We start from the raw sequence: 72,089 nt of genomic DNA on the forward strand, positions 1-72,089 counted from the left end.
TCCTTAGGGGCAGTCCTGATGCCCACCCAGCATAACCCATGGGAGCTTGTCGACCCAGCTGCTATCCTTGAGGCTGGCCCGAAGAGCGGCCTTCATAGAGCGATGAAACCGCTCGCACAACCCGTTGGCCTGCGGGTGGTACACGGTGGTGCGGTGGAGCTTAACCCCTATGCTTTCTGCGACTGTGTTCCAGGGCTCAGATGCAAACTGTGATCTCCAGTCTGAGGAGAGGTCAGATGGGGTGCTGAACTGGGCGACCCAGGTCCCGATGGACGCCCGGGCTACGTCGGTGGATGTCGTCGATGACAGTGGGACGGCTTCTGGCCATCGAGTGGTCCTGTCTATCATGGTGAGAGGTAAGTAAAACCGTGGGAGGGGCGCAGGGGGCCCACTAGGTCCATGATTACATGGTCGAACCTCCTTTCAGGCACCAGGAACTGTGCAAGGGTTGCTCTGGTGTGGCGGTGCACTTTAGAGCGCTGACACTCCACGCCGGTGTCAGCCCAGTCTCTCACATCTTTTTTGAGCCCATGCCAGATGAACTTGGCCGCCACTAGTCTTTGAGACGGCTTTTTGCCAGGGTGGGATAGGCCATGGACAGCGTGGAAAACATGCCACCTCCAGCCAGTGGGAATGACGGGCCGGGGCTGACCCGTGGAGACGTCGCACAGGAGCGTGGTGCCAGCGTCATCGAAAGCCACATCCTCTAACTGCAGCCCTGTGACAACCGTCCTGAAAGCCACGTCCGGGTCAGCAGCCTGGTCAGCTGCCATACAGGCATACTAAAGACCCAAGTGGATGGCCCCCGCAATGGCCCGGGAGAGGCAGTCAGTGACGAGGTTGGTTTTGCCAGCAACATGCTGTACGTGGTGAACTCCGAGATGTAGGAGAGCTGTTGTTGCCTGTGGGCGGACCACGGCTCAGCCACCTTGGCCATGGCAAACGTCAGTGGTTGTCGAATGGCGAGGTCGAGAGCGAGGAGCTCCCAATCGAAGTTGCTATACTTCCATTCGCTGGGGCGTAACTGTCTGCTGAAGAAAGCGAGCGGCTGCCAAGCGCCGTTCACCCACTGCTCGTGCACCGCCCCGACTGCGTAGTTCAAAGCATCTGTGGTAATGGCGATCAGAGCCTTGGGTGATGGGTGCGCCAGCGTTGTTGCATCAACCAGAGAAGTCTTAGCCTCCACAAATGCCTTGTCCCTCTCCACGGACCAGTCCAATGTGTGTTTGGTGGCCTTGCCTTTCAGGGCCTCATACAGTGGTCGCATGAGTTGAGCAGCTCAGGGGATAAAGTGGTGGTAAAAGTTCATCATGCCGAGGAACTCCTGTAGGGACTTGACTGTGAGCGGTCACAGAAAGTTCATGAAGGTGTCCACCTTTGACGGGAGGGGTACCGCCCTGTCTTTGGTAACTTGATGTCCGAGGAAGTCGATGGTGGTCAGCCCGAACTGGCACTTGGCTGAATTGAAAATTGTTGGTGGTAGCCTTAACTTAAGCATTACAAATAGTTGTAGCTAGACACTTATTTTACATGACTGTGGGAAACGGCTTGCTTTAATGGGGAGCTGCCTCACTTTCCAGTATGAGAGGCTAGTTATGTTAAAATTATATTTACCAGGGAGTGAATTGATAGTATGGCTTTTTTTTACTTTATTGTAAATTATATAATGTTAATATTGGCTGTTGCACATTATTTAAATTTACAATGCCTTCTAAAAAGAGGTGACAGAGACAGAGAGAGAAAGCGCTGAGGGAGCTAGCCAAAGGAAGTGCCTCTTTGCAAAACTGGATTCAAAGTAGCAGCAGGCCAGCAGGTGAATCATTATGATTGAAATATTTAGCAACCAGTTCTTACACACTTTATCTCCAATAAAGTACTTTGTCTTTGTTCCTTTTGTCAGTGTTGCAAAGTTATCTATAACTTTGCTTTTGCCAGTAAAACATGTTTTATGGACTGTAAAACTAATATTCTAATGTGTAATAGATATTACAACCTATGTTATCAATTGGGTGCATATTTTACATAACAATGTAAGGGGACAATTCTATTCTGTATGGCAATGAGTGAAATATTTTGATAATTCCATTCAAGATGAGGCACAACCACAAGAAGGCTCCAGTTCAGAGAGTGAAGGAGAGCCTAGTGAGCATCAGCAACTTGCATGGAGATCGGCACCGCTTAACCTTGGGTCCAAACTTTGCGTGGTAAAAACACAGGCCGCGGTCCTGCCGCCGTTGAGGAGCTGTTGATGCGGCGGCGACTGTTGTGTCTCCAGGCAGTGATGAAAATGTTTGGGCAGGAAAAAAACGCGCCCGCGCAGTGCTGTTAACCAGCCAGGAATTTTTTATCAGCCCCCTCGGCCAGAGCACGACAGTCAGTGATGGCGATGTTGGCTAAAGCAGCCCGTACCTGAGAAGGCAGCTTTCGCAGAAACAGCTGGATGAAGAGGAAGTCGGGCTTGTGCTCTCCCAGGAGATCCAGCATCCTGTCCATAAATTCAGACAGATTGCTGTCACCGAGGCCTTGTAGAGACAAAAGCCAGCTGGCCCGCTCCGCGTCAGAAAGTTCAAAAGCTTTCAACAGGTGAGCCTTGAGTGTCTCGTATTTATCCTGCTGCGGAGGATTTTTGAGGAGGCTCTGGCTGCTGAACTGCCGAGAGCCGACACCACATAACAGTATTTCCCGCAATGCGAACTGCGCTTCTGTCTGGGCGAACCAAGCCGAGGCCGACGACTCCCAGAACTCCGGCAGCTTGAGAGAAACCGCATTAGTCGTCATGTTCATGAAGAGTTGTCTCTGGAAACGTCCAGCAGACAAACGTCGGGGTCACCAATGTGGAAACTGCAGGAAAGTAGAGACGGACAATTTCTCTCATTGACCACACGAACGCGTGTCGTTTATTTCTTCTACAAACCAACAGCCCGAGCAATATGGCGCTGCTCCAACCAATCGTCGCCGTAGCTCACCCTGTCAACCGGAGACACTTTTTCTTAACGCGACCAGAACCTATTATGGTGGATTATGTCCATAGACTCCGCTACGATATATTGATTTACACCGGCGGCACGGTGGCGCAGTGGTTAGCGCGGTCGCCTCACAGCAAAAATGTCCTGGGTTCGAGCCCAGCGGTAGTCCAACCTTGGGGGTCGTACCGGGTCGTCCTCTGTCTGGAGTTTGCATGTTCGCCCCATGTCTGCGTGGGTTTCCTCCGAGTGCTCCGGTTTCCTTCCACAGTCCAAAGACATGTAGGTCAGGTGACTCGGCCGTACAAAATTGCACCGTGTGTGTGAGATGGTCTAGCGGTCTGTCCAGTGTCTCTAACCGCCTGCCGCCCAATGATTGCTGGGATAGGCTCCAGCGACCCTGAGAGCAGGATAAGCGGTTTGGACAATGGATGGATGGATAGACTTATACCTGTGTTTTTTGCAATTCAGAGAAACTATATTTCATTTATGTTTTCTCACTGTAATCATTCGAATTTATTTTGGACAGAAATTGGTACTTATATACGGATTAATGTATTTGATACAATGTTATATTGTATGTTTAATGGGCTGGATAGTAATAACTACATATTCCAGCTTCTGGTCATTCTTAGTAAATTTCACATCCACAAATCGACATGGTCTGGCTCCAAACCCTGCTTTCATCGTGTCTGTGAATGTTCTCATTCATCCAGGTCATGGTTATCCAAAGGAATTGAATCAAGTGCAACTGGACTTGGTATATATCCGTGAAGACGTTTCTCCTCTCATCCAAGAGGCTTCATTAGTTCGTGCCTTTCTGACTAGAGTCCAGTTGCACTTGATTCAATTCCTTTGGATAACCTGCTTTCATCGGTTTGAGTTTTAAAAGTATGGCACCTTAATAGAATATATGACGAACAAAAAAGCTACAAAGACCTTCAATATTTTAAAGGAAGTACATTTTTGTTTGAATTCTAAAAGGACTCACAATGAATGGACTTTGGATTCCTCTGGCTTGTACAAAGTTGCTTTTTACTGGTTAACTGTTTTTGTATGACAATTGTTACCTCATTGTTGTAAATAAAGAAAGTTTTGAGGAGGAAAAAATGCTATAACAGGTGTCACTGGAGAAACTAGACCCCAGAGCTCATTGACATATGCTGACGTCATTTGCTCCTACCAAACACAAAGAAGCGTGAATAGAGACTAAAGCAAGACCACAGAAAAACAAAATAGATCGCGTATCAGATCGACTCGCTTACTGTTAAACTGAGTTTTGACGTTTTTGTTTTCCATCAAGAACACGGGACAAAATTGCGTGCGCTCGGTTCTAGAAACAAAGTGTGTCCAGTCGGGGTTATTTTGAGTGGAGTCGTCGAGTTGTCGAGTGGGTGTAGCTGTGACTCCGACCAATCGGAGACTCCCTCAGACGCAGGAAGTTCCTGCTGCGGAGAGAAGACCTACACAAACACTTTTTGTCAGCTGGTCTCACCCGAAAGCTAACGTTATCGTCAACTATCAGACAGGGCAGCACTAAGTGGAAAGCGGCTTATCCTTTTTTTAAATCCACTTTCAATTTTAGGAGGGGGAGGGACAGAAAAAGAAAAAAATATCCAAGTAGATTCTGAATAGGCGGCGCTAATGCATCTAACGCTGCAGCTTAAAGTTAGCGGTAGCTGTAACTACGCCTTAAACTTCAGGCCACATGAAAAGAGTATTATTGCCTAACGCAGGAGAGATATTGTTAGCTTGCTGGCTAACGTTAGCTATTTGTTTGGCAGCGACATGGCCACTAGAGAACCACGAAGAAGCTACCGTCGTCCGCCACCGTGCATTAAACAGGAGCAGGATGACGACTCGGACGCAGAGGAGCCTCACCTGGGATTGAGGAAATCCGACGGGAGGGAGTCTCAGATAATCCACAGCGGACACTTCATGGTATCGTCGCCCCACATTGAACACCCTCCGAAGAAAGGATACGATTTTGACACGGTCAACAAACAGACTTGCCAGACGTATCACTTTGGGAAGACAAGCACGTCGCACCTCTCCATAGACGCGTCGCTGACGAAGCTTTTGGAGTGTATGACCCTCGCATACAGGTAAAGACTATTAGTTTAACCACCTTCTCAGTTTAGTATCGCATCGGTTCCCTTCACGTCATTGTCATTGTAAATTATTTTTTTTGGTTTTGTAAAGGGTTGAATTGTATGGATTGCTTCAGGCGTGGTCGTTGCATCCAGTGTCCATTCCTTCTTACTGACCAGAGATTTGTTTCCAACTATTGAGTGTTTCAGCTGACATGACTACTTTCCTATCATGTCTAGTTTCCTCAGTGCACGCCCGAAGTCAGGCATGGGACACATGGCTGTGAAATTGTAGTCACGAGGTTTTCTCTACAGTTGTCTTTCTCGTAAACGATTCAAAGTTACAGTATTTCAAAGCAGTGTAGCGTAGGTTTGCAAAGTCTCTCTCAAGAGTGTTGGTTTTGCTGTGTGTTTGTGAAATGCTCTTGTAAGATCATTGGGACAACTGTCATTTGATTTCATCAGGTGTTTTGTTTTTTTGTTTTTTGGACTTAATTTGGTTTCCCCTTGAAATTAAGCAGAAATTGGCTTGTGGAGTATCATTTCTTTGCCTAGGTCTGGGGTTCAGCAACCTTTACTATCAAAAGGCAAAAAAAAAACCTGTCTGGAGCCGCAAAACATATTTGAGCCTTATAATGAAGGTAACACAGCCTATTAAATCTAAATTAGCCTACCAACATTACTAATAGGTCTAAATGAGCGTTCATTAATATGTTTTACCACATGTGGCTACCCTGCAGTGGGCTCTTTATGATTTATTTGGTACTTTAACTTTGCATTTCCATTACAATAATACCATGTTTTACTGCATTTATGAAGTTATAGAACTACAACAAAGAAAACTGTTTACATTTTTTTGGTATTTTCATTGGGGGGATGCCATTACCAACAAAACACAAAATTGAACATAAGTCCAGTTCAGTGCAAGGTAATCCTCAACCCTCGGGCCTGAGCATAACACATACAGGCTTTGGGTCATTCAATTCATTGACAAAATCACTACTTGCTAAAACAGATACTTTGTTGCAAAATAATAGCCTATTAAAGGATATCATTCTCACCTGTTTAATGTGATTTCTGATTCTGAAAATCACTGCGGAACTTCTCGATACCAAGGCTGTACTACTTCAGGCTCTTATCTGTGAGGCGGGAGTGTTATTTGGACTATTTAGTTCATGCTTGAGGTAGGGAGACTCAAGGCTAGCCACCACTATTGAGGTTCGGCAAAGTTTACAGGGAAAGGTGTCGGCCGTAGACATAGGCTATGATGCATATTTTAGTTGACGAAATGTTAAAACTTTTTTTTCGATCTATAGGCTACACATTTTTACAATTGGAGAATATAAGAATCATTTTAGATATATAACAATGATGAATGAGCCGTTATTCATTTCCATATAATTTTTTGTCAAAGCCACAGGGAGCTACTGGAGAGGGGCTTAAGAGCCGCATGCAGGCTCCAGAGCCACTGGTTGCTGACCTCCAGTCCAGACTTTTGAATCAGCCCTCTACACTGAGTTGACTGCTCCTTCTGGTCTGGCATCATGACATGAAACAGCGGTTTTTCGGTTGAAAAAGCGATTATCCAATAGGCGCCGCAATTAGCCAATCAGCACCACGGGCGTGACTAATGCTGTTGTCAAGCTTTTATATAGATGGCATGTCTTCTCAATATTGTAGTTTGTTTTTACTTCACTCAGCTCCACTCCACTCGTAAAACCCCAGCAAAACCAATATATGTTGGCATGACTACGCATCAACATTGACTTAAAATGACATTAGATTCAGGTGGATACGTTGGTTTCTAATGATTAGAAGGGAAAATCAAATCTCCCCCATGGAAATTGGTTAGAGTGGAGGTAATGTCAGCTGAAGATGGAAATGGAGTGTAACGAGTTGAGGATCTAAGGACAGGATGTTGTGTTGCTGTAAAGCCCACCGAGGCAAATTTGTAATTGGTGATATTGGGCTATACAAATAAAATTGACTTGACTTCACAATTCATTCTGATATCAGGCAATAATCTCTCACCCCGTGGCTGTGTGTGCATCTAGCTGAAAGGTGTGTTGTTACCAGTGGGTGCAAGTTAAGTCCACTGCAAGCCATCTGCATTGCCAGGTTTTATGAATAATAAGGACTAGGGCTGAACAATATCGGAGGGGGGGGGCATTGCGAATGTTTTGTTGTTGTTATTTTTGCAATATGTATTGCAATCACGAGAATAAAAATTAGTTCAAATCAAATCAATTTTATTTGTATAGCCCGATATCACAAATTTGCCTCAGTGGGCTTAACAGCAACACAACATCCTGTCCTTAGACCCTCTCATCGGATAAGGAACAACGCCCTAAAAAAAACCTTTAACAGGGAAAAAAAATAGGAAGAAACCTCAGGGAGAACAACAGAGGAGGGATCTCTCTCCCAAGACGGACAGCGTGCAATGGATGTTGTGTTCACGCAATTTACATAATACAACATTGAAAGAGGATAACAGAATTATAATGGACATAAAATGTATGAAGAACATGATGCACAGGATGCCAAGCAGTGTCCACATGCCAACGGAGCAGTCCAGGACCCAAGCCACACAACCAGCATCATCATGTAACAAAAGAAAAGAGTTATATGATTTCATTAGGTATATGTAGCTTTTACTTTCAAAACTTCATTAGCCAATAATTTGGCACTAGAAATAATTAGTGTGATTTTAGAGTGGCATATGCAGCTGCCAGTTGTCAAAGAAGCCATTAAATCAGACAAAATTATATCATTTTTCAGATCCACTATAATATTTTTCAAGAGAAGTCATAAGAAAGCAAACCTTGCTAGATTTCCTTTTCTTTTAACCAATAAGAGTTTTAGCCTAACATGGCTGATGGACCCATTGGACAATTCAGCCCTATTGAGGACTGTGTGATAAGTGTTGTACTGTGATAAAAGCTGCAAGGATGTACTATAGGTTAAATGCAATCTGCTTGTCTGGTTTGACGGAAAAAGGAGCAGTGCCCATTTGAATGAGCTTACCTCTCAATTTTATGATTCACAACAGTGTTATATTTTCAAAGACATGGGCAAAGCCAGAAACTAGAGGACTATTAACATGTGAAGTTATCCATAGGTGAAATCTGGGCCTATTCAATGGAAATCATAACTTGAGAGATGATATAGGTAAGAGCTGAGCAATATGTCTATATATTATCAATATCGTGATATGAGAGGTGCTGTTGCCTGGGATTTTGGTTACCTTAATGTTGTGGTATAACTTAAGTGTTGTCATTCTCTGATCTTAAAGGCTGCATTTAAAGTATTTAATTTATTAGACTGTTTACTTGACTTAAATGAACAGTGAATTTCTATAACTGCTTACACTTCATATCCACATTACTAAAGATAATTTCTGAAATTTTTCTTGCATGTAAATATCTTATGAAAGTGCCAGTAGTCATCCCCAAAATATTATCACATTGTTGATATCAAGAAACTGAGTCAAAAACATTGTGATATTTGATTTTGTCAATATTGGTATAGGTAACGGTTACTGAGAGTTTAATATTTGGAAAACATCCTGTTGCCCTCTCATGACAGAGGCAAACGTGCAGAGAGATCCAAAATAGTTTTTTTTTTATCCAAAAATAAACCATTTTGTTTTTCTCAACAATGTAAGACTTTTATGACAAGCCGTTTTAGCTTTTAATCCACTTTTTAGTACATGTTCAAATTCAGTTTGAACATGTAAACATTCAATTTTTACTAGTGAAAATTTAATTTTTACTTGTTAAGAATTATATTTTAATATGTAACAATTCAGTTATCACTAGTAAGAATTTAAGCATGTATAATTCAATTGTTACCTGTAAAAAATCCATTTTGATGTGTTAAAATTGGAAATATTGCATGTAAAAAAACATAAGTTATTACAATTACAACATGTAAGAACTGAATTTTTATTAGAATTGTATTTTAACATGTGGCAATTGAATTATCATTAGGAAGGATTGAATTTTCACTAATGAAAACATGATTATTACTAGTGACAATTTTATTTTTACTAATAAGAATTCAATTCTTACATGTAACAATTTGTAATTTTTACTAGTGGAAGTAGAATTTTTACATGTACAAATTCAATTATCTAGTAAGAATGCAGTTCTCATGAGTGGAAATACAATTATTACTAGTGATAGTTAAACTCATATGGTGAAATAAAATTATTACTTGTAAAAAATTGAGTTTTCACTAGTGAAAAACCTATTCTTAATAGTGACAATTCACTTATCACTAGTAATAATTCAATGTTTAAACGTTCAAATTGAATTTCAACATGTACTAAATGGTGGATTGAAGGCTAAAACGCATTGCCTTAGTTTGCACTAATTGCAGTTTCCCTTAATTGTCGCTATTTAATTTGATTCCAAAGTGTTTGTCGAAGAAGCAGAAGGAAGAGATATCCTTGATAGGTCTCCTGTCCTTTACAGAGGTGTCCAGTTCAGCTACCATGCATGCCTTAGGACCGTGGAGGGAAACTCGTGCCAACACGGGAGAAAATGCAAACTCCACACAGAAGGGCTTGGGTTGACTAGAATAATATTCAACAATAGGTGTTATTATATCATGATAGGAAACCTCAACCATATGGGAGGATCTCAGTGTTTTTTCTTAGATTCTGCACGTCTCTGAACCTCCATCAGGTACTGCTGCAGACTGTGCTAGAAATGTTCAGTCGAGGGTTTTGGTTTTTTGTTTTGTTTTGTTTTGTTTTTTGAGATCGGGGCGGGGGGGGGGGACTGAGGCAGCTATGGTAATTTGTTATCATTATATTTCCTACTTAGTAAAAAACTGAGTGGCTTCATAAACAACTGCGGGGCTATCCACACTTGAATTTGTAGCTGAATTTGAAACTTGGGCGTTGTCATCAACACCATCATAGACTATTTATATTATTCGTTATGATATTATAATATATATATATATATATATAATATTACATTAATATAATGTTAATATTCTATTCTATGCTATTCTATTCTATTATTCATATATTTCCAACATGATGAAAATCTGTCATCATAGGATGAGAGCGGGGTTAACTGCATACTTTGTATGTTTACTTTTTGTTTTGGACAGCTTTCTTGTCCTTGTAGCAATATGCCATTGGATATGACTCAGAATATTGCAGTTTCTCTGTAGGCACAACAAACTCTTATTTTTGTTATCACCCTAAACGTAATTGTACAACAGAAAGGCAAAACCACCCATTGAAGTGACAAAGAAAAATATTGATGAGCAAATCAAGTCTATTTTCCAACCAAAAAGATATGAAATGGAAGAGGACGTAATGCAGACATGATGAGGTTTGACATAAGAAAAACACTGTTCTTTCAATTCCTTCACTTCCCTGTTCATGTGTCTGGTGTTGTAATACAAGTTGAGGAGGATGCTTCTGACTTTGCAGGTAGAATGCTTTACTTGGACTGACAAGGAAGACTGTTTATAGAACAGGAAAGGACTAGCACCGCCAGTAATACTTCCACTGAGCTCCCTCCAATTCAACAGTAAATATGTTAGCATATACTATAACATCACATTGCATGTGAAAGTGGGAGCCTTTACTCGGCTGAGAATAACATGAGTGAAGCTTCAGACCCTCTTTCCCTGCTTATTTGCACCTGAGTTCCTTCCTTGTAAACAGCTCTTCCTCATTGCTTTAAGCCATGTGGAACTGTATCACAACACACCCCCTGATGTCCCTTACAAGTAGAGACTAGAGTTAAACATTTACCCCACCATCTCATTTTTGTACAGCACTGTATGGAATAAAAGGAAATTTAATTGATTTCTGTCCTTTTTTATGTGCTTTTATACCCTCTAGTCCATGTATGATGACACGCCTAAGTCCTTGTTTTATGGCCTCAATAAAAAGCAACCATCTACGGCATGTTCAGAGTGCTGCACCCAGGATTATTATCGGAGCTGTAAGAAGACATCATGCCAGTCCCATTTCAGCCCTATTACAGTGGCCCTCATTTACATATGGGACTGACTCTAAGATTGTTTTCAAAGGGGTTCCATGTTACGTGTTAAGCTCAGAGCTTTTATTTCCTTAATGCTGTGGGTCAGCTGTTGAAACACTTTATATTTCTAAAGAAAAATTAAGATAAAAGGTGACTCAGGGTACCCGACCTTTGCAACAGCTTGCTTCAGGAAATGTTTTTACCTAACCCATATATTTTCTTTTAAGAGTCCGGTGAAAAATCCACTTGTAATGCTAGTCTTTCACTGTGAACGGTTTGTTCATTTTGCAGCACTTTATAAATTGTTTATCTGTTTCCTGTGTATCTGTGGTGCAGTTTGAAGGAAATTTGGTGAGACATTTGTTATATAAAAGGCAGTTTATAATCATTCATTATCAGTGGAGGAGCTCTGGGCTGTAGGTTTGGGATGACTTTTCATGTCGCAGTCTTGACTCCAGTTACTATTTTGGGAACAGATTTGTTGATGTTCATAAGTGCTGAGTGGGCTGTGGCAAAGCAACAGGAATAGTGGAAGTAATTTTTACCGTTGCTTTCGAGTGGTATTCTCCTTTTAACCTTCTTTCCTAAATCAGTTGTTGATGCTGTCGGGTGTAAAACTGTCTCATGAACTCTGCCTTTATTTATTATCAAAGACATGTAAAAGAAACAAATGGTATCACACCAAATAAACTTCATTCAATACTGAATCTATTGTTGAGATATGAAAAGGTTTTTTCAGGCCTATGACCTTGGCTGTGTGTTATTTGACTGTGGTTATCTGGCTCTCTACCAGTTTCCTTTTGCCATAGTGATTAAAGGCAGCTTTGTTTAGAATTTCTCAATGTGAATATTTTTTGTCTCCCCTTGGTTTCTTTTCAGCCTGTCAGCATATCATGCTTTGTGCCTTGCAAACCGCTCAACATTGGCATATCCCTGTTTGATGGTTTTGGAGATTTGGCACAGCACACTGCCAGTGTTACTTGCAGAGACTAGTACCTTTCTATGTTGTGGACTAGGTTGTTTGCGGAAGAATTAAGCTTTTCCTTGTTTCACTGTCAAGTTAAAAGTCCCATGCAATCATCAACTCTTAGTAACTTGTTACAATGAGCAACTGGCTCTCCTTTTCTGTCTAAAACTTACAGTAAACAAGATTCTTAACCGCTTGCATTTATCAGGGATTTTTTGGAGGGGGGGGGGGATTTCCCCCCTTTTCTCCCCAATTGTATCTGGCCAGTAACCCCGCTCTCTAAGTCCCGGTCGTTGCTCCACCCCCTCTGCCGATCCGGGGAGGGCTGCAGACTACGACATGCCTCCTCCGATACATGTGGAGTCGCCAGCTGCTTCTTTTCACCTGACAGTGAGGAGTTTCACCAGGCGGACGTATCGTGTGGGAGGATCACGCCATTCCCCCCCAATTCCCCCTCCTCCACGAACAGGTGTCCCAACCAGCCAGAGTAGGCGCTAGTGCAGCAACCAAGACACATACCCACGTCCGGCTTCCCACCCACAGACACGGCCAATGTCTGTAGGGACACCTGACCAAGCCGGAGGTAACATGGGGATTCAAACTGGCAATCCCCGTGTTGGTAGGCAACGGAATAGACCGCTGTGCTACTCAGATGCCCCTTATCAGGGTTTTTAACAATGTTTGATGAGTAAGGGCCACAGTCCCGAAAATATTTTTCCAGCATCATTGCAGGGGACATCTATGTTGCATTCATACAAGTTGTTGTCACTAAAGGAATTATCCTTTACCCAATTTCACCTCAGGGATGAATAAAGTGTTTCTGATTCTGTGTTAAGTGATATGAGATGTGGCACAAATCACGTCCTTTATAAAAGTGGTTATACATTCTGACATTTTCCTCTACCCTTTCAGTGGGAGGTTAGTGTCACCGAAATGGAAGAACTTCAAGGGACTGAAACTGCTCTGGAGAGACAAGATCCGTCTCAACAATGCCATCTGGAGAGCCTGGTATATACAATGTAAGAGGTTCACACTGAATCATGTGTTTTCTGTCATTATCCTTGGTAGTGCAGATGGTAGAGATGCTTGCTATACAGTGTGAGTCAGCCACTATAGCCGAACAATCTTGGTTTGAAGTGGGTAGCTTTGATCTTTGCCTTTATTTTCCCAATGGAAAGTTTTTTGTCTTTAGTGTGCTAATGTGCGGTCAGATTACCTTGTTCTTTATGCCTGTACCATGTGCTTATTTTAATGATGTACAAACAAAAGTCTCCTGAGCATATTGTAGGTTTGTTTACATGCTCCAGACACTTGTGACTGACTAATGGACATCCTCATTCACGGCACAAAAATATATAGGACAACCAGGATGAAGCTGTCTTATGCCTATTCACTTGAGGTCACTGCTCTTATCAGGATTGGTGGTGGTGTACTTTGTAACAAAAATTAGAAGATGGACAATTTTTAGAAGAGGTTCTGAAAACATTCAAGTGATTAGTAAGACGAAAAGAATGAACACAGAAACAAATCATCTAGACAGTTGTGATTTTTGGCCTTCAGGGCAGTTGATATTATTCAATATGATGTTGTTGTTTTTTTTAACTGATGCAAGTTTAAGAGGGGAAAAGGGAAAATGCTTTGCCAATGCGAAACAATACTTTCACAACTGTTGTGGTTTTCAAAGACCTAGAATGGTTTTCACTCAATTTTTGCTTTGTTGGAACAGTTCTATGTTTCCCATACAAACATATCCTTGTGTCCCACCTCTCACTAATAGGGATAGAGATGAATTGTGTATTCCCAGCCTTATTTGTTTTTCTTCCATTAGATGTAGAGAAAAGGGAGAATCCTGTTTGTCATTTTGTGACTCCACTTGATGGAACAATAGACTCGGAGGTTCATCATCCTGCAGAGGTAAGGAAAAAGGAACTTAATAGTACAAGACTGGGATTAGTGCATCTAGCAAAACTGAAGCGCGCTTCCTTCTCTCTGGTAACCAAAGCACCCTCTTTGATGTTTTCTTGTTTGTTTGTTTGTTTCATTTCAGTTCCATACAAAAAAACTTCTTTTCCCGTTGCAAGATTTATGTTTGCTCCCACTTTGTTGCAATCCATCTTATATTTTTATTTCTCTGTTCCCTGCACTTCACTTTTTAATTGCTTGGTCCATCTCCTCCTTTGCTTTCCATAGGCCATTACTACAGAGGGAAAATATTGGAAACGAAGAATTGAAATTGTCATAAGAGAGTACCACAAGTGGAGGACATACTTCAAGAAGAGGGTAGCATGTTGAAATCAACAATCTGCACATTTTTCGAAATAATATTTTTAATATTTCAATGTTTGTCAGTTGAATACCTACTATTTAGTCTATTAACTTTTTTGGTTTGATTCATTGTAGTTTATCATTAAGAAAAAGACACATCATAAATTGAATAACACTCATTTTGTCTTTCAGTTACAGAAGCATAAGGATGATGACCTCTCAAGTTTGCTTAAGGTAGGTAAAAAAAATTCTGTTGTGTTTCCATAACATATTTTATGTGCATTTTGAAGTATCGCATGAGAAAAGGTATATGGAAATGGCAAAATTCGAAAAAGCTTCCTCAATTTCGCAAAAAAAAAGAAGAAGTTTTTACACTCGCTTGAGGGGGTCTTTGCCATTTTCAAAAAAGTTAATGCGCTAAATGGGGGCGGACATACCTTTGCCAAATAAGTTCCAACATAGTGAACATTTAATTCACATGACTGATCAGGTGTTTCTGCTGTCGGCGTCTTCCCAGATATTCCCATAATGCGCGTTTCTTTATCTTCGTTTCTGGACAATATGAAACATGGGCCATAATAGTTGACATGAAAGAACAATTACATATTTACCAATGGACTATACGCACACTCTCTTCCGCATTCCGACTTGGCCATTTCGATCATTTCCGGGCAGCGCCAGAAGTGATACGGACAACTGATGACAACAGCGAAGCAATGGCGTTTTTCACTCACGGTTAATGACATTAGTCGCATTATCCAAGAAGCATGCCATACATCAGTTACCAAAAAGGAGAAGGGCTTCAAACTTTACATTTCAAGCTACATCCACAATTACAAAGGTAAGATCTGGACATGTAATGTTAGCACCTAGCATGTTTTTGTACTAGCCAATGCTAGTGTAGTGATAAGTTACTGCTAACATTATATATGTGTCAATCACTGTTACAGTTTTCCTAATGTCATTGTCATCTCAGTTTCAAGCAAGGATTCAACAGGAGAACTATCCATTAAGGCTGAGTGCTATACGTAGATGTATGAGGAAAAGCCAAAAGCCTCACAGTTTGAGCGTAAAGGAAAGTGATCCTGCAGGTTCAGTGTAGACTGGTTCATGAGACAGGTTCCTGTTCGTCAAATCAGTAAAGTTTCTGTGAATCATATCACTGCTATAAATCTAATACTGTTAAAGGCTATGTTAAATATATATTTCACATGATACCCCATATATAATCGTAGTGTGTAAAAATGTGTAAAAGTAATGGGATTCACAGAAACGATATTGCGTTCTGAGTTCTGTCACTTCTTTTACACACGTTCTGTGTTCCCTATTATTTTAAATGAGTAAATTGAGATTGGTAATGATTTGGCTACAAGTTTTGATTTACACATCAGTGCATATCAACTGTGGTTTTTTGGTTCATTTTTTTCTCATAATTCATACATCATTAATATTTTTCTCACTGTACTCATGTATTCTCCTTTATAACAAGTTGACTAATTTATTGTTTATAAAAAAAGTTTTAATCTTTAACTGCACTTGCAGCAAGTATAGTATGTATTGTAACAGATATGTGTATTTTCACAGATTGTATTTAAGGATTCCCATCCTGTGCAGCTACAAAGCTGCCAGTGTACCTGTGTGGCAACCACACAGGTACACGCAACCATGTGGCAGCACTTCTTTACCAGACTGCACATTATTCCCAGCTGAAGATCACCTCTGTTCCCCCAACACACAGCTGCACGGAAATTGAACAGAAGTGGCATGAACCAAGAACCATGGTAACTAACTTTCTTAACATTGTACTTTTATTTTATTTATGGATATTTGTTTATGTTTATTGAGAACTTGTTTTTATTTAAATGCAGGTTGTTAAACCTGGTCTGGTGAATGACATGGTGATTCTTTCAGCCAGACCTTGGGAAAGGAGACTGGTAGAAGGAATCAGGTTGTTATTATTATCGAAATATATTTTTTGTAGTAATCTTATGATGTCCCTGGCAACATCATTCGAGACAGCTCACAAAATTGAGAACAGCACAAAATAGCCAAAGTTCCTGTGTAGAGTGGCACCAAACAAGGCGGTCCCGCGTTACCTCCACCAAATTCAGAGAGATCTGTCACACCAGGGGACAGACCTCTGCTGAAAATCTGGCGAAAAGGCTTCTGAGACCCAGCCATCAGACTGCAGTCATGAAGAGGGGGCTGGACATGAAACCTGCAGCAGTAGAAGAGTACTGCAGGGCAAGGGAGGTCAGTCAATATCCTTGTGGGTTCCTATCCCCCCTGATGCACCTTGGATGGGGCCATCACCTGATGGCATAGTGTATGATCCAAAGGGGCAGCCAGAGTTTGGCCTTGTTGAAATTAAATGCCCAACTGTTTGAAGTTATGTGGACTGCCCATACATGAAGATCAGTGAGGGCACACATACACTAAGGAAATCCCAGCCGTACTTTTGGTAGATCCAAGTGTTAATTTCTGGACTTGAATGGTGTGAAATTCTTGTCTACACACAGGAAGACATGTTCATTCAGAGGATTCCCAGAGATAAAGAAATCACTGCCACAAGCAAAGAAAAAATTGACTGTTTCTTTTTTGATTTTTACCTCTGTGCTCCCCCTGTGATAGAGAACTGCTCTGCACGCTGCATTATTCAGCTCAGTTTGTTACAGGGATAGTCAGTGGTAGTGTATATAATGTAATACTGTGTGTTTAAATGTTTATCTGTAATTTTCTGTCATGCACTAATATTTGTTGTTAAAGTGTACTGAAGTGGCAGATCACATTACATGGTTAAATTAATTTTAAGTTAAAACAAAAAAAGGTTAAAATGCAGTTGCAAGAGCAATACTTTCCTCATATTTTTGGATGTTTGATTAGGAAGAGAACTTAATTTAATTGTAATTATAACTATTCTAATTTATCTGTTAACTCCCTCTGCTCCATCTGTTTCGCTCTGCGGATGTCTCGTTTTTCTCTTTTATTGAGTGTTTTGACAGTGATTGTTGTTATTTGGAGTGCTTTAACTCGGTGTAATAAAGATAAATGATTAGCATTGGAATGTTGTGTCTTGTATTAACTACAGTAATTGTTATAGAAAGGTAAATGAGCAGAACTGACAGGTGGGTGACCAAAAAAATCTGAGTACCAGTTAAATTGAACAAAGTGAATGTATTTCAGTAAACCAATATTCAATAACTTAAACAGTATAAAACGGATTTTATAATTGCTATTTACAAGATTCACATTTTATCCTCAAGATAGTGTACAACTCATTTCATCATCATTGAACAAAGTGAAATGATTTCAATAAACCAATATCAAACAACTTTAACAATATAAAACAGATTTCATGTAGATATACAGATAATTGCTATTTACAGGACTAACATTTTGTCCTCAAGACAATACACATCCTCTGCTAGGCTTTTTTGGGGATGGAGGCGGTGGCATCTTCAATAAAGCTACTCGGGCTTCTTTGCCCATGTCTTTACAAGAGACGTTTTCATCGAGAGCTAAATCGACAACTTCAGGATCTGGAGCCGAAGCATAGTTGTGACCCCCGGGGATTGTTTCAGCCTCCTCATCCGGTGTGTCACCCTCTGCTGCCAGTCCGTCTCTGCTCTCCCAAACCCCCAGTCTTGGAATTGGGACAGAGAAATTGTTCCACTCAAAACAGCGCCGGAACCACTTCCTTCTTTAACACTCACCAACCTGTCTCGGACCCTGGCTCACGAACGTCCTTTTTTAAAATGCCGGCTACAAATGCGGGTATGGTGGCTAATGGCGAAGTTGTCCCTCCAGATAGCGACAATCTATTTTCACCCAGTTTCCGTATCGGAGGGAGACATATGACAACTAAGTACTTTGTTGTACTTACTGGAGGCTTGGCACAAAGACACAACAATGTTCAGCTATCATGCTGTCGATACGCTGAAACTTAAACTTCTTTTTCTGAGACAGCGTCGTCATTTGAGAAAAATCATATGAACAGTATGGATAGCAGAAGCAGAGCAGAAGTGAACAAGCTGGCAGAAATTTTACCGGAACTATACATCAGCACCACTGTGTGCTGGATCAGAATAAGGAGTAAAGTTAGGATGAAAATAGGAAATTTAACCTTATGGTCAAGACCTGCACCATTTTGATTTTTATATAAAATGACTTTGTGGAACTATAGCTATGAAAATAACAAGGCATCTTAGTTTTCTGTTGATAACAAATACTAAAAGTTATTAGACATTCAGATGAAAAAGAGTTTGCAAATATCAGACCCAGGAACATAGAACTGAATGGGTTTAGTTAAAGTAACAGTGTTGCTCATTGTCAACAAAATTATTTACCTGAGTAGCATTACTTAAGCTTGTCAAACTTTCAGGATAATGACCCGTTTTAAGAAAAAATAACTCAAAAAAATAAAGTAGGCCTAAATAAAACACTTTGGTAATTGCAAATCAACATTTCCCAGTTTTAAACATACTCCGTCATGTAGGATGTCCATCAAACCTCAGGTAGAAGGAGTCAGTACAGTACCATTAGCAAAAGCTTGTCCACCAACAAAATATGCCGTCCTCCCTTGTTCACATGCCTTCGCCATCAGTGGCCAGAGCTGCATCCTTCTCTCTCTTGATGGATTGAGATAAATCTTCAGCAAAGTACAAGGTTTTGTTTTGGAGGAAAGTGGATTTTTTTATTATTTTTTTGCTGATTTCCAAATTCTTCATCAGTTCCGTAACCTATGGAGGTCATAGGAGCACAGCTGATGCCTCAACAAGTCTCTTCCACCGTTCCCTATCCATTGCAGCTCTCCCCTCTTCCACTATGCTCAGCTGTAGCCATTCTCCGATGTTGTTTACCCAGGTTTTTCTCTGTCTCCCTCTCTTCCTAGTCCCTTCTACCAGGCCTTGCAGGATGTCCTTTGCAAGTGTCCTTTCCATTTGGCAAACGTGCCCAAACCAGTTTAATTTCCTTTTTTTTAACCATTGTCAGTAAACTATCATGGTGACCAATAGCTTCCTTAACTCCATTCAGCACTTAAATGTTGGTGGTGTGCGCTGTGTATGGGATTTGCAGCATTCTTCTATATGCTCTAAGTTCAAAGGCTTGTATTTTTTTCTCCATAGCTTTTGTTAGGGTCCAGGATTCTGCACCGTATAGAAGAGTTGCTATTATGATGGTGTGGAGCAGTTGCATTTTTGACTTCATTCCAAGGTTTTTATCTTTCCAGATCATGTTGAGCTTGGTCATTGCACTTGTTGCGATGGCGATTCTGCTCCTAATTTCTTTTTCTGATCTTCCGTCTTCGTTAATCACAGATCCCAGATATTTGAAAGATGTGACTTCCTCAAGTTTTTAGCTGCCAACAATATTTCCATGTTCTGCTGTTCAATCTCTTCAGTTTTCCTCCTCGGGTGATCTTTTGTTGTCATGATTTTGCTTTTTTGAGTACTGATCAACATACCCATGTCCTTAGCTGCCTTGTCTAGTCTTCTGGTTATTTCAGCTAGTTCTTCCATGTTGCTGGTGATTAGCTCTATGTCATCTGCAAAGCGAAGGTTGGTGATTTTTCTTCCACCGATTGTGAGAGTTGGTTCAAAACCCTCCATAGCGTTGGTGATAATCTCTTCAAGGAATACATTGAAAAAGCACAGTGACAGTAAACAACCTTATCTCACTCCTACTGTTTTAGTGACCCAGTCGCTGAGTGTGCTGTCCACTAGGACTGCACTTTTAGAATCTTTATAAAGAGCTTCGATAACTTGGACAAGGTGTTCATTGGTGTTATGTTTTCTCATGATTTTCCATAGAGCCCGTTGCCACACTCTTGTCGAAGGCTTTCTTAAAATCAATAAAGTTGTAATGGACTTCTCGTTGATGTTCTATAAATTTCTCACAAGGAACCCTCAAATTGAAGATTTGCTCGGTTGTGCTTCTTCCATACCTGAAACCAGCTTGTTCTTCAGCAAGAATCTCCTCAACTTTTGGTGTGATTCTCCTGAGAAAGCCTGAGCATTACCTTGCTTGCATGGCTGATTAGACTAATGGTTCTGTGGTTGCTGCATAATTTCAATTTTCTTTTCTTTGTAAGTGGAATCAGTTCCAAAGTAGTCCACTGCATGGGCCATTTCTTATTTTGTTGCAGATGCTAAGTAAGATGTCTATAACTTCGTCGCTGCCATTTTTTAATTAGTTCCGCTGGTATATTGTCTGCTCCTGATGCCTTGTCGTTTTTCGGATGTTTGATGGCTTCTTCAACTTCGCATCTTAAGATTTGATCTTCGTCTTCTGCACCTTTGTTCTTATCAACTATCAGTTGGTTGTATATTTCCTGATTTTCATTGAGCTCACAATTGTAAAGATCACTGCAGTATTCCGCCCACCTCTTTGCAATCGCTTTTTTGTCTGAGATCAGTTCTCCATTTGCGTCATTAATAGCATATGTCTTTACATTTTGTTCTGTAGTTAATTTCTTCACTGTTTGGAAAGCCATTTTAGTGTTGTTGTGCCTCAGGTTGTTATCAATACTTTGACATTCTTGTTCAATCCATTCCTCCTTATCTTCCTTCATCGCAGCTTTCACTTCTCTGTTACATTTTCTGTATTCCTCCTTGCATTCTTCAGAGCTGTGCTTCAGAGCCTTGGCTTCATATCTTCTGCCACATAGCTTCAATGTTCTATCTTGAATCCATTGATGTTTCTTGGACTTATTTTTACCTAGTATTTCTAGCGCAGTTTTTTTTTTCATTTCTTCCGAGAACTTTTTGTCACTTCTTCAACATTGTCCAAGTTCCAAAGAGCAGCAAAATGTCCTCCAATTCTGGCTTGGAATTCGTCTCTAGCTTTTGCATCTTTTAGTTTTTCAAGGTCATATTTGATTCTACCATTCTTTTCTCTTTTCTGCTTCTTCAGCTTTATGTTGATGGTCATCATCACCAAATCGTGGTTGCTTCCTATATCAGCTTCAGGAAATAATCTTGTTTTATTTCTTACAATGCTTGATTGAAATATTTTCGACATTCGTATGTAGTATTTCCAAACTGCATCCCAATAAATACGTGGGATGAATTGGAGAATAATCCCCCGAGGCTTGGACTCATCTTTATTGGTTGGCCGAGGTGATGCACTGAATCAGTGACATCAGGAAACTTGGCCTTGTGCTTGGGTAAGACGGACTGGCAGATCTATATCACCTCTCTGTGGACGTTTTGGTCCTTAGATTCAGCTACTCCGTAGAGTCACAGGTTCCATTGTTGTAAGTAGTTCTCAAGCTCAGTTAGACGTTGTTCCATCAGATTTGTGTTCTTTTCTGCTATGCAGACTCGTTCTTCGTGTGTAATTTTCCCTTTTACATCTCAAATCTCGGCACAGGCAAAGTCTACTGTTTTCTTTAGATCTTTGATCTTCATTGTGTTGTCTGATATCAACCTCTCTACGTTCTTTTACAGAGCATCAATTCTGGTGTTAAACATCACTGATGTTTTCTGCACAATGTCCATGCTGTCTACGTCTAAAGTGTATGGCAACTTGCTTTTCTTCGATGTCGGGGGTTTCGATGGTGTTATAGGCAAGGGAGGAAATTCCGCATCCACGATAGATAACACTGGTTGGTCTGTCATGCGGTAGTCGTGCATGTTGTTCATGACCAGATTATCCCAGCATCATTAAAACAAGTAGTAATTAAACTTATTCCAAAACCCAATAAAGATAAATTATATTTAGATAAATGGAGACCAATTAGTTTATTAAATAATGATGCCAAAGTATTTGCACTAATCTTTGCAAAAAGGCTGAAAAAAGGGCTATACAAGATAAATGATGAAGAACAACCTGGATTCATGCAGGGGGGACACATCAGCAATAATTTCAGATTAGTACTAGATTTGATTGATTATAGTTACCTTATCCCTGATGATGATTTTGTTTTATTTATTGATTTGTACAAAGCTTTCGATACGATCAAACATGCCTTTATTTTTTAAGTTATTCACTTTTTTGGTTTCAGCAATTTTTTTGTAAAAGCAATGCAGACTGGATGTAACAGCTCAGTGAAGCTATCTCATGGAACCTCTCAAAGATTTAACATCGGCCGAGGTATAAGATAAGGATGCCTATCTCCCCTTTTTTATTTTTGTTAGTAACATAAGTAATGACAATGCACATTAAGAAGAATAAATTTGGGGGCATTTCAGTGTTAGGGAAAGAATTAAAATTAAGTCAACTCACTGATGACAATACATTATTCTTAAATGATAAAAATGAGATCAAAAAAGCAGTGGCATGTATTGAAGAATTTAGTGTAGTCTCAGGTTTAAAATGAATATTAATAAATCAGTCTTATTTTCACTCAAGAAATGTGATATGACAAATATACATGAAATTCCAATTGAAGATATGGTAATATACCTAGGATTAAGGATTTGCAAAAATGAACAACAAAGGAGTAATTTGAATTTTAAACCAATTGTTGAAAAAAAATTAAGAATAAATTTAATCACTTGTTAGTTACAGACTTATCTTTATGTGGTCAGGTATTATTATCCAAAGCAGAAGTAATATCCAGATCTGTATATATTGCTTTGTCACTTGATGTTCCACAGAATGTTATTAAGGACTTAGACAATGACTTTTACAATTTCATTTGGAGGAATAAGGCTCATTATTTAAAAAAAGAAGTGCTTTGTAACACCAAAGACCGTGGAGGTCTGGAAGTTCTAGATTTTAGCTCTCTTAATAAATAATTTAAAATTAAAGAGCAGGGTAACCAAATTGACAGATTTGCTTCAAAATACTTTATAAATGTGGGAGATGTATTGCTGTTGACATGTTAAAATGTGTTGAACCATGTATAGAACTGATTTTCGGAGTTAGACTGTTTTTGGGTATTTTTCCCGTTTTTCTTTCTTGATTTTTTTGGCCGGCTTCCTTGGTGACGTCGCTGTCTTCCTTTCGGTGCCACGCCCCCAGAGTCTGAAACCAGTGGACGCTGCAGATTTTTACACATTTTTGAAGCTTTGTTTTATATACTTCGCAACATTTTTAATCATACAGAATTGGCTGGGTGGTTACTGATATGTTTTCCTGGGGTATGGGTATCCCCAAAACACAGATTTGAGCTCAGTTACCCGCCACTTTAAGTGGATTATTGAATACTTAAAAAACAAGGATAGTATTTGGAATATTTTCCCTAATTACCTGTTTGATCCAGTTGGTGGTATCAAATTCCTACTAAAATGTGACTTTTCTGTTGATAAAATCCCTATGAAGTTGGCAAAATTTCATCGGCAAGCACTGACAGCTTGGTTATTAGCTTACAAACATAACTTTTTGCCCCCTTGGTACTTCATATGGAACAATAAAGACATCCGATATAAGAATAGGACTATTTTCTATCACACGTGGTTTAATAATGAAATACTGACAGTTGGCCAATTACTTAATCAAAATAGTTATTTATTATCTTATAAAGAATTTCTTGATAAATTCAAAATATCTATAAAACCCAAGGAGCATGCTATTGTTTTCGATGGTATACCAGAAAGTTACAAAACTCTGGTGCTGTAGACCTACCTTTTCATTTTGAAGATTGTGTGGAAAACATTTATATTGGTAAAACCAATATATTGAAAGAGAAGTGCTCTAACAAAAATATTAGGAATACACTTAGTGGTGTCACTGTTCCATCATCTAGATGTTTTTGGTTCTCATTAGTTAATGATCTATGCGATGGAAGAAAGCATGAAAAATTTGCGATAAATACTGTATCAATAACAAGTTTAAGGACCTGTCTTTCAAGATATTGCATAGAATTTATCCAGTAACGCTTGTGTTACAAAGATTCAAACTTGATATTGATTATAAGTGTGATTTTTGTGGATGAGAAAAAGGGAGTATTACCCATCTATTCTTCCAATGTATATATACAAGAATGTTCTGGATTGATGTAGCCAACTTAATAAAAAGGAGACTTAAGATGAATATTGAAATAGATATATTTGATGTAATGCAATATTTTAGTAAAAAGATTGGAAATAACATGCTGTACATCATACAACTAGTTGCTATTTTTGGAAATTTCCATATTCATAAGAAAAAAATGGTCAGAAACCAAGCCAAATTTCCTGCACTTTATTAATGAATTTAAACAATATAGCACCATTTTATTTAATGTTAAAACAAAAAGGTTATTAAGACTTTGAAGTTACTAAGCAAATTAATATGCTGCATAGCTTAAGCCTGTTTTATCAGAAAAGTATATAAACCGAAAGATAGTAATAATGTGAGGTCACTAACACATCAACACAGAACACACAATACTGCTCTAAGATGTGTTGTGAAATATAAGGCATAATAGCTATGTTCCACTTTATTTTATAAAGTTTAAGTTGAACAGCTCCTGAAAACGTGTGCTCACGTCGCCATCTTGACTTGCCCTGCTATTGAAATAAATTCCTGAAGACCTCTCTGCGGTTTTTCTCATAGATGGCCAAGGCGACTGGTTTTGTTTCCAGTTCGCAACCTCTACTGCCTCTACTCTGTTTATTACAGCCATGCATAATGAAGCCTATACTGCCAACGTCTTACAAAACTATGATTTGCATAGCCTGGTTTATTCGCTCTAAACCAGTTGATTTTCCTTTTTTGCGACATTTCAGAGACTGTAGAGTCTCATAATTTATTGCCTTTCTAATGTACTTGTGAGTTTTGCCTGATTTGTTATGGACCTAACATGACTAAGTTTTATCCATGTTCGGAAATGCTATACTCAAAACTGCATGCGTTTGTTTCATTTGCTGGCTTGCATGTTGGATTTTGAATGCTTAAAGGGGCCAGAGGAGCAATTTTCACTGTTTGGGGAAGTCTCTCCAGACATGCTCCGTGTCACCTTTTGCCAGGATGAAGAGGTTGCTGCACGTCGTGTCACTCGTAAGAACTATGACTGTCCTGTTCCCATGGAGATGGACCCACTCTTTGACATGGATGTTTTGATGTCTGAGATTTCAGACACTTTGTTCTCTACGTTGGCCTCACACCATCCCATAGCCTGGCCCAACCCAAGAGAGATCGGTGAGAGTTGTCAGCTGTCCTACTCATGGATTTATTTCTAGAACAATTTCTAATCAAATATGAAATATTTTGTTATTCACCTAATTCTTATTACTTCCATATAAATCAGTGTACTATCTGCTGTTGCCAGGTCCACCACTGAATTCCTCCTTTTGTTTTTATTTGCTTTTGAGCTGGTTTTGCTGAAATAGCTTACAAGCAAATAAAGGCACCTAAGAGGGCTGGATCCAGGATGTAAATCTGCATCAACATTTTCAGCATGTTTTCCCCCTTGCATTCCTTGACCATACCTCTTTACTCATCACAGCTCACGCGGGGAACGCAGACATGATCCAGCCGGGACTGATTCCCTTACAGCCCAACCTGGACTTCATGGATTCATTTGACCCACTACAAGGTAGCATTAAAACTAAAGAATAGCTACAGTTATATTACACATGGACACTAATGGCACACTCTTTCACAAGAACCAACAGCACAATGTAACCTTCATGGTCTAGTAACTCTGCTACAGTAGACGGCATAACCTAACATTAAAAAGTAACGTATTTTTACTAACAAGTAGCTAACACCGGGACCTCTTGTTCCAGACTTATTTCACAGCCTCCGTCAGCCCGTCCTCCCCTCTGTTTCCCCCACCGCATCACCTGTCACCCCTCTACCCAGCAGCAGCTGTCAGTCACAGGTAAATGCCAAAACAAAGCTTGGCCCCTAACACACAACTCACCCACAGAGTTTGCACTAATAGTGGTATTTGTACCTAGACATGACTCAAATAGGATTGCATTTTGCCAGGTTAGAATTCCCAAGGTGTTGTTGAACAATCTTTATGTGCCTGTATTAAACAATCCAAAAACACATGTAATAAACTGGTGTCCGGATAGCGTGGTGGTCTATTCCGTTGCCTACCAACATGGGGCTGGCCGGTTCAAATCCCTGTGTGACCTCCGGCTTGGGAGGGTGTCCCTACAGACACAATTGGCCGCGTCTGCGGGTGGGAAGCCGGATGTGGGTATGTGTCCTGGTAGCTGCACTAGCGCCTCCTCTGGTCGGTCGGTCGGTCGGGGTGCCTGTTCGGGGGTGGAACTGGGGGAAATAGCGTGATCATCCCACACGCTGCATTCCCCTGGTAAAACTCCTCACTGTCAGGTGAAAAGAAGCGGCTGGCGACTCCACATGTATCGGAGGAGGCATGTGGTAGTCTGCAGCCCTCTCCAGATTGGCAGAAGGGGTGGAGCAGTGACCGGGACAGCTCGGGAGACTGGAATAATTGGCCGGATACAATTGGCAGGAAAAGGGGGGGGAGGGTCCAAAAAAATGTAACAAACAACATGATCGTGAACAATTTTTTTACTATTTAAAATTACCCTGATATCTTCTCTGAATTCTCTTCATTAAACACTTATCCCAGGGGAAATTTTGCCTTTAAAAGATCGGTTTCCTTCAACTCGGTTGAAAATATAAATTAAACTGCAGCATCAGTATTTAGCAGACAAACAAAAGTATGTAAATAAGTAAATGAAGACCAATTGTATACATCATCATCATGTAAATAAGCTATGAAAAGGGTTTCAGCATGTCCCTATAGATGTGAAGCCAAATGAGTCATGAGTTTATTTTTCTTAATTGGATGACATAGATAAAAGACAAAGTCCATAGACTATGTCCTTTGACATTCTTTTGTCTATAGACTTTGATAATTTTTACCTGCAAAAATCATCAATCACCATTTAAATCAAACTCTGTCCTTTGCTTAGCTGCCTTTATACCTACTATATATCACAGAGTAAGATTAACTGGATTTTTTCTTCTTTTTTTGTAATCCCCCTGCTAGGCTCAGTTATTGTCCTCCTTGCAACTCTCAGCTGATCACATCAATCCCCCTGGCCCCTTGTCCATCACCTCTTCTATGGCCAATCAAGCCAGAGGAGCAGGTGCGGCTGATGCTGCCTATGTGCAAGATTACATGCCTCTCTTCCATGGGCAAGTGACATCCAGTCCTCAAGCAGGAGTCTCTTCAGTCTCTCAGCCCTTAGCCCATGCCCAGCTGGCACACTGCCTCCCAGGTCAGGATATAACCACAGCAGCAGCACTGGTTCCTCCGCCACAGGACAATGCCTCAGCACAAGATGGGCTAGGAGCTTCATCTGTGATTACACACACAGCTTCCTCAACTGTCACTCTCAGTGATGCCGTCACTACCCTCAGCCACGGCTCAGAGTACAGCTCCCTCTCTGCACAAGCTCCGCCTCTACCTCCATCACCCCATCTTCAGTCCCTAGCACCATCGTCCAGTAACCCCGTCCAACATCCTCAGGCTTTTGCCCTGCCTCGACCCATTCAGCCCTGCAGTGCCAACAAAAACCGGCCCATGCAAAGGATTGCTCCTGCTAATCCCATTCCCTCCCCTCATCTCATCCTCACAGGTCTGTGATTTATCTCCAGATCATGATATTTATTCTCTATTATAAGCAACAATGAATCTTTGTCTGTTGCTTAGATAATCAAATACTTGATGACTAACCAGATGTTAAGATACACATATTGTTTGTTGAAGGCCTCATTAAAACAAACATTTTGGACTGGGAAACAGCCTGTTGTTAGATAGTGTGATAGCATATGAAACTGAAACCATAAAAAAAAACAAGATAGCGCTCAAACCTCTTCATATTCTGTTCTCGGTACCAAACAGCAAAGAAAACTCTGTACATATCAGTAAAGTAAGACTTAGCTAATGGACTTTCCTGTCAATTTTTTTTCTCCTTTTTTCTCAGGCCCATTCCCAGGTCATCCCAATGCAGTGATTGTTACACCAACACCTCTGAAAGCAGACGTGGTCCCCAATACAGGAGTGGTCATTGCCCCTTCTAATCTTGGAGGGGTATGCTCTCAGCAGCGGCAAAGCACAAAGCTGTCCTCACTGTTTTGCAGTTTATTTTCCACTCTATAAATCATGGTTGTGTATAGGTATATTCTTGAAGGGTGGACATTCCTGGCAGAAATTGATCCCTTCACAAGATTTAGATGGCACCATATTCATGGTGCTAGGGCTTTAGCATATACTGAGTCTACAGGCCCATATAAAAGGTTTGTTTTGTTCAACTGTTTACAGATAATAATATCAAGTGGTGCTAATAATTTATAGCTTTGAAGTACATCTAAAACCTATGTCCAATTTTCACAAACTGAGTTTGTTGAGAGTTTATGCCTGATATTAGCCTTGAGTGATTAGATAAATATATCGGCAATAAGCGATTGGCTGAGTCCAAATTTTTTTTGACTTTTTTTTTTCTTTTTTTTTTGCTCGAGTTTGGTCCTTTTATTTTGCTAATTCAATGGTGTGCCTCCTCAAGAATTCAATTCAGTAAATAACCTATAATGCACAATTCAATGTGTGCAAATAGGAAATGACAGTTGGAGTTTGGCCATATGCATGTTCTGTAACCCTATAATTTACAGGCTGTAAATTACATAATAATGAGTAGAAATTGTTAAGAAATTAGGTAGTAATGTGAAGAAACGACCCACCTGTCTTATCTGTATGTGGGCTATACTACTAACTATGACAATTAATTCCCATATAATTACTGACCAAACCTCTTTATTGAGCTTTAGTTTTACTCTATAATTACCCAATACTTGCCAGTAATACTACTACTATAACTTGTCATTATGTTGATTTTACTGAATTTACTGTTATTTCTTATTTCAAATTTCTTCACATTACTGTGTAATTTCTTAGCAATTTCTTCACAATTACTACATAATTACCGGCCTCTAAATTATAGGGTTACCACACGTTCTTGTTGCACTGATTTCTGAGGACTCTTTCACCAAACAGGACAGTGACTAAATGACAATTAAGCCGCCTTTAGTGGTTGCTGTCTGATCGATTGGTGCTGAAAAGCAACTTCAATTCAAAAATCATATTTGAGAACTAGACCAAAAACTGTGTGTGCAGTTGTGCAAATACGCATCATGACATACACATAGTTATGTTACCCCCGCCTGTTTGTTCATTTGGAGGCTGCAAGTGGAGGCCTTTTTAGTCTGATGCTATCGGACTTACTTTTTTTTCCCAAATCATGTTGGACAGCTGTTCAGCCTGTCTTTTTTTTTTCCTTTTTTTCCCCCTCCCAATTGTACTTGGCCAACTACCCCACTCTTCCGAGCCATCCCGGTCGCTGCTCCCACCCCCCTCTGCCAATCCAGGGAGGGCTGCAGACTACCACAGGCTTCCTCTGATATACAGTGGTGCTTGAAAGTTTGTGAACCCTTTAGAATGTTCTATATTTCTGCATAAATATGACCTAAAACATCATCAGATTTTCACACATGTCCTAAAAGTAGATAAAGAGAACAACTGAGACAGAAATATCATACTTGGTCATTTATATATAGAGGAAAATGATCCAATATTACATATCTGTACATGGCAAAAGTATGAGAACATTTGCTTTCAGTATCTGGTGTGACCCCCCCCCCCCAGCAATAACTGCAACTAAACGTTTCTGGTAACTGTTCATCAATCCTGCACATTGGCTTGGAGGAAATTTAGCCCATTCCTCCGTACAGAACAGCTTCAACTCTGGGATGTCGGTGGGCTTCCTCACATGAACTGCTCGCTTCAGGTCCTTCCACAACATTTCGATTGGATTAAGGTCAGAACTTTGACTTGGCCATTCCAAAACATTCACTTTATTCTTCTTTAACCATTCTTTGGTTGAACGACTTGTGTGCATAGGGTCGTTGTCGTGTTGCATGACCCATGTTCTCTTGAGATTCAGTTCACGGACAGATGTCCTGACATTTTCCTTAAGAATTCGCTAGTATAATTCACAATTCATTGTTCCATCAATGATGGCAAGCCGTCCTGGCCCAGATGCAGCAAAACAGGCCCAAACCATGATACTACCACCACCATGTTTTACAGATGGGATAAGGTTCTTATGCTGGAATGCAGTGTTTTCCTTCCTCCAAACATAACACTTCTCATTTAAACCAGAAAGTTCTATTTTGGTCTCATCCGTCCACAGAACATTTTTCCAATAGCCTTCTGGCTTGTTCACATGATCTTTAGCAAACTGCAGATGGGCAGCAATGTTCTTTTCGGAGAGCAGTGGCTTTCTCCTTGCAACCCTGACATGCACACCATTGTTGTTCAGTATTCTCCTGGTGGTGGACTCATGAACATTAACATTAGCCAATGGGAGAGAGGCCTTTAGTTGCTTAGAAGTTACCCTGGGTTCCTTTGTAACCTGGCTGGCTATTACACACCTTGCTCTTGGAGTGATCTTTTGATGGTTGACCACTCCTGGGGAGGGTAACAATGGTCTTGAATTTCCTCCATTTGTACACAATCTGTCTGACTGTGGATTAGTGGAGTCCAAACTCTTTAAAGATGGTTTTGTAACCTTTTCCAGCCTGATGAGCATCAGCAACACTTTTTCTGAGGTCCTCAGAAATCTCCTTTGTTCTTGCCATGATACACTTCCACAAACATGTGCTGTGAAGATCAGACTTTGATAGGTCCCTGTTCTTTAAATAAAACAGGGCACCCACTCAGCCCTGATTGCCATCCCATTGATTGAAAACACCTGACTCTAATTTCACCTTCAAATGAACTGCTAATCGAAAAGGTGCACATACTTTTGCCACTCACATATATGTAATATTGGATCATTTTCCTCAATAAATAAATGACCAAGTATAATATTTTTGTCTCATTTGTTTAACTGGGCTCTCTTTATCTACTTTTAGGACTTGTGTGAAATCTGATGATGTTTTAGGTCTTATTTATGCAGAAATATGGAAAATTCTAAAGGGTTCACAAACTTTCAAGCACCACTGTATGTGGAGTCGCTAGCCGCTTCTTTACACTTAACAGTGAGGACTTTCGCCAGGGAGACTTAACACATGGGAGGATCATGCTATTCCCCCAAGCCCCGCCCCCAGAACAGACCGATCAGAGGAGGCACTAGTGCAGCGACCAGGACACATACCCACATCCAGCTTCCCACCCGCAGGCACAGCCAATTGTGTCTGTAGGGACCCCCGACCAAGCCAGAGGTAATACGGGGATTCGAACCGGAGATCCCCGTGTTGGTAGGCAGTGGAGTAGACCGCCATGCCCCCCGGATGCCCAACCTGTCTTTACAGCTTATTGTTTAGCAAAGATCTCAAGGTGATTTATTTTGTTTAATTGAAAAAGAGTAGCTTAAAGACTCTAATGTTTCAGTAACATTAGATTTTCACATTAACGCTTGTGGAAATTGGTAGTGTTAGAATCTTTTGCCAGCACTACTCATTTGCAAAGATGGCAAATTACTTAAGGTCCTTCAGCTTGCCAGTTGTGTCAGGTTTAAAACCAAAATAATCCCAAATAGGAGATTTTGTATTCTTTTTTGCAACGAGCTCTTGTGTGATTGCATTTGCTGAAAATGGCCAATGCATGCACGGGGGGGTGATATCGGCAGTCACTGATTGTTGGGCTGACAATTGTCGTTTGGAAAAATTTTACATATCGCCCAACCCTGCCTGATACCAGACAGAATTTTCAACTCCTTACAATCCAGTCAACTCAGTGGAGTGGGTGGATTCAAAGGTCTGGACCCAGGCAAGAGAGTTTAGGCACTTCAGCGTGAAGAAGGGTCATAATCTGATGAAACATCAGCAAAGCCAAGATGGAGTGAGTTGACTGTACCTTGATTATTATTTTTTTCTCTTTACTTCTTTCTTCTAATCTCTCCCAGCCCCCTGGATTTCATATCATGCCTCAGACACACAAATCTCCCCAGCCAATTGTTCCTAAAGAAGAGGCCTACTCTTCTCGCAAGAACCAGAAACCCTCAGCTAGCGTGGGTGAGACATTCTCAAAGTATTTTTCCAGTTCATTCTAAACACTTGCTCAATCAAGGAGGTGGAACAGTATCCATCTTGAAAATGCTGGTTATTGCTCTTAACGTTTGTTGTGTGTGTGGTCTTTTTTTAATATGTGGTTTGTGCTTCTCTATTTCAGTGCGCAGTCGGCAAAGTTCAGGTCAAGGATCACCTTGTGGGTCAGATCAAGTGCCTAGTCCCCAGTCACCTCTCAGCAGCACAGCCCTCGCAAAGAACGAGTCTAACCAGGTGAGTTTGTGTGTTTTCATTCGTGCATGAATCCCTCATTCCTTAGAAATTCCTTGAAAGGTGTAAATGTAAATAAACTAACAAATTTAAGGAAAGTGAATAGTGAAAGCTTTGAAAGTGCTAGCAGTCCATTATGGTACTCTTTTAGTAATTATTGCTCAGGCAGCAGTACGCAGTTTGCATAATATAATAAAATGCATCTTGTACATTAGAACAAATAGTATGATAATGTTGTCAAATAAATCGATTTTCCATTAGATATTGACTCTGAATTTTCCTAATTACACTAATCCCCAGTGTGTCACAAACTGGTGCTAGTCAGGCAAGCTGGTCAAATGACTTTTTCAGACTACCGCGTAATCATCTAACTGGTTCTATTGAAAAACGATTACTTCAACTTGGAGTACTGACACCAATCTCCTGAATTTGTCTTTCTCATAATATCCATATCACAAAAATCTGAAATTGAAACCTGATCCCAATCTTTCATTTATCTTGGTGGCAAAAAATAACATTTTAAAATTTTGCACTCAGTTTTCTAAATTTCCAATATATTTTTCCTGTATTCTAATCAAAGGAATATTGCTCTGATAGCCATTACCTGGACCCATACCAGTTCTAGTTCTCTTTTTTTAAGTTGTCCTCCGTAAGGAGTGACTCATTTGTATAAAGCAGCTATATGTTCTCCTGTACCATGTGACAGAACCGAAGGGTGACCCACATATCTGCTGAGCAGAAGAGACGCTTTAATATCAACATTGGCTTTAAAACGCTGTGCAGCCTGGTTCCAACCCTCAAGTCCCAGTCAAATGTAAGGTGTAAATTGTGTTTGTTGATTCGTTCATTCGTAAAGTAACAATGTCATTTTATTTGTTTTCAAAATATCAAGAGTGGGTTGTTTTTGAATATATGGAGGTCGCCAAGCTGATATTCACAATTCATTAAAAAAAAAAATCCACACAGATTTTGGAAATAGATGTGGCTGCTGTATTTCTTTGCCTTTATTTCGACTTTTTAGATTTGTTAATCAGTGGTACAAATTCCATGAAGTTGTAGCAAAAGGAACAAATTTCACTTTGCTAGCCTGTTACTTACATGGCCAACTGTACCTGCAATGCTCTACACTCTGCTCATTCTTCCATGTTTATTTACCATGTGCATTCAGATCAGTAATGCAGCCACATTGCAGAAGACAGTTGAGCACATTGGGAAGCTTCAGCTGGAAAGACAGCAGATACAAGAGGAGACCAGACGATTACGAGAGGAGATTGAGGAGCTCAACACCTCCATAAAGTACTTACCCTTATCTTCTGTCTCCTGTCTCCCTTCTGACGCACATGAGCTGCACCAACATATGTAATACCCTCCTTCTCCATTCTCTCTCGTTTTCTGTCTTCTGCCTTTGTCTTACTGCAGCTTATGTCAGGAACAGCTTCCAGCCACAGGAGTGCCCATTACACGTCATCGCTTCGACCACTTGCGAGAGAAGTTCGATGAGTATGTGATGAGCCGCACTCTTCAAAATTGGAAGTTTTGGATTGTATCCTTCCTATGCACACGCTCTTGTACAATTGAATGCCACATATTTATGTTATAGGTTAGTGTAAGATTACATCTGGCTCTAATGTGTAGTACTGATTTTTCTTGGTGCACTTGAGAACCTGTTTTGATCCACTACTACATTAGATCCTCTTGCATCTTGTGTGCCTTTGAATGTAAAAGTTGCGATATTGCAATATTTGAGAGTTCATAAAGCACACAGATGTACACAGTACAGTAAGTAGCCTGTGTCACTTCTAAAATATTTGGTCCTATCTTGCTGTGGGATAACCTATCCCCAAAGCGCTTACCACAGCGCATTTCAATCGTGCAGGCAGTTGCCTTTAACACTGAGGGGCACCCACCTTTTTTGACCATTGGCCACACTGCCTGGTAGATTTCTAAATTTCACAGCCACTTTCCCAATTTTACCAGAAAAACTGGAATTTGGACCAGAGAAGAGCTTAGTCGGTTATCTGCCAGTGTAACTATGAGTAAACAAACACCTGCTCAGACAAAATTAACGAGCATTTTGTTAGTATCCAGTGTTAATTGACACCCTAAGAGGTCTATAAAATGGCATTATTTTCATATCTAAATATGGGATCCATTCCATTCACATTTCACCTCAATGGAACACTGCACAAGAACACAAAAGAATGCCTGCTGTGTCGAACACTGTTATGTTAATTTTTAGCTTTTGATTATGCCATAGTTGTGCATGTCTTAATCTGTTGAGATGGATGCTGGTGGATTTTGAATTAGAAACCAGAGTTAAACTGCTAGCATTATCTAATTAAAAGTCACAATTTCTATATTTTCATATCATAACTGTCCTTTACCAACTCTTGCCTCTGCTGCTGTCCTACTACCAACATTGTGTATTATCATGACAGTATCAGTTGCTGATATTAGATTTCTTTTTAAAGATGAAAAAAGAACCATTGAGCGGGGTGAAAACTGTTTTGTATCTTAAAATGCATAGCAATGGAGCTTTTTTGCAGCCCAGAGTTAAAGGATCAATCAGGTCCAGTTTTGACAAAAAAGATATTTGTCAGAGAAGGACGATGCAACATCTGGATCATGGCTGTTTTTAGAAAAAAATATATAAGGAAATTTTTTTAACAAATAAATCCAACAAATACACCCTGAACAGGCCACCAGACCTTCACAGGGCCAACACACACATACACATTCACACCTAAGGACAATTTAGTACAGCCAATTCACCTGACCTACATGTCTTTGGACTGTGGGAGGAAACTGAAGCACCCAGAGGAAACCCACACAGACACGGGGAGAACATGCAAACCTCCACACAGAGGACGACCCAGGATGACCCCCAAGTTTGGACTGCCCCGGGGCTCGAACACAGGACCTTCTTGCTGTGAGGCAACTGCGCTAACCACTGCACCACTGTGCCACTGGTCCAGGGAATGTATTTTTCTTTATTTCCCCCTTTTTTTCCTCCCCAATTGTACCCGGCCAATTACCCTATTTTCTGAGCCGTCTTGGTCACTGCTCCACCCCCTCTGCTCATCTGGGGAGGGCTGCAGACTACCACATGTCTCCTCCAATACATGTTGAGTTGCCAGCCACTTCTTTTCACCTGACAGTGAAGAGTTTCACCAGGGGACGTAGCACTCAGGAGGATCACGCCACCCCCACCCCCCAAACAGGCGCCCCAACTGACCAGAGAAGGCGCTAGGACACATACCCACATCCGGCTTCCCACCCACAGACACGGTCAATTGTGTCTATAGGGATGCCCCACCAAGCCGGCGGTAACATGGGGATTTGAAACGGCGAGCCCTGTGTTGGCAGACAATGGAATAGACCGCCACACCATCCAGACGCCCGAGAGTGTATTTTTCAGAGATTACATATATGGTGCATGCAATAAAATTCTTTGACCATGGGACTGGACACCATGTTCCAGTTTTAAGTCAGATTAATAGAAATACATTTAATTTGAAACATCAAGGGGAGAAAAAATTGGTGACAAGAATGGCCGCAAGTCATAAATACTGGGATGGCATCCAGCTGTGACCTGTGCCCCCATTCATAGGGTTAACAGTTGTGTCACGAATCAGGAACACTCTATTTGTCATTTAATTTCAATATCGTTTCCCCCAGCCCACAGCAGTGCAACACAAAGACAACAACACATAGCCAAAAACTACAAGAACACACATATCCAAACTAACACATATGTGTATATCCAAACTAACACACATATCCGGAAGGACATCCGATGTAAAAAAAAAAAAACCCTTTTTCTCCCCAGTTCTATCCAGCCAATTACCCCACTCCTCCGAGCCTTCCCAGCCACTGCTCCACCCCCTCTGCCAATCCGAGGAGGGCTGCAGACTACCACATAACTCCTCCGATACATGTGGAGTTGCCAGCTACTTCTTTTCACCTGACAGTGAAGAGTTTCGCCAGGGGGACGTAGCGCGTGGGAGGATCACGCTATTCCCCTCAGTTCACCCCCCACCCCACCCCACCCCACCCCCACCCCCCGAACAGGTGCCCCGACCGACCAGAGGAGCCGCTAGTGCAGTGACCAGGACACATACCCATATCCGGTTTCCCACCTACAGATACAGCCATTGTGTCTGTAGCGATGCCCAACCAAGCCGGAGATAACACGGGGACTCAAACCGGGATCCCCGTATTTGTAGACAATGGAATAGACTGCTACGCTACCCGGACGCCTCAGATGTAAAACATTTTCAAATCAGTATGCGGCTTGACAAGATCATACCGGATCGGTCGAGGCCTGGGTTAACAACAACCGCCTTTGGTGCTGTGCCCTCACATGGTACTGATGAAAACTATAAAATCTGCTGTGGCGACCCCTGAAAAAATATGGAACAAGCCAAAAGAAGAAGGGGAGAACAAAATTGAAATAATAGAAAGGCAATACCAGCCTTCCCTCCTGCAGTGCATGTTAAAAACTGTGGTTAAATTTGTTAAAAGATTGCGGTCAACCAAAACACAGCCACTTGTTAAGAAAAGGTATATTGTGGATAAATAGAGTGATTAGCATATTTAAAGAATCCAAATTGTTTTGACCCTTGACCACCCACTGTAGTTCAGCATCATTATCAAACCTCTGTTTGAATCATTCAATGGGATTGTGTCCACAACAAGCAAAGCAGAGCTCTGTCAGACCACGTTGCAGTGGCTTGACCATCACTGCTCGCTTCCGATGCTCCGACCTAGTAAGTAGAAAACTGTCTCTCATATACATACACTCATACAAAGACACTTTGTTTCCACCTAAATTGCTAACCGTTTTTTTTCTTTTTTTTTGTAAGGCCATGCACCCAAAAATTAGGTACTGATATTGTTCAGACGTTTTAGAAAATTAAACACCTACATATAATGAGTGGAGGAATGTACACACAGGTGGACTATATCTTGTGCAAGGGGGGCGATTTGAAAGGGATTGGAGACTGCAAAGTGCTGACAGGGGACAACATAGCTAGGCAGCATCGGCTGGTGGTCTGTAGGATGACTTTGAAGATCAAGAAGAGGAAGAGTGAAGGCAGAGCCAAGGATCAATTGGTGGAAGTTGAAGAAGGAAGACGATTGTGTGGAGTTCAGGGAGGAGTTAAGACAGACGCTGGGTGGCAATAACGAGTTGCCGGATGGCTGGGAAAGTACTGCAGATATTGTGAAGGAGACAACTAGGAAGCTACTTGGTGTGTCATCTGGACAGAGGAAGGAAGACAAGGAGACTTGGTGGTGGAATGAGGAAGTACAGCAAAGTATACAGAGGAAGAGGTTGGCAAAGAAGTGGGATAGTCAGAGAGATGAAGAAAGTAGACAGGAGTACAAGGAGATGTGACATAAGGGAGATGTGATGTAAAGCAAAGAGAGGTGGTGAAGGCAAAGGAAAAGGGTGTATCGTGAGTTGTATGAGAGGTTGGACACTAAAGAAGGAGAAAAGGGCTTGTACCGATTGGCTAGACAGAGGGACCGAGCTGGTAAGGATGTGCAGCAGGTTAGGATGATGAAGGATAGAGATGGAAATGTGCTGACAAGCAAGGAGAGTGTCTTGAGAAGGTGGAAGGAGTACTTTGAGGGGCTGATGAATGAAGAAAATGAGAGAGAAGGTTGGATGATGTGGGGATAGTAAATCAGGAAGTTCGGTGGATTAGCAAGGAGGGCAGCTATGAAGAGGATGAAGAGTGGGAAGACTGTTGGTCCAGATGACATACCTGTTGAGGCATGAAGGTGTTTAGGAGAGATGGCAGTGGAATTTTTAACTAGATTGTTGGAAAGTGAGAAGATGCCTGAGGAGTGGAGAAGAAGCATACTGGTACCGATTCTCAAGAATAAGGGTGATGCGGAACTGTAGCAACTACAGAGGTATAAAATTGATCAGCCACAGCATGAAGCTATGGGAAATAGTGGAAGGTAGGTTAAGAGGAGAGGTGATGTTTAGCGAGCAGCAGTATGGTTTCATGCCACGAAAAAGCACTACAGATGCGATGTTTGGTTTGAGAATGTTGATGGAGAAGTATAGAGAAGGCCAGAAGGAGTTACATTGTGTCTTTGTGAATTTAGAGAAAGCATATGACAGGGTGCCGAGAGCAGAGGTGTGGTATTGTTTGAGGAAATCGGGAGTGGCAGAGAAGTATGTAGGAGTGGAGCAGGATATGTATGAGGGCAGTGTGACAGTGGTGAGGTGTGCAGTAGGAATGAAAGATGGGTTCAAGGTGGAGGTGGGATTACATCAAGGATCGGCTCTGAGCCCTTTATTTGCGATGGGGAGAGACAGGTTGACAGATGACACCAGGCAGGAGTCTCCATGGACTATGATGTTCACGGATGAAATTGTGATCTGTAGTGAGTGCAGGGAGCAGGTTGAGGAGAGCCTGGAGAAGTGGAGCTATGCATTGTAGAAAAGAGGAATGAAGGTCAGTCGGAGCAAGATGGAATACATATGTATGAACGAGAGAGGACAGCGGAATAGTGAGGCTGCAAGGAGTAGAGGTAACGAAGGTGGATGAGTTTAAATGCTTGGGGTCAACTGTTCAAAGTAACAGAGCATGTAAGAGAGGTGAAGAAGAGAGTGTAGGCAGGGTGGAGAAGAGTGTCAGGAGTGATTTGCGACAGAAGGGTACATGCAAGTGTTAAAGGGAAGGTTTACAAGATGGTTGTGAGACCAGCTATGTTGTATGGTCTGGAGACAGTGGCACTGACAAAAACACAGGAGGCAGAGCTGGAGGTGGCAGAGATGAAGATGCTAAGATTTTCATTGGTAGTAACGAAGGAGGACAGGATTAGAAACGAGTATATTAGAGGGACAGCTCAGGTTGGACGGTTTGGAGACTACGCAAAAGAGGCAAGAATGAGATGGTTTGGACATGTGTGGAGGAGAGATGCTGGGTATATTAGGAGAAGTATGCTGAAGATGGAGCTGCCAGACAAGAGGAAAAGAGGAAGGCCAAAGAGGAGGTTTATGGATGTGGTGAGAGAGGACATGCAGGTGGCTTGCGTGACAGAGGAAGACGCAGAGGACAGGAAGAGATGGAAATGGATGATCCACTGTGGCGACCCCTAATGGGAGCAGCCGAAAATAGTAGTAGTTTAGAACATTAAACACCAGTTTTGAACTATTAGGTAATAAGATTCAGTGATTCGTTTAACCAATCATGTCAAGCTTAAATCATTGTTAAAAAGTGACTTTCAGTCTCTACATGTTACATTCATTTTATCTATTGACATATTTTTTTCAGGCTGAAGCGAGTGGTAGAAGTATAGAACTTTTCCACAGGTGGAAATTTTATTTACATTGGTCATTTCTGGCCTCTCCAAATTCTAATTTGCATAAAAAAATGCTTGAATGAAATTTCAGCTACAGACACCTTATTTCAGCAGCCCAAATCTGATCTCTTTAATCTGGTCTGCATGGAGAGAATTAATGACAATGGGGGGTTTTCTTGTAACTGATCTACAGAAATCATTTGCTTCAAGATTCTTCTATTTAAAGTCGATATTTATGGTTTCTATAGATCTGTGTTTTTCAGCTTTCTTTTTCTGGTCTAGTAGAAGCATGTCAGGAAAGAAAATCTAAATATTCACAACAAATTTTTTCTATGCTCCGATGCATTTCTGCACTTTCTCTCCACCCCCTAATTTCAAAAGTGGAAAAATTGTTAATCGTTCACTTGGCATAGTTTGCTCACACCCAACATGTTTTTGTAATATACTCATATAATTTCTCAGCCTGCCTCTAAGTACTTCACTTAAGTTCAACTGACCTAAGTTGGCCTCGATGGGTAGCCCACTGGGAATCAAATAAATCTTTAATGTTTCAAGAAATTGTCCCAAGGGTAACCATGCTTATCAAACCAGCTCTTTTCCCTGTGGCTGTATTGTGTACCATAAGGACACCGCCACCCCCACCTCCCATTATTAAAGTGTTGCTTTATGCATGCAGATCAATAGCTTGAACTACTTTCCTGTTGTGTTTGTTTTTCAGTGGTGCTCAGTTCCCTTCGCCAGCTAAGCACAAGCACATCCATTCTCACTGACCCCTCCCTGCTGCGTGAAGAAGCCATCCAGGCCGTCACAAACTCCCACAGGCCTCTTGGAGACTCATAGCCATCTGTGGAAATAAGGGTTATCTTTAAAGCAGCTGCCTCAGGTTAAGTTGACCCTTTAAGCCACATTGTGGGGAAACTGAGAAATCGCTGAGATGATATATCACTAGTTTGCTATGTGACCATTACACAAGGTTACTCTGTATGTCTGTCTTCCATGCATCCATTGCTTCCCTCAAAACAGCAAACCAGTGACAGCTTTCAATCATTTTATTCACCTCAGGATTACATGCACAACAGTCATACATTTGCTCTCACAGATTCTTGCTCTCTGAATGTTACACCCACAAATATCCTGTCAACATTATTTTTATTGCGACTTTTCAGAATCGCCTTGAATGAGCAATATGTTATATTGACAACACCACCATTACCTATTGTTGTAACTACAACTGCTTTAAGTGCATTATTGAAGGGTGGTGCACATGGCTTGCTTTTAGATCAAAATATGTATTTGTGATGCAAAAAGCAGAGGCATCATAATTAAAAAGGGAAAATACCAAGTGTTTATGTTCTCACAGATGTACTTTTACTGTGTAAGGACACAACTTTTTAATAAGAAAACGCAATAAATGAAAAACTACTTAGGGCTAGCTAGTGGGATTGTCTCTTGCTTGGCGGGTCTCTACAAGCGCCAGCTAGCACAAATAGAAATGCTTTGCATTGGAGTGAAGGAATGGGTCTCACAGTCACCTGAAGAGTTTGAGTACAGTACGCAATCAGTGCCAGCACAAAGCACCCTGTCTGCCTTCAGTGTACCATGTTTGCGTACCAGTCATTTACTCAGGTAATTCTGTCCATGCTGAACATATGTTTCTTCTTGCCTTCTTTACTCATCTTTTTGGGGCTGAACTGTGTAATTGTTCAAAGAATGTCTCATCAGTAAATGTTACGTAGACGCTCTTTTATAAGGAGCATCAAACCACATACTAAGAAATCGCAATATTGATGTATACATGTGTATACGGTATCAGAAGAGCTTAGCTGAATGCATAGTAGCAGTTGCCTCTTTCTGTGTCTTTCACTCAGGGCTGCGCCTGTGTGCGTAATTATGCTTTTCCTTTAAACTGAATGAACAAATGAATGACGTCACTATGCTTTTTACAGACGGAGACTTGTTGGCTGTAGGTTATATATCTTTTGCTGTTGCATGTTCCAGTTCTGTTCCACATGTTCAGGCCCCTCTAATTTGCATAGTGTGCTGATGATGGGCCTTTACAAAAGCCTGAGACCTCACATCCTCAGAGGCCGATCGTCTGTCCGTCTGCCTCCTTGATTTGTTCATTTTCAGAAGTACATTTGAAACAGTTTGAAAGCCATATGGAGGGGCGCAGTCACCCGCCCACTTGGTTCTTTGTTTTGTGTGTTTTTGTTATTTACTTCTAGTATGGTGAAGAATTCTGTTGAATATTAGTCAATATGCCTCAGTCATCATACAGTCTGTCAAATAAAACACAGTTACGACCTCTGCAGGGTGGTCGTTTCCTTTCTTTTTTTTTTTTTTTTTTTTAAGTTCCGCTTCTCGGTGACATGTCGAGTGCTTTTGATTCAACACTCCTCAGTCTTCACTGGAGTCGGTTGCTTGTGTGACTTTGTATTTATTTCTTCAGAATTGAGTTTACCATGATTAGTATTGTAGCAAAACTGTATCAGTGATAGTTAGGGCCTTGTGTGTTTGTGATTAATTTGCAGGCTTGATGCAACCGTGTGCATTTGGTGACATCCAGCATTAAGTTCATTTGATTACTCAAAGGATTTTTTTTTTTGAGTAGCGACGATGAATGTCACCATTTTTTTTTCATGTTTATTTACCATGATGTAAAGTGTGGTGACACTTACGTGTTATTCTTTTATTCTAAATCAAACATCCCTGCATGTTTTAACTCTTGTAGAGACGTCCCTGGTCCATGGACACAACTGCCTGGACTTTGTGTGGTGGGTTTTCCTCATTTTTCCCCCATTCATCTGAAAACGTTTTGACTTTCTTTTGTTTTGTACATAGTTTTCTTTTGTGTTATGATGTTATGAACTAAAGTTGTTTTCCTGTGCTCTGTTGGGGTGCTTTTTGTTGTACCCTCCCCAGAGTTTGTTCATGTTCAGCTGGCGTACATTAAACTGATTTGTGAAATAAAAAGCAATGATTGGAATTCACATTTAGCTTTACAGTTCGTTTTTAACCAACAGAATTAGTTATCGGGTCCAATTGTGGACTAATTCAGAAGACCTGTTCTGATGTTTTTTCCATTCATCCATCCATTATCTAAACCGCTTATCCTGCTCTCAGGGTCACGGGGATGCTGGAGCCTATCCCAGCAGTCATTGGGCAGCAGGCAGGGAGACACCCTGGACAGGCCACCAGGCCATCACAGGGCCGACAAACGCACACATTCACACCTAGGGACAATTTAGTACAGCCAATTCGCCTGACCTACATGCCTTTCGACTGTGGGAGTAAACCGGAGCCCCCAGAGGAAACCAGAGCACCCAGAGGAAACCGGCACAGACACGGGGAGAACATGCAAACTCCCTCACGCCTCTAAGCGCACGCGCCTCCGATGACCTCACGGTCTCACCATCCCACTTCTGACACCAATGCAGCGAATTTGGGGGGGGGGGGCAGTCCGGGAACCGCCGCCGCCGGGACGCGAACCCGTATCTCCTGCACCGTGGGCGACAACATTAACCAGTCGACTAAAGGGTCCGACCTGTTAGCCAAGGACTACCGAGCCTATTCATCCGTGATCGTTACATTGCCCCCTTCCCTGCGGGATTCCCCCCGCGAATCGCCACTGTCAGGACGCGAACCTCGGGCTCCCGCACCGCAAGCGACAACGTTAACCAGTCGACTAAAGGGTCCGACCCCTTAGCCAAGGGCTACCGAGCCTTTTCATCCGTGATCGTTACATCACTCCCTTCCTTCGGGAAGCGCACCCGATGGAGGGGACCGCCACAGCCGGGACGAGAGCCCGTGTCTGCCACACTGCGGACGACAACGTTAACCAGTCGACTAAAGGGTCCGACGCGTTTGCCAAGGGCTAACGTGTCTACTCAGTCGTGTACATTACACTACCCCCCTCTTTCGGGAAGCACGTCCCCGCGCTACAGCATATCAACTCCCTCAAGTCTCTGGGCGCACGCGCTTCCGATGACCTCACGGTCTCACCCTCCCACTTCTGACACCAATGCAGCAAATTTGGGGGGGCAGCCCGGGACCACCACAGCCGGGACGCGAACCTGTATCTCCCGCACTGCGGGCGGTAACGTTAACCAGTCGACTAAAGGGTCCGACCCGATAGCCAAGGGCTACCGAGCCTATTCATCCGTTTTTCAGTCGTGTTGTGTTCCGCTTATATTGATATTAATGTTACCCTCTTGCACCGCTAGGTGGTACTATGTTAATATGCTGTTTCCTGTTTTGGCGTGATAAACAATGTAATGATGGCTGCCTACATGATCCTTGAGTTAAGTAAACGGCCGTTCTAATCCGACCTGCCTCCACGTGATTGTGCACCATTCAACACTACAAACTGGCGACGAGTGAACCCAAAGATTGTTTTTATGCTTTTGGTTGATATTTTCTGAAAATGGCTCTGAATGTGCCTTCTCCCGCGATGTTCCTGCCTTGCCCGGGCGAACCTGCAATGCCATTCAATACATGGCTACGGATGTTCAACAATTATTTACTGGTGATCAGTGCAACTGGAAATGCTTAGCCTGAGGCTCGCAAGAGAGCTTTTCTGCTACATTGTCTGGGCACTGAAGGACAACGGATTTTTTACACATTACCAGATACGTGTGAGACGTTTTCTTCTGCTGTTACTGCCTTACAGGCTTACTTTACACCTAAGATCACCGTCGTTGTTGAACGGCACACTTTCAGGAAGCAGACACAGGCACCGCATGAGACTATTCTGCAATACATTGCTGCTTTGCGTGAACTGTCTACTAAATGTGACTTTACTGATAAAATGGATGAGATGGTCCGCGACCAGTTAATTGAGCATGTAGTTAGCCAGCGTAAGAGAGAGGCTGCTACTTGAACCTGATCTGACGCTAGATAAGGCTATAGAAACACAGATTGAATCTGCTACTGAACAAGCTAAAGCAATGGCACCAGACCACAGTGTCCCAGTACAGGCTGTACAGTCGAGGTCACGTGCTTTAGGAAGCGGGACAGACAGCCCTTCCACTCAGCTGAGCCATCTGCTACTTCACAGCCTGGATCACCCCGCTCCTGTTTCAGATGTGCCTCTGACAGTCACTTGGCTAACTCTTCACAACGCCCAGCTGCAAATGCCACTTGCAATGTGTGGCACAAAGTAGGACACTTTGCTCGTGTCTGCAGATCTGCTCAAACCCAGCCTGTGCATGAGGTTGAACTCCCTGAACTGACAGTGCTCTAGATGATGCTGACTATGCTCCAAAGAAAATTCTGTGCAATGTACATGTCCACACAACAACTACTCCTGCCCAGGAAATTGAACTAGTTGTGGATACAGGTTCAGCGGTCTCCGTAATGCCACACTCTACCTACGACAAGTACTTCAGTACCACACCACTGTCTGCACCTGCTGTTCGCCTTGTGTCATACACTCGGTCTTGCATACCTGTTCTGGGGTGCCTACAGGCTCAAGTGAGTGGAGATGACATCACTGCCCCTGCCACGTTCTTTGTAGTGAATAAAGGAACCCCACTGCTCGGGATGGACCTGATGACTGCTCGACACCTCTGTATTAGTGGAAATACCATCCTTTCCCTCTTCTGCTCCAGCTACATCTGCTCCTGTGATGACCACTGCTCTCACCACTCCTACTGCCCCTGCCATCGACTGTGCAAAGAACTTTGTGCATCAAGTTAAGATCGATCCTACTGTTAAACCAGTGCACCAAAAACTACGTCGTCTGCCCTTTGCAGTCAGGGGGGCTGTCTCTGCTGAGCTGGAGTGCCTACTGGAAGCGGCTGTCATAGAGAAGGTTGATGCCTCTGCCTGGGTGTCCCCGATAGTGGTTACACAAAAGAAAACAGGTAGAATTCATATGTGTGTGGACCTCCGTGAACCAAATGTGGCCGTGATTACAGACTGCTACCCACTGCCACACATGGATGAGTTGCTCTCCAACCTGCGGGGAGCAAAAGTGTCCTCTACAATTGATTTGGCAAGTGCGTACTACCAAGTGCCGTTGCATGAGGATAGCAGAGACCTCACGGCATTCATTACACATGAGGGCCTTTTCAGATTCTGTAGAGTGCCATAGGGTTTGGCATCTACACCCTCTGCCTTCCAGAAAATGATGGCCACCATCCTCCAGGGCCTGCCAGGCGTTCAAAACTATTTGAACAACCTGATTATTTATGGTCCTACCACTGCTTCACACAACCAAAACCTCGAGACTGTGCTGCAAAAGCTAAAAGAGGTTGGCTTGGTGCTTAATGATGATAAATGCCACTTTCAATAAGCCCTCCCTCCTCTTCCTTGGACATGTCATCACTGCAGATGGTATCCTACCGGTCAGAGAGCACACTGACGCAGTCCTGAAGGCTCCTGCTCTGACTGATGCTGCTTCCCTGCGTTCCTTCCTAGGACTGGTGTCATGGTATTCCAAGTTCCTACCCAACTTTGTGACAGTTGTAGCTCCAATGCACGAGGCTGTCAGTGCTACAGACACGTTTACATGGACTGATGCTGCACAAAACAGTTCTGATGAAGTCAAACAGCTCCTGGTAGACAGCCCAGCACTCGCTTTGTTCGACCCCACCCTTCACACAGTAACCTCCACCGATGCGAGTGACCACGGTTTGGGGGCTGTGTTTGCACAAATACAAATGGATGGCACCGAGAAAGCGGTGGCTTTTGCGTCTCATACACTGTCAACGACAGAACGCAAGTACTCTACTGTTGAGAAAGAAGCACTTGCATGCGTGTGGGCTGCAGAAAAATGACGAACATACTTATGAAGCCATCGCTTCATGCTTTGTATTGACCATCAGGCACTCACCGTGCTACTTACAACACAGGGCATTGGACGTGCTGGGATGCGTATCGCCCAGTGGTCAGCACGCCCTGTCTGCTTTGATTATAATGTCATCTACCAACCTGGCTCCCAAAACTTCACAGCTGACTGCCTTTCACGCCTTCCCCTACCTGCCTCTGCTGACCCTGCAATGGATGGGGAGCCCGAGATAGTCGCCCAGATCTCCTCTACACTCAGCTCCTTGTCAGTGGCTGAGTTTGAAGCAGCTTGCTCTACCTGTCCTGAAATGACTTCACTGCGTGAACAGATCGACAGGGGATGGCCTCTTTCAGTAAAAGCAGTGAGTCAAAATCTAATGGCCTACCACAAGATCAGAGATGAATTCTCAGTCAAGGACAACTATGTCCTCAGAGGCAACTGCCTTATTGTACCAAGTACCTTACATCATACACTGGTCGCTCTGGCCCACGAGAGTCACCAGGGGGTTGTATGCACTAAGCAGCACCTGCGAGACCTTTACTGGTGGCCGAAGATGGACTCTTAAGTCCAAGCCTGCATAGCCACATGTGTCCCTTGCCAGTCTAATGATAAAACTGCTAAGCCTCATTCTGCACCCCTACAACCAGTATCTCTGCCAGATGGTCCATGGAAAAAGCTAGGTCTTGACATAGTAGGGCTTTTTGAAACAGCTGTGCCCATCTGCCGTTATGCTATTTCACTGATGGACTACTACTCCAAGTGGCCTGAGTTGGCCTTTTCCCACACTGCAACAACTGCTGATGTAATACAGTTTTGTACCTGTTTTTAGCAGACACAGTGACCCAGAAAACATCGTTACAGACAATGGAGCTCAATTCACGTCGGCAGCCTTCGCTGAGTTTCTTGAGGAAAGAAATCCTCCACAATCTGGTATCAGTCTACTATCCGGTAGCCAATGGGGCCGTTGAACGTTTCCACCATGTTCTGAAGAGCTGCATCCAGACTGCAATCCAGCAGTCTCAGCCATGGAAAGAAGCTGTGTTGGATTGGCTACAAGTCTACAGGGCCACTCCACACACCACCAATGCCGTCTCACCACATGAACTGCTTTATGGCAGAAGAATGCACACTAAACTGGACATACTGCCTGTAATATATTCGCTATATTATCTGGATGTATCTTATACTGCTAATATATCCATAACAGTGAATTGAGCCGGAGACCAATTCCCAACGTCTGGTCCTCTTTATTGTAACTCTCCGACTGTCGTAGCAGTCAACATCTGGGGTATATGAGAGCCTAGCTTAACCACCACTAGGTAGCGCTGTTGGTCTACTACACTCCTCGCCCTTAAACTATGAAGTTCCCCTAATAAAATATTATCACTCTAAAACATGCTGATATGGCAAATTACTTTCAACATCTTTTACTTGGTCATTACTGGTTACACAACCCACTTCGACCCACATTTGCCCATTTACATATCAGTCTCAGGAACTCTTTTTCACATTTTTTTCTGAACAGGAGTTGAACAATTTAGTCTCTCAGGAACTCTTTTATTCAGGAACTCGGATGATCTTACAAAGACAGTCGTTTTGGAGGTGCCCTCTCTCTCTGAGGGTATCGGCGCTCAACCACCTCAGGGGAAGTGGATGCTCAGTGAGGAGGCGACACGGCCTTGCCCACCGAACCTCGTAAGGGTGTTGCAAGCTTCTCCGGAGCCTGCATCCTTGGAACGGGTGTATCTTCAGGTGAGTACGGGCTAGCACCTATGACTCCAGGTGTGCCTTTTCCCCCCAAATCCGCAACTGCAGGGTAGGTGTTGCTGATACCCATCTGGTCATCCTGAAACTGAAATGCCTCAGGAGGACTGGAGGGTCGGTCGAACAGCAGATGGTCAATGTGGACTGAACGTCGGTTCACTCCATTCCACACCAGGTAGGTGACTGGTCCGAGTCTCTTCCACTGTCCCTTTCGTCCACCTCTCCTTTCCTCCACGGAAGTTTCGGATCAGTACTGAGTCCCCCTCTGACAGATGTCTCAGCTTCGAGGCGGGTTGGTCATGATAGTCCTTCTGCTTTTGTTGTTTGGCCCCCACCACTCGAGCGAGGTCTGGCTTCAGCAGGCTGAACCTGGTCCTAGGCTGACGTTTGAGGAACAGTTCTGCTGGTGTGCAACCTGTAACGCTGTGTGGTGTGGTCCTGTATGACAACAGGAAGTTGGCGAGCCTGTGTTTCACTGTAATAGTGACGTTTTATTTCTTCTCATCGAGCAGCTGTTTCAGAAGTGAAGCTTTCACCGTCTGGACTGCTCTCTCTGCGGCACCATTAGAAGCAGGATGGTAAGCTGGCACCAAGGTCTGCTTAATGCCGTTGCTTTTCAGGAATGTTTTGTACTCCAGCGAGGTGAATTGTGGACCGTTGTCCGAGACGATCTCCTCAGGAAGACCGTAGGACGAAAAGATGCTCCGCAGCACTTCGATCGTTTTGGCGACGGTAGTTGTTGCCATGGGGATCACCTCAAGCCATTTTGAATGACTGTCTACTAACACTAGGAAGTGTTGCTGATCCTTCTCTGCAAAGTCAATATGTAGCCTCTGCCACACTCTTGTAGGCCACTGCCAGCAGTGTAGTGGTGCTGGCAGTGGTAGTTTCTGGTAGTTTCCTCACACTCTGACAAGCATCACATTGCTGCACTGCACGTTCGATATCACTGTCCAACTGAGGCCACCATAAATAGCCCCTCGCCAAACTTTTCATCCTGCACCCTCCGGGGTGCCCTTGGTGTAGGTCGTACAGTAGTCGTTCTCTGTGTGCTGGTGGGATGATAATTCGAATTCCCCACAGAATGCATCCTTGTTCCACAGACAGTTCATTCCTTCGGTTGAAGTACGGTTTCAGTGTGTCATCGTTGATGTAACTCGGCCATCCAGACCGGGTCAGTTCCAGTACCTTGCATAGGACTGGGTCCTTGAGAGTGCTCTGTGCAATCTCTGTAGCCTGCACGGGTAGCTCATCTACTAATGAGAAATAAAAGATGCTGTTCTCCTCCGCTGTGTTGTCCTTTTCTTTCCCCGGCAGTCTAGATAACGCATCCGCATTTGCATTGTCCGCTGACGTTCTGTACTCTATACTGTAGTCATAAGCCATAAGCCTCAGTGCCCATCTCTGCATACGCAAAGCGGCTAGTGTAGGGATTTCTGACTTGGGTCCTAAGATGGCAAGGAGGGGTTTGTGGTCAGTTATTAAACTGAATTTGCGGCCATAGAGATATTTATGAAATTTGGTCACGCCAAATATTATGGCCAACGCCTCCTTCTCTATCTGACTATATTTACTCTCTGCCTCTGTCAACGTACGTGACGCAAAGGCGATTGGTTTCTCGTCCCCATTTTCCATTATGTGTGACATTACCGCACCTATCCCATAAGGGGGTGCGTCACAAGCTAATCTCAGTGGTTTCTGCGTGTCGTAGTGTACTACTACTGAGCTTTTCACTAACTGTTCTTTGGCAGCCTTGAATGCTGCTGCACTCTCTGGTGTCCATTTCCATTCGACTTCCTTCTTCAGGAGTTGGTGTAGTGGCTGCAATACGGTCCACAGATCTTTCATGAAACGGCCATAATAGTTTAACAGTCCTAGGAATGACCGTAGCTCTGTGACATTTGTGGGCTGGGGTGCATTTACGATGGCGGCAACCTTTGTCTCAGTGGGGTGAAGTCCCTCTTTATCTATCAGATGCCCCAGGTACTCTACTTTCTCCTGCATGAAGTCACATTTTGCTCTTTTCACTCTTACCCCGTAGCTCTCCAGTCGGCTCAAAACCTCATCTAGGTTCCTCAGGTGCTCCTCTCTTGTTCTGCCTGTGACTAGTATGTCATCGAGGAAGCAGGTCACATGCTCTAAGCCTTGTAGTATCTGGTCCATCACATTCTGGAACATAGAAGGTGCACTCGACACTCCATATGAAAGTCTGTGATAAACATACAGTCCTTTGTGGGTATTTATTGTTAAATACTTCTCTGAGTCCTTCTATAACTCAAGCTGTTGGTAGGCATGTGAGAGATCTAATTTGCTAAAGAGAGTGCCCCCGGCCAGTGTGGCGAAGAGATCCTCGGCGTTCGGTAGTGGATAGGTCTCCTCTTCCACACTCTGATTAACCTTGACTTTATAGTCTCCACAGATACGAATTGACTTGTCTGATTTGGGTACAACTACTATCGGGGCAGCCCACTGACTATGGTCTATCTTTGAGATAATACCAGCTTTTTCCAGCCTATCTAGCTCTTTTTCAACTGCGTCTTTTAGCGCGTATGGCACTGGTCTTGCCTTTCTGAAGACAGGTTTTGTATCTGGCTTCGCTTTGATATTTGCCTTAAATTCACGAATAGTGCCAGGCTCCTCAGCAAATACTGCTTTGTGTCTCTGTAACACTGCCTCTACATCTGTGTTATCACTGCCCCCTGCTGGTGTAACTGAGAATATGCTTGCCCAGTCTAGTTTAAAATTGGCCAGCCAGTTACGGCCAAGGAGGGCTGGTCTGTCACCTTTCACAATCACAAGAGGTAAATCTCCACTCTGGTTGTCATATTTCGCATTGACAGTCACTTGGCCCATCAAGGGAATGTTCTCACCGGAAAAGGTTGACAGACGCACTTTACTTTCTTTCAGTGGCAGGTGTGAGAGATGTTCCTTGTACGCTATCTCAGATACCAGGGTTACGGCAGCTCCTGTGTCAAGCTGCATGTCTACAGGGTTTCCTTCTAACTTAATATTGACCTTAATGTCCTTTTTTCCATTACCAACTGTATTCGTGGAGTACACTGTATTCATCGGATACGCACCAAACAGTTCATCCTCATTTCCATCTCCTCTCTCACTTGGACTGTGGTCTTCAGCCACATACTGTGTATGTCCCTGTCTATTTTTAGTTTTACACATTCTTGCAATGTGCCCTACCTTGGAACACTTGTGGCATGTCTCGGTTTTATACCTACATACTTGAGCTGCATGGTTGTTACCTCCACATCGGTAACAGGGTTGGTGCGTTTCTGTTCTCTGTGGTATAGAGTTATCACTGGTAGGTTGCTTGCTTTTCCACTCGCTGGTGGACGACTTGCTTCTCCACGCACCCTTGCTTGTTCTCTTGTCTATCTTATTCACAGTTGCAGCTCCGCTTGGTTTGCTGGCAAACTCCAGCGTATTCTTTGACGCCATTTCCATAGATAAGGCCAGCTCACATGCTTTTGCAAAAGTCAGATTGTGTTCTGCGAGCAACTTTCTCTGAATAGCCTCCACCTTTAAACCACTAACAAATCGGTCTCTCAGTGCTTCATTTAAATGCTGACCGAATTCACAATGTGTGGACAGGTGCTTTAAAGCAACCACATAATCAGACACTGACTCATTTTCTAGTTGGTTTCTTTTCTGAAATCTAAAACGTTCAGCTATGATTAGTGGCTTGGGTTTATAATGGGATGCTAGTTTCCCGCTCAGTACTGCATACGTGAGGCTACTCGGTTTGTCTGGTATGCAGAGGTTCTTTAGTAGGCCATAGGCTTCTGCGCCTATCACAGACAGGAAAACATTGGCCTTCTTACCGTCCTCCACTTCATTAACGATCATCCATTGCTCCAATCTTTCAAGGTACGACTCGAAGTCCTCTTTACCTTCCTTGTATTCAGCAATATTGCCGATGAAATGCGCCATGCTTGTGCTTGGCTTGGCTAGCTAGTCTTTTCTTGCTAGCTGGCTGTAAGCTAGCTTGTAGCGTCACGTTGCTTCGTCCGCTTTTATTAACTACTGGGATTACCTTCTCACATTAAAGGTATCCCATCCTCGTCGCCACTGTAATATATTCGCTATATTATCTGGATGTATCTTATACTGCTAATATATCCATAACAGAGAATTGAGCCGGAGACCAATTCCCAACGTCTGGTCCTCTTTATTGTAACTCTCCGACTGTCGCAGCAGTCAACATCCGGGGTATATGAGAGCCTAGCTTAACCACCACTAGGTAGCGCTGTTGGTCTACTACACTGCCCCTGCAACCTACTTTGACTGCATAGGTTGATGCTGTGCACAGAATGGTCCAAGAAAAACAGGCCAAGATGAAGCACTACACTGACTCCAAACGTGGCGCCCACGTGCCTCTCTTTCAGGAGGGAGAGAGGGTTAGAATAAGAATACCTCACCACATCCCCAAAGCACACCGAGATTCAGTGGACCAGTGACTGTGGAAAAGAAGGTAGGCACAAGAACCTTCTTGCTTAGCGATAGAAAAAAAATGGAAAGCATCTCACCTGGCTTCCTTCCCTGCTACAGCTGAGTACTTGAGAACTTGTCAACAATCCAGCTCCAAAATCGCATCACACACACACTCCCCATATCCAGCCACATGCAAGAAACAAGCCTAGTTGGCATAAGGACTATGTCCCGTACTGAAAGTTTGACTGTAAGTTTAAGGCATTGGGTGGCTAGAAAAAGGCATGGGAAAGAAGAAAAAAATATTACAAGCAAGTCTGTTATAAGGGAAACATACTGTTGACAAGTCATTATTTGATGTATACTCTGGTTTTCACGAATTGACCATGGCCTAGAGAGAAAGATAGTATCAGAAATAAATGGTAAAGAAACATAATGTTATTGTAGGATTAGAGATGTTAAGGTATATTGTTTACATACCATTAAGTGTTTTGTTACGTTACCTAATGTTAGTCATCTTTGGAAAATAATAAGCAGTGATTACAAAATCTTACTGATGCTGGTTTGGAAGTAACATTCTTTTACAGAGAGAGGAGATGTTGTGTTCTGTTTATATTGATATTCATGTTACCCTCTTGCACCACTAGGTGGTGCTATGTTAATATGCTGTTTCCTGTTTTGACGTGATAAACAGAATGATGGCTGCCTATATGATCCTTGAGTTGAGTAAACGGCCATTCTAAACCGACCTGCCTGCTCGTGATTGTGCACCATTCAACACTACAAGTTGTTTATACCAATCTTCAGAACAGCTGACCTTGACTGCAGACAAATTACTGACATTATTTGAGTGCCAGGTAAGGAGTGAAATTGTTGAAATGTTGGATGAAGTGTAAACACAGGAGTTAAAAATAGAGTCACGGTGTAACCACAGTTCTCTATTTATTATTATTATTATTATTATAATTCCCCCCTTTTTCCTCCACCCCCTCTGCCGCTCCGGGGAGAGCTGCAGACTACCACATGCCTCCTCCGATACATGTGGAGACGCCAGCCGCTTCTTTTCACCTGACAGTGAGGAGTTTCGCCAGGGGGACGTAGCGCGTGGGAGGATCACGCTATCCCCCCCAGTTCCCCCTAACAGAGGTCCCGACCGACCAGAGGAGGCGCTATTGCAGTGACCAGGACACATCCACATCCGGCTTCCCACCCGCAGACACGGCCAATTGTGTCTGTAGAGACGCCCTATCAAGCTGGACGTAACACGGGGATTTGAACCGACGAGCCCCGTGTTGGTAGGCAACGGAATAGACCACTGCGCTACCCGGATGCCCGGCCACTGTTCTCAATGCTTTATCATGTACGTATGTGTGTGTATGAAGCAGACAGCAGACTTCATTACAAATATTTTTTAAATGGTATAAAAACTAATTTTGTTAATCAGCAATTAAGTAGCAAGTAATACAGTTATTAATATACATTTCAGTTGTAGCAATAAATTACTAAATCATATCAGCAAAACATATAAACATATGTATTTTAAACATGAAAAAGTTTCCTTCAGCAATTTGAAAAGTCTAAATATCATATGTAACAATAATAATTGTAATAGAATATAAATATATAATCTATTTATTTGTAAAGCTAGCACTGTTCTTAATAGCTAGAAAAGCGCTATATGAGATGCAACTTGACTGATTGACTGATTGATTACAAAATTTCTTTAATCAGGGAATGGCAAGAATGTAACAAACAAGACAATTCCTTCGGAAATTTTAAAAAGTGTGTGGTGCCATTTTCCGCCAGGAAGAAGAGGAGATGGAGCCAGATAGACGACACGGAGCAATGGCCGAGAAGCAGATGAACACATCGATATGTCATTTGTGTAAATGGAGCGAGAAATGACAAAGTTCCAACTTCAATCACGATATGTTGTCACACTGCTCTCCCTATCTCCCCCCCCCCCCCCTCTCATTCCCACTCTCTATCTATCGAGCTAGCTAGCTAGCTATATATCTATCTGTTCGGGGTGGTTGCTATGGTATTTGGGGATTTGCTGGGCGGGTGTTTGGGGTAGTTGCTAGGCTGTTGCTAGGGTGGCCAGGGTGGTTGCTGGGGGGTTTCAAGGTTGTTACTATGGTGTTTGGGGTGGTTGTAGGCAGTTGCTATGGTGTTCGGGGTGGTTGCTAGATGGTGGGTGGGGTGTTCGGGGTGATTGCTAGGAGATTGCTAGGCAGTTACTAGGGTGTTAAGGTTGGTTATTCCGTGGCTGCTAAGCGGTTGCTAGGCAGTTGCTAGGATGTTCAGGGTGGTTGCCATGGGCTTGCTGGGCAGTTGCTATGGAATTGGTCCCTACCCTGGTCTGGTCTATGGCAGGCTGGGGACTGAGCGCTTGACCTGCATCTGTGATTTATGTGATTTATGATGTTTGTTTTTCTTTCCCTTTACATCTGTCCAAGTCTGAGAGTACTGCTGGCGTCGTCTGTGGCTACCGCTTCTCCCTCTCATAGCCCACTTTCCCATCCACCCCTGTATGTCTGTGTTACGTTCATGTGTCGTCTTGTTTCACTCCATTTATTGTAAAGCGACTTTGAGTACTTAAAAAGCGCTATATAAGATTGATTTATTATTATTAATTGGGGGGGCTGCGAGGCAGTTGCTATGGTGTTCTGGGTGGTTGCTACGGGATTGCTAGGTGTTTGCTAGGGTGTAACTATATCTATCTATCTAACTGTCTTATCTGTCTATTTGTATGTCTATCTAAATTCCCATGGGAAATCAATCAAGTAGCATTTTTATAGCACTTTTCTAGCTGCAGCAGCCACTCAAAGCGCTTTACAATTAATTCACACACACACACCGATGGCATGGAAATTTCGAAATCTCTACTCTGACACCCCCCCCCGTGCGTCACCATGGCAACATAGTTGGATTTCAAACGGTCTGAAAGTTTATTTTGGGAAGTTTATCTGTGTCAGAGCATTTTCTATGGAGACGCACCCATCCGAACAAATGAAAATCGAGCCTAAAGCTGGTGAAGACATTCCTGTTCAGGAAAAAACAGGCGTTTCAGAGGTCAGGTCAACAAAACAAAAAACCGAGCCTGACGGACTAACATGCAAATCACTTGCCAATTAGTTTTGCACTCAATTCTGAACAGTCTTGACCAAGGTTTTACACAAGCGCTTGATTTTACTCCTACCCCTGACATTAGTCAACTTACGCCTGTATAAATGTTACACATGCAGGGACGCATGCGGAGTCAGGAGGGAAGGATGTAACCCCGTGATTTGCGCAAGACTGAGTCTGTAAACTACATGGTGTTAACTCAAACGTAGTTCCCCGTTCTTACCAGTAGAGTGCACATACTCTGCAAAGCGCTCTTTTTTCCCTTTGATTTGTGCAGACGACCAGAGCAGAGAAAAAAGGTGTTATACTGTACAGTGTAGATACAGATTCTAATAATAAAAAAACAAAACAAGATGTTAACTTAAAAAAAACTGCTGTATGCAGGTTGGTTTTTTTATACCCTGTTACGTTCCCCGTTAAAGGTCCAGGGGATGAGGGGAAGTAACAAAGAAAATAAAAGTATCCCGGGGGAATAAGAAAGGTGGGAGGCGGAACCAGGTGGAAAAACAGATTTATTAACAAAATGAACTTTTAAGTCAAACTACAGAATAAACAGGCAACTAAAGATGCTGGCTCTTAACTAACCAGGCTCAGGGAGATGGATGTGACAGGCCAGGCATTTGAGGACATGCAGGAGAAAAACAGACTGATGCAGCACACCCTCTCATAAATACAAACCCTAGGTTTGTCTACAAGAGGGTAACTGCAACACGCGATACTGGGGCCGTAACACCCCCTCCCATAAATACAAACCCTAGGTCTGTCTACAAGAGGGTAATCGCATACACAACACACGGCACTGGGGCCGTAACACCCCCTCCCATAAATACAAACCCTAGGTTGGCATTCAAGAGGGTAATCCTCTTCACTCCCTTGGAAGTTGGCTTCATTCTTCTCCCCGAGCTGCTGCATCAGTCTGATGTTTTTCTCCTGCATGTCCTCAAATGCCTGGCCTGTCACATCCATCTCCCTGAGCAAGGTATCCTCCTGGTGTTTCGCTATTGAAAGCTTCTTGTTGAGGATGTCGACCTGCACCTTTACAGAGCGAATCTTCCTCAGCCATCTTCTTGCCTTCTCTTCGCTCCCTCTCTTCCAGGTCCTTCAGCCTCAGCTCCTCTGCCTCGGTCTTCTCAGCCGCCATGAGCTGGACTTTGTCCCTCTGCTCCTTGGGTGCTGAGCGGTTCATTTCAAGCAGCAGCTTCATCTCCCGCTGCGACTTCTGGGCTTCTTCGAGTTCTACACGGACAAACCTCAGCTGCTCCATAGCTTTCCTCCTTTGACTCGCCAGCTCCAAACGAAGCTCTTCCGCCTCAGCCCGCATTGCATGGCACTGGCGTGTGAGGTCAGCGACGGCAGACTCGAGGTGTGCAATTCTCACCTCCTGCTTCCTGGGCTGGTTTAGGCCCTCCCCGTTCCCTCTCACCTGGGACACGGCCGCCCGCGGTTCTGCCGCTTACATTTTAAGGCCTCACAATGGGCAACCAAATGTCCAGGCATATGGCAGAAAAAACACCGTTTCTCCACTTTAGGTTTTGGAGGGGTACCAACACGTGAAGCTTGAGTAACTAGCAAGTTAGCATTTCGTGAGTCGTCGCTGCAGGGGAAGGAAATATTACGCGGTACAAAGAGGTTTTTATGTGGGAGCGCAAATTCGTCCGCCAACACCGCAGCCTGCTGCGTGGACACTTTATGCTCGTACTGCACCTCTAGCTGTCGCATTTTAATAGCCGTCTCCGCCTCCAATTTCTTCAATTCCAACTCCCTGCAAAGCTGGAATTCTCTCTCCCTTTCCTCCTTTTCCAACTGGAGGCGAGCAAGACGGACTTTTAACTGCGCAGCCAGCTTAGAACCAGGAGAAGACACACGTGACTCAAAAGTAGTCATAGCTAAAACAAACACCACAGACACGGGCTGAATGTTAATTAGCCTCCACTATAGTCATTCAACCTCACACTTTCAAAAGGTCACATCCACCAGTGGCAAATTACGGCAAGCTGAAAATAGACGTATGGTTAGCCTTAAAAACAAACTTCCCCCGTTCCTACCTGGTTGAAACTTCACCTATCTGTCTTCTCGGAGCGTGCCGGGCTCGGGGCGGCTTTAAAGGCTGAACTTCGGCGGCCTGAGCCCCGAAAAGCCTACCCCCGCCAGGGAGCGTTGTCCCCACCCAGAATTACTCCTAAAACAAGAAAGGCAAAATAACAAAAGAGTGTCCGATGGAAGGACTGGACACAGTCCAGCTGGACACTCCCCTATTCTAACCAGGGAAGCTGTCTGAAACGCCAAACGAATTTACAATATTCACCGTAGCCGCCACGGGAGACAAGCTGAACACAGCAACAATTAACACAACAGGAATCCACCTCCTTACTGTCTTATTCAAAGAAAATTATCCCGGATGAGCCCCCAATTGTTACGTTCCCCGTTAAAGGTCCAGGGGAAGTAAAGAAAATAAAAGTATCCTGGGGGAATAAGAAAGGTGGGAGGCGGAACCAGGTGTAAAAACAGATTTATTAACAAAATGAACTTTTAGTCAAACTACAGAATAAACAGGCAACTAAAGATGCTGGCTCTTAACTAACCAGGCTTTAACCAAAACTCAGATCAAACCAAACCAAGAACACTAATAAGTTTCACCCTCCTTCTCAAGGAGTCTAGACACAAGAGCTTGCTCTCTGGTTGGCAACAATGGCCCACTGGCCGTCTCTCTCTCCACATGCTGCTGTCAACAATGGCCCACTGGGTGTCCCTCTCCAAGTTATATACCCAGCTGATGAGGAATTGGGGTCACCTGGGCTCAATCAGCAGCTCCAAAGGAGGCGGGGCATCACCTGGAGAGGGAAAACTACAGACACACGGCACTAGGGCCGTAACATACCCGTTACCAAAAGTTGATTCTGAAACAAGATGGCGAGCCAGAGCCCAAACCTCATGAGCCTCGTGGGGCAGGTGCAGGCCAGCACGCGTGGAGGGTGGGACTTTTCAGCTTTTGCTCCATCGTGTGCCCAGGGAAAGGAGCACACGCGTCTCTTCTACTCGGATAAGATTTAACAAAATCACATTACCCGAGTAGGTGGACTGAACACTGACTGAACAAAGACAAACTTTTTTTTCCTTTTCCTTTTATTGGCCAGTTTATTTTGTTATTTCTATACAAGTGCACTTGACACTAAAATCTTAATACTTACCAGTATTTTTCCTGTTGGAAAGAATTCAGTATACATTGAATGGTTATTTTATTTGACCCGTTGACGATATACATATGAGCTCTTACACTGAAGGTATTGGGTTGTGAATAAATTTTAATTGTTATACTGCTTTTCTAAAACCTCGCCCTTGTTTTATCCTCCTTGAGCGTACCTAACGTTATCATTGTCAATAGATGCAGCCTGTACATTGAGATTTATCTTGTTGATATTATCTCATCTCTCATCTCATCTTCAGCCGCTTTTCCGGGGTCGGGTCGCGGTGGCAGCAAGCTAAGTAGGGCACTCCAGGTGTCCCTCTCCCCAGCAACGCCCTCCAGCTCCTCCTGGGGGATCCCAAGGCGTTCCCAGGCCAGATTGGACATGTAGTCCCTCCAGCGAGTTCTGGGTCTACCCCGGGGTCTCCTCCCAGTTGGCCGTGCCCGGTAAACCTCCAAAGGAAGGCGCCCAGGAGGCATCCTAATCAGATGCCCGAACCACCTCAACTGGCTCCTTTCGATGCAGAGGAGCAGCGGCTCTGCTCCAAGCTCCCTCCGGATGTCCGAGCTCCTCACCCTAATCTCTAAGGCTGAGCCCAGACACCCTATGGAGGAAACTCATTTCAGTCGCTTGTATCCGCGATCTCACCCTATCGCCCTTTCGGTCACTACCCAAAGCTCATGACCATAGCTGAGGATTGGAACGAATATTGATATTATAGTGTAGAAATTGTGCATGGTCATTCCTATGCTACATTTGGCCTTTAGTAAGTGTTACACCATAATTTGTTCAGCTTAGATTTTTACATCGTGGGTGTCACAAGAATTTGGCGAACATGTTGATGTATGTGTCTGATTAGAGAGGGAATTGAGGACGTTACAGCGATATATTAAAAAAAGGGGGGGGTCTGTTTTTTCTCAGAAAATCCCGTTCTTAATTTGTATTGCAGTCTATGGGGGAGTTGGGTGGTACTCCTGTCACTTTGTGGCTCGTAGTTCAATTTCTGTAAGTCATTGTGCTTTGGTAGTCGCATGATCTAAAAGAGCACAAATTTCTGTACATTTTTAATGTATGAATTGTGTATGGACGTGTAATTTGTGAGATTTATGAACTGTGTTCGAATTACGTGGGAGCCAATGGGAGCTGAGCTCCCATGAAGGAGGCATTAGCTCCCTTGAAAGCTGTAAAACTCTAGATCTGTGGGGGTCTCTAACAAAATATTTTAAAAAACATAATTTGATCACAAATAATGTATCTTTCAATGTTATTAGTGTGAACCTCTAATAAGACACGTTAGTGGTTAGTGATGTCGCCTTGTGGTGCAGTACACCTCGTATCGAATCCCGCACCGGGCAAAAAAATAACCGGTCACATTAGGATTCTTTATGTTAGTGAAATAAATTGTTTTAAATAAATATGTTTTCGAAAAGAACTACGCACCATTATTCGTCCGTGAATAGGACATTTGGCTGCACTTCACCACCGAGACGCTGCGGGGCGCTGTAGGGTAGCCTAAAGCAACCTTGGTTTTGGGGAAACTCGGTATGCTTGAAACGTTGACAAGGGCGCCAAGGTGCGGAGATGGAACGTTATTAATGTTGTCTTAATATTGTCTTAGCTAGTCACATCAGGTAATGTGCAATATTTTTCACCATGCCTCCTCCTCGGCCACCAAAAAGACAGCTCACTGCAAGCCTGCTGGACTTTGGTTTTAACAGCTCAAAAGTTAAAAAAGTTGCTGATTCAGAAAAAGTCAGCGACGTTAACATTAGCTCGGCTGCTGCTAGCAACATTTCTGAAGAGGACTCGACCACCACTAACGTTAACGAGGTAAGGCTTGATCAAGTCTTTTTGCATTTTCTACAGAAAAGCATGGCTAGTTAACACTCTTTCAGATTAATTTTGAATTTCCCGTTTAGTTAGCAGTGTTTAGTATACGTTAATGTGCGTTTATGTAAACTAACGTTATGCCTTCCTATAGGTTCGCCTGGGCTCTAATGTTAGTACAACTACTAACGTCGGGAGTGGAACCACAGATGGATACGCTGGACTTCCTTGTCACTGGCCGCTGTGCCATGCATTTGCCATTTACGTGTGTGAGTGTTGGTGATCTCTCTGAACTTTCTTGTCACTGGCCGCTGTGCCATGCATTTGCCATTTACGTGTGTGAGTGAGTGTTAGTGATCTCGACTCTCGAAGTAAGCAACTAATTGTCCTTGATTTTAACATGGCAACTGTTTTTTGTTTTGGGTAAAATAAAAATATTGTTATATATTTTATATATAATAGGCCGAATGAATGTTTGTACTTCAAAGTATTGTGACCCGTTTAAAGGTTAGTGTCTGTAGCTGAAAGTATGCAGAAGCAGTGTTTGAAGGGGATTTGAACATTCCCTATATTCACTCCCATTATAAAAGTTTGCTGAAAAAAATATTTTAAAATTTTTTTTTCTAATTATAAAAAGTTATAAAAAAGTTCAATGTAAGCACACATGTCAAAGAGCTGAACATTTTGATGTTTCAAAGATTTCTGTAGCTGAAATTATGCAGAAGTAGAGTCCAAAAAACGTACGGGATAAAGAAAAAGAAAAAATGGAAAGGGTGCCACGCTATTGTTCTGACGGCCCATTATTCCGAGACACCAATCGTCCGAAAAATGTCCTACTGGACCAAAAACTCATTTGTCCGAAAGCTCATTATCCCGAAAACAAACGCCCATTTTTCCGAAGGGCCATAGTTCCGAAATGATACACTCACTCATTGATCTGAACCGGCCAGAGATAAATACAGGAAAGCTGATGTTTGTTGTTAGTGTTGAAAAGGCGCTCTGTAGCAGCGACATTCTCACCGTAACCTTCCTCCTCGGAACACCCTAAAAACTTGGTGTTTCGCCCGGGGGCGGTGCCTTACGTCCTGTGTCACATCGAGTGTCGTGTGCCTGATCCCCGCATTACTTCGCCTCGTCAGTCACTTTTTAGATAAACTAGCTAGCTAGCAAAATCGAAACCTAAAAAGTAGTTTAATAACCTAATCTTTGGTTTAACCCCAAGATTAAACCTACAGGAGACCTCAGGCCAAATTGTAACTTCACACAAAGATGATTTTTTTTTTTTGCGATCACCGTTTTACGAAGATGCACTTACATTTTTGCTCCTTGTGCTGCTGGCACGGCGCAACCGCGACTAACTACTAGAGTTCCCTGCAGCTTTTCCATGTTGATCGTTCTCAAATTGACCATCACGTTATACTGGAAAATATACAACTAAATAGTAAAATATGTTGATATTTAGATGTCTAACAACAACAGTCTACTCAGGCGGAGGTCTGTATTTGTATTGTAGCGAACTCAAGGGGGGCAGCCCCGGAACCGTCGCCACAGCCGGGCCGCGAACCCGTATTTCCCACACCACGGGTGGCAATGTCAACCAGTTGACTAAAAGGTCCGACACGTTAGCGTCTACTTATCCATGCACATTACAGTATTGTAGTATCTTGCATCAATAGATTTGTATTCTGATATCAATGTAGTAGCTTGCATCAATAGATGTCCAGCCCAAACGGGCATGTTCCATGTAGGCTACATTTGTGCGTGTAATGTCCGTAGACGCCTTGTCTTACTGACATAAGAATAATTCAAGAACGAGCCGACTTCGTAGGTTCTTAACTGTGTAGCTTTTACTAGCGTTCATCCAACATACAACCTTCATAACATGCGCTTCTAACTTCCTGTATACGTCACACGCACTACACGTACATCCGTGAGTAGGTCAAGTTAAACACGTGACCTTTCATTCATTACATCTCCCCCTCTAAGATGATTTTCTAACCTGTATATCACCCCCCTTTTCACACAAAAAATAAAAAATCCCCCACAGTACACAAGTCCATACGCCTCACAAATCCAGCCGGATTGCAGGCTTGCTCACCCTGCCAGAGCGAGTAACATATGGTGTGGAAGTTGGCATTTCTGCTGCTCGGGACTCATCCGTGTTTCCATTCTCCCCTGGAGTGACATGGTCAGGATCCCTGCTGACAAAGGTGAGTGTTTTGGGTGTGGCCAACAGGTGGCGCCTGTTCCTTCTGTAATGTTCACCTTGAGCTGTCTCCACTATGTAGGATCTGGGAGTGGAGCTCTGACTGTGAACAACTGCTGGCATTGTCCATGTTTTCTGTCCATCAAGTTTGGTGAGTACTGCGTCACCCGAGTTCAGTGGGCGCAGTGTCCGCACGCCATTCCTGCGGTCGTAGTAGAAAGCCTGCCTCGATTTGGCTGCGGCGTCAGCGGTTTTGATCAGTTCCTCTTTAGGCCAGGCCGGTTTCAGGTTATGCTGCAATGTGGGTAAGGTGGTTCTGAGTCTCCTACCCATGAGCAATTCCGCTGGACTGGCTCCAGTGGAAGAAGAGGGTGTAGCTCTGTATGTCAACAGGGCGAGGGCTATCTGAACAGCCCTCTCTGCCTGTCCATTACTCTGGGGGTAGTGTGGGCTTGAAGTCACATGGATGAAATCATAATCCTCACTGAACCTCCTCATCTCTTCTGAAACTAGCTGTGGCCCATTATCACTAACTACAATTTCAGGGATACCAAAACGTGCAAATGTAGCCTTCAGCCTAGCTACAACCTGACTGCTAGTAGTTGTTGGTAGATTTAGGATCTCCAAAAACCTGGAATAATAGTCAGACACTATCAAGTAGTTTTGCTTTTTGTACTCACACAGGTCTATGCCAACTTTCTGCCATGGTCTGGATGGGAGCTCACTTGACATTAAAGGCTCTTTTCTCTGTGTGTTCTTGTGTTCTCTGCAGAATTGACATTGCTGTATCTTTGTTGTAATGTGCTCTGTCATTTTGGGCCACCACACTGACTGGCTAGCTCTCTCTCTGCACTTAACTATCCCCTGGTGCCCGTCGTGTATTCTGTCTAAGATCACCTCCCTCATCTCTGTGGGAATGACGATACGACTGCCTCTGATGACTAAACCATCTACCTCAGATAACTCCCCTCTCACCTGATAAAAGTCTCTGACTGTCTCCGGCACTTTATCGACATACTCAGGCCAGCCGTGTCTGATGAAGCCCAACACTGTCTGGAGCTGCAGATCCCCATCCGTGCTCTGTTTTATCTCCTGCATCCTTTGAGGTGTGGCAGGCACCTGGCACACGATGGCATCAATGTGCGCTGCAACATCATCATGAGAAGCACCATCTCCGTAGCGCTGCTCTGGGCCTCTGGAGAGTGCATCAGCCACAGCTAAAGTTTTGCCTGGTGCGTATTCAGCCACTGCATTGAAACGCATCAGCCTCATTAACAGTCTCTGGCACCTAATGGGCACATTATCCAAGTCTTTGCTGTTCATGAGAGGCACTAGTGGTTTATGATCGGTGACAAGTCTGAAATTGTCAAGCCCAAACAAGTACTTCTCGAACCTTTCACATGCCCAGACGCTGGCTAAGCACTCTTTCTCGATCTGTGCGTACCTTGTCTCTGCGTCACTCAGCCGTCGGGAGCAGTAGGCCACGGGCTTCCAGTGTTCCCCGTGCTGCTGGAGCAGAATGCCTCCCAGCCCGTAGCTGCTGGCATCTGCTGACACCACCGTAGCCTTAGTGACGTCATAAAAGGTGAGTACCGGGGCGGTGGCGAGTGCTGCTTTAAGGTCTTGGAATGCTGTGTTCTGTGCAGGTCCCCACTGCCACTCTGTCGTTGCTTTAAGCAGTCCATAAAGCGGCTGACCTACAGTGGACAGCTCTGGGACATATTTTGCCAAATAGTTCACCATCCCGAGGAACCTCTTGAGTTCCGTCACGTTCTGGGGCTGAGGAAAGTTCTCTATTCCGGCCACTTTGTCCGGGTCAGGTCTTATGCCTGCCTCGTTGATGATATGACCAAGGAAGCGGAGTTGTTTCTGTTTGAACTTGCATTTCGCTTGGTTCAGTTTGAGACCTGCTGTTTCAATGACCCCCAGCGCCTCTGCTAGGCGCCGGTCATGGATTTCCTCAGTCTCTCCATGTATAAGGATGTCATCCATGTACACCTCTGTGCCCTCTAGCCCGGTCAGAGTTTCCGCCATCTTTCTCTGGAAAATCTCTGGAGCACTCGTTATACCAAATGGAAGGCGGCAGAAAGCATACCTCCCAAATGGGGTGATGAAAGTGGTGAGCCCCCTGCTGTCTTCATGCAAGGGGATCTGGTAAAACCCACTTGCTGCATCCAACGTTGTGAAGAACTTTGACCCTGCGAGCCTTGGCATTATTTCCTCCATAGTGGGCAGCACGTATTTCTCACGTTTCACCGCTCGATTCAGCCTCCTGAGGTCAGCGCAGCAGCGAACCTCTTTCTTGTTCGGTTTCAGCACCGGCACCATAGCGGCGCACCATTCTGTGGGCTGAGTCACTTTTTCAATAATGCCCTCATTTTCCATGCGCTGCAGTTCTTTCTTAACCTGTGGTACAAGTGGCAGCGGAATCCGTCTGGCTGTATGCACCGCGTATGGCTGGGCACCCTCCACCAGAGCTATTTTCACTGGGTCTATTTTCAGCAGTCCACTTGAACCGAAAACTCCACTGACCTCATTCATCCGCTTCACTAGACCCATCTCCACTGCCTCTGGACGACTCAGCAGACAGCTGCCTCTCCCCTTGATCACATACACTGGAAAGGAGTATTGTTTCTCCTTGTAGTTGGTTGTGGCTTGAAACTGTCCTATGCAGCTGATGTTTCCACCTGGGCTTATGAAGCATGTGTCAGGAGGTCCCAGTTTTATGTTTGGCTTCAGCTTTTTAAATGTCCCTTGGTTGATAACAGTAGCGTCAGCCCCCGTGTCAATTTTAAAGGTTATTGGTACATCACTTATTGTTAAACTAACAGTCCAATCTTCCTGACTGCTCTCTTTGCCAACTTCTCCCAGAAAGTACAGCTGTTTAACCTCTTCAGTGACTTCTCTCACCGCTTTAGAGTGACATACACGCTCCCAATGTCCCTTTTTATGACACTTGTTGCACTTACTGTTCGTTGCAGGACACTTCCGCTCATCGGTGTGCTGCGTCTTGCCGCACCTCCCGCATTCATCTACTTTGTTGGTTGCAGGTCTGCTGCCACCATGACGCTGTCCGCCCTTTTTGTTTTGGCGTTCGTCCCGCCATCGGACAACATTGACGTTAGCCAGCTGGGCCTCTGGTTGGTTAGCTTGGAGGCTGAGTTGCTTTGTTATTGCCTCCGCCTGGCGCACTTGTTCAATGACTTTCACCAGAGTAAGGTCCGCTGTGAGCTGGAACTGACGGGAGAGCACCTTATCTTTTATGCCCACTACCAGACGATCTCTGATATGTTCATCCCTCTTGTCCCCAAACTCAGTGTTCAGACAGCTCATACAATGTCCGGATGTACATCTCCGCTGTCTGGCTACGTTGATAGAAGCACGCCCTCTCATGTATGATGTTACGGCGGGGAATGCAGTAGTCGTCGAACCTTTTCAGTACGATATCATAGTCCACTTTATCACCCTCCGCCGCGAAGTCAAACGAGCTGAATATCTTTTCAGCCTCGCTTCCCATTGCATAAATCAGCGAACTCACTTGAATCTCCCCGTCGTCTTTATCCAGCTTTGTCGTGAGCCTGAAGCGCGAAAACCGTTGTTTCCACTCCGGCCATTCAACGGGGCAGTCAAACTTGAATTCACTCGGCGGATTAAACTTCGGCATGACCGCTCGTGTTCAGATACACAGACTATTCTGACACCATGTAATGTCCGTAGACGCCTTGTCTTACTGACATAAGAATAATTCAACAACGAGCCGACTTCGTAGGTTCTTAACTGTGTAGCTTTTACTAGCGTTCATCCAACATACAACCTTCATAACATGCGCTTCTAACTTCCTGTATACGTCACACGCACTGCACGTACATCCGTGAGTAGGTCAAGTTAAACACGTGACCTTTCATTCATTACAGTGCGACTGTGAGACTAAATATACAAATTATAGAAAAAAACATGAATAGTATATTCTGTATGCTTTCATACTTGATATGCATCAAATAAACCCATTCTCATATTGTACGCGTGTATTATTCAGTCTAGTTTGCCTAATTTTCCAGTCTGGCCAATACTTTGCCACTCAGTCCAACTTCTCGTTTTCATCCAAAATTAAATAAAAAACCAAGTGCAATTTATAATCATTATTTCCCAATACTGTGCTCGATAGATGGTGGAACGGCGCAAAATGTGATTTGTGGAAAAGACGGTCACGGAGCTGCGCGCGCATCAGGCACACGACACTCTGTGTGAAGCAGGACGTAAGGCACCGCCCATCGACCAAAAGTGAGTGAAATGTTTGAGAACGTTCGTTATAGTGGATATTCGCCAGTGAAGTGTTCATGTGTTTTAGCCGATCTAAGGAGGCTCATGTTCATGTGTCCTGCCGACTGTGTGGCCTCATATTATCAACTATTTTTACCCAGTAACTAGCTGTAAATAGGTATCATGTTTTAGGTATACCGTTAGGATATTTTTGGTTTATACTGGTTTACTGTTACTGATAGAATCGCGGACGGAACGGCCACGCGTAGGTCCGCTTGTTAATTAACGAGGCATGTAATTTAGCAACTAGTTTAGCCACCGGGATTGAGGCCTTGCAGTTCAATGGGCCTTGCAGAAAACCCAGCCACTGAGGATGCACAAGCCAGTGCATTCTTAGTGCCGGGCGGTCCTAAGCCCGCACAAATGCGGAGGGTTGCGTCAGGAAGGGCATCCGGCGTAAAATCCTTGCCAAATCACATATGCGGATCATTGTTTTTCATTGTTTTTATTTATTTCGAACGTTACATTTTTTTCTAAATGTATAATAAAAGAAAACAAAAGAGAAAAAATCAAAACAAGCAAGCAATATCATCATCAAACATTTGTATTGTAGCGAATTCGGGGGTCAACGCAACCACAGGAACTGCCGCGGCCGGGAAGGGAACCCGTATCGCCCGCACCGCAGGAGGCATCGCTAACCGCTAAACTAAAGCGTCAGACTCGCGAGGCAGCGGCCAGCGTGTCTCCTTATCCATGCACGTTACAGTATTAAATCTCGGCAGTTCGAAAAGGAGTAGGCAGACGTTAAAAAAACTTTTCTAGTCCTACCCCCTTTTTCTATTTTAGTATTTCAACAGTGAACTGTGTGATTTAAATGAAAACTCAGTCATCTACCACCAGTGACCATGACGTCTATCTAGTAAACCACACAAAGATCATTCATCCAACACAAGAACAAAGCAAGTGCAGAGCAACATCAAAACAACTCAAGAACAACTCACACAAGATGTCACAGCTCCATCCCATATCTGTTCAAATTATTATTTTTAAAGAGTCTTTTAAATTTGATTATTGATTCACATGTTTTCATTTCATCAATGCAATTGTTCCATATCTTGACACCTTTGGTTGTGACACAATGATATTTTGCATTTGTCCTTACTGGGTTTTGTTTAAATGTACATATTCCTCTCAGGTCATAATTACTTTCCCTCAACTGGAATAACCCCTGGATACTGTTAGGTACTTTATGATTTAACACTTTGTACATGATTTGAGCAGTTTTAAAGTCCACCAGATCTTTGAATTTTAGTGTTTTTAGTTTGATAAAGAGTAGTTTGTTGGTTCTCTGCAGTTGGCCCTGTTTACTATCCTTATGGCTCTTTTTTGAATAATAAAGATTGAATCGGTGTTGGTTTTATATGCGCTCCCCCACACTTCCACACAGTAGGTGATGTATGGAAGTATGAGGGAACAGTACAAGGTGTAAAGTGAAGCTTGATTTAGAAAATCTTTGACTTTGAATAGTATTGCAATTGATTTGGATACTTTGGCCTTGGTATAATTTATATGTGGTTTCCAACATAATTTATTGTCCAAATCTTATTTATTGATCATAAATAAGATTTCCATACCGGATCAGTCGAGGCCCGGGTTACCAACGACCGCCACCGGTACTGTTAACCAGCAGGGTGCCGGTGGAAACTATGCTACTGTTGGGGGAAGGAGAGCGGGAAGGCATGTCCAGAGGCAGCTAGAGAGGAGGAAGGGTAGGCGTGTGGAGGTGAGAGTCGGAACTTTGAATGTTGGTACTATGACTGGTAAAGGGAGAGAGCTGGCTGATATGATGGAAAGAATAAAGGTAGACATACTGTGTGTGCAAGAGACCAGGTGGAAGGGGAGTAAGGCCAGGAGTATCGGAGGTGGGTTCAAACTCTTCTACCATGGTGCAAATGGGAGGAGAAATGGGGTAGGGGTAATTCTGAAGGAAGAGTATGTCAAGAGCGTGCTGGAGGTGAAGAGAGTGTCAGACAGAGTGATGAGTATGAAGCTGGAAATTGAAGGTGTATTGCGGAATGTTATCAGCGCATATGCCCCGCAAGTTGGGTGTGAGATGGACGAGAAAGAAGAATTCTGGAGTGAGTTGGACAACGTGGTTGAGAGGGTACCCAAGGAGGAGAGAGTGGTGATTGGAGCGGACTTCAATGGACATGTTGGTGAAGGGAACAGGGGTGATGAGGAGGTGATGGGAAGGTATGGAGTCAAGGAGAGAAATGTGGAAGGACAGATGGTGATCGATTTTGCGAAAAGGATGGAAATGGCTGTGGTGAATACATATTTCAAGAAGAGGGAGGGACACAGGGTGACGTACAAGAGTGGAGGAAAGTGCACACAGGTGGACTATATCTTATGTAGAAGGCGCGATCTAAAAGGGATTGGAGTCTGCAAGGTGGTGACAGGGGAGAAAATAGCAAGGCAGCATCGGATGGTGGTCTGTAGGATGACTTTGGAGACCAAGAAGAGGAAGCAATTGACGACACAGCCGAAGATCAAATGGTGGAAGTTGAAGAAGGAAGACTGTTGCGTGGAGTTCAGGCAGGAGTTAAGACAGGCACTGGGTGGTAGTGAAGACTTGCCAGATGGCGGGGCAACCACTGCAGAAATAGTGAGAGAGGCAGCTAGGAAGATACTTGGTGTGTCATCAGGACAGAGGAAGGACGACAAGGAGACTTAGTGGTGGAATGAGGAAGTACAGCAAAGTATACAGAGGAAGAGGTTAGCAAAGAAGAAGTGGTATAGTCAGAGAGATGAAGACAGTAGACAGGAGTACAAGGAGATACAACATAAAGCAAAGAGAGGTGGAAAAGGAAAAGGTGTATGATGAGTTATATGACAGGTTAGACGCTAAGGAAGGAGAAAAGGACTTGTACCGATTGACTAGACAGAGGGACCGAGCTGCGAAGTATGTGCAGCAAGTTAGGGCGATCAAGGATAGAGATGGAAATGTGCTGACAAGCGAGGAGAGTGTGCTGAGAAGGTGGAAGGAGTACTTTGAGGGGCTGATGAATAAAGAAAATGAGAGAGAGAGAAGGTTGGATGATGTAGGGATAGTGAATCAGGAAGTTTAGTGGATTAGCAAGGAGGAAGTGAGGGCAGCTAAGAAGAGGATGAAGAGTGGAAAGGCAGTTGGTCCTGATGACATACCTGTGGAGGCATGGAGATGTTTAGGAGAGATGGCAGTGGGGTTTTTAAGTAGACTGTTTAACACAATCTTGGAAAGTGAGAGGATGCCTGAGGAGTGGAGAAGAAGCATACTGGTACTGATTTTCAAGAACAAGGGCGAGGTGCAGAACTGTAGGAACTACAGAGGTATAAAGTTGATCAGCCACAGCATGAAGATTTGGGAAAGAGTAATAGAATGTAGGTTAAGAGGAGAGGTGACAATTAGTGAGCAGCAGTATGGTTTCATGCCATGAAAGAGCACTACAGATGCGATGTTTGCTTTGAGCATGTTGATTGAGAAGTACAGAGAAGGCCAGAAAGAGTTGCATTGTGTCTTTGTAGATTTAGAGAAAGCATATGACAGGGTGCCGAGAGAGGAGGTGTGGTATTGTATGAGGAAGTCGGGAGTTGCAGAGAAGTATGTAGGAGTGGTGCAGGATATGTATGAGGGAAGTGTGACAATGGTGAGGTGTGCGGTTGGAATGACAGATGGGTTCAAGGTGGAGGTGGGATTACATCAAGGATCGGCTCTGAGCCCTTTCTTGTTTGCAATGGTGACGGACAGGTTGACAGACAAGATCAGGCAGGAGTCTCCATGGACAATGATGTTTGCGGATGACATTGCGATCTATAGCAAGAGTAGGGTGCAGGTTGAGGAGAGCCCGGAGAGGTGGAGGTATGCACTGGAGAGAAGAGGAATGAAAGTCAGTAGCAGCAAGACAGAATACCTATGCGTGAATGAGAGGGAGGACAGTGGAATGATCAGGATGTAAGGAGTGGAGGTGACGAAGGCATGTGAGTTTAAATACTTGGGGTCAACTGTCCAAAGTAACGGGGAGTGCATTAGAGAGGTGAAGAAGAGGTGAAGAAGAGAGTGCAGGCAGGGTGGAGTGGGTGGAGAAGAGTGTCAGGAGGGATTTGCGACAGAAGGGTACCAGCAAGAGTTAAAGGGAAGGTTTACAGGATGGTTGTGAGACCAGCTATGTTATATGGTTTGGAGACAGTGGCACTGATAAAAAGACAGGAGGCAGAGCTGGAGGTGGCAGAGTTGAAGATGCTAAGATTTTCACTGGGAGTGACGAAGAAGGACAGGATTAGGAATGATTATATTAGAGGGACCGCTCAAGATAGACGGTTTGGAGACAAAGCAAGAGAGGCAAGATTGAGATGGCTTGGACATGTGTGGAGGAGAGATGCTGGTTATATTGGGAGAAGGATGCTGAATATGGAGCTGCCAGGAAAGAGGAAAAGAAGAAGGCCAAAGAGGAGGTTTATGGATGTGGTGAGGGAGGACATGCACGTGGCTGGTGTGACCGAGGAAGACGCAGACAGGAAGAAATGGAAACGGATGATCCGCTGTGGCGACCCCTAACGGGAGCAGCCGAAAGTAGTAGTAGATTGAGGCCTTGCAGTTCAAGCGTGTTGCATACTACTGGCCAATAGAGGGTGGTG

The 72,089-nt window shown here is 43.3% G+C and overlaps 1 protein-coding gene across 1 annotated transcript; it reads left to right on the forward strand.

The window, feature by feature from the left end:
* The first annotated feature begins 4,476 nt into the window (after positions 1-4,476).
* On the forward strand, positions 4,477-42,791 carry mlxip (MLX interacting protein). Its single transcript, XM_056282542.1, has 17 exons — positions 4,477-5,068; positions 12,944-13,050; positions 13,860-13,945; positions 14,222-14,311; positions 14,489-14,530; positions 25,123-25,363; positions 25,671-25,760; positions 25,954-26,048; positions 27,198-27,789; positions 28,138-28,244; positions 32,116-32,224; positions 32,382-32,491; positions 33,195-33,302; positions 33,657-33,784; positions 33,908-34,031; positions 37,128-37,257; positions 40,530-42,791. Exons 1-17 carry the CDS (start codon positions 4,752-4,754, stop codon positions 40,649-40,651), a joined length of 2,598 nt encoding a protein of 865 aa, XP_056138517.1. The 5' UTR covers positions 4,477-4,751; the 3' UTR covers positions 40,652-42,791.
* Positions 42,792-72,089: the final 29,298 nt, after the last annotated feature.

This window comes from Lampris incognitus, chromosome 1 (assembly GCF_029633865.1).
Source record: "Lampris incognitus isolate fLamInc1 chromosome 1, fLamInc1.hap2, whole genome shotgun sequence".
In the NCBI taxonomy this organism is placed as follows: Eukaryota; Metazoa; Chordata; class Actinopteri; order Lampriformes; family Lampridae; genus Lampris; species Lampris incognitus.

What these genes read in the sequence shown, in the direction of transcription:
- mlxip (XM_056282542.1), top strand. Translation starts at nt 4,752, where the DNA reads ATGGCCACTAGAGAACCACGAAGAAGCTACCGTCGTCCGCCACCGTGC. An exon ending in GGACATACTTCAAGAAGAGG is followed by an intron (nt 14,312 to 14,488) that starts GTAGCATGTTGA and finishes TTTGTCTTTCAG; the next exon opens with TTACAGAAGCATAAGGATGA. An exon ending in ACCTCTCAAGTTTGCTTAAG is followed by an intron (nt 14,531 to 25,122) that starts GTAGGTAAAAAA and finishes GAATGCTTAAAG; the next exon opens with GGGCCAGAGGAGCAATTTTC.